Here is a 72,089-nt window from a genome sequence, read left to right as displayed (position 1 = left end):
GTCATCCTTTTTTTGGGGGGGAGGGGGGTGGGTGGCTGGGTGCTACACGTCCGTCCGACACACGCGACCACCCCGACAGGACTATGCTTCGGTGCCTTAAGGCACCTGCCTTTGTGTCCATGACATATGGGCCCAACAGGTGGCTGGCCCACATGTCAGTGACCCAAAGGCAGTTGCCTTTAAGGCACCGAAGCAGCGTCCACCCCGACACGACCCTGGTTTGCCTGGTGCGCCTACATTTGAGAATGCAAACGAATCTTCTTTCATTTGCAAATGAATCTATATGTATTACCATGCCCGTGTTTTCCTTGCAATAATTAGTCATTCGAAATGAGATACTCCATCTGTTCACTTTTGTAAGTCGGTTCAGACAACTTAAAATGAATTGTTTTCCACATTGTCTGAAATGTCTTCAAGGTCTTATAAAAGTGAACAGAGGGAGTACTATAAATTAATTAATGAGGAGTTATTTGAAAACAAAATCGAAACGGTACCCACGCTAACGTGGATTAGAGTGTGTGTCACATAATTAGTTATTTGAATTAGAGTGTGTGTCACGTAGTTAGTTATTTGAATTAGAGTGTGTGTCACGTAGCGATCTCCAATTCTAACGTGGATTTCGCATTTCACTGTATCCATGCTACTTTTTTTAATACAAATTCATATGTATATGATGAACACCATGGTAGTGAGAAAACTTTTGGATGGATTCAAACATATGACCTACAAAATAGTACAACAAACTGAGTCAATGTTAACTTTTCGAAACTTAGTATGGCACGAATTTGAAATAATTACCCGTATGCCTGGTCCTCAGTTCAAATCTTACAATGTACACCGAATTGAAACATCGATATTAAGTCTCGTACTATGTACATTCAAATGTTGTTTTTAGCCCCCCCCCCACAAACCCTACATACTTCCTGTATCGGTCAATCTTCCTCTCCTAACCACCTTAGGAAGCTATCGGTTTCCAACACACGTTCATTCTTTCTCTCCATGTTTCGATCTCTTAGTCTCTCAACTACACAACCCCTTTTTCCACTCTGTTACCAAATGTATTTACCTCACACACCCGCCATTGCACCCCATGCCGAGCTCTCTCTCTCCCCCCTCTCCCTCTCACCCTCTCGCGCTAAATACATGCATTGCCTATCTAGCCCCCCAACCTCTTGTGCATGCGCACGCACGCACGTTGTATATCTAGGTCACTCCCTCGAGACTGTCTCACTCTTTCTTCCACGCGGCGGGCCACACTCGCTCAATATCGCTCTCTTTATCTGAGTCTCATTTAACCTCGTTTTCTTTCACAGACACAAATGATATATCTCCCTGTTCGGGCCTTGATCGACATACTCTATACTCTCTCACACAGATTGTCTATCTAGGTCAGTCCATCCAAGCCGCCACCACTCTTTCGACCTCATGGTGGGCCACGCTCACTCAATCTCTCTCTCTCCGTATGTCTCGCTTGACCTCGCTCTTTCTTGGACAAAAATGATATATCAACATGCTGAGCCCAATTCGACTTATTCACATTGTATACTCTCTCACGCACATCGTCTATCTAGGTCACTCTCTCCAACCCGTCTCACTCTTTCGATCGCACGGCAACCCTATGTGATCGGTTGACCTTGCTTCCTCTCACGCACAAAATATATCTACACATCTATGACTGGATCATCTCTCAAGCTCTATCTTACAGCCCTCACCCTTGCCAAAAAGCTCAATTCGGACAATATCTCTCCAGAGCATATATATTTATTCAATGAATGTCGGACCACACTCACTTTGTCTCTCTATCTATATGTCTCTCAATTGACCTCGCTTTCTCACACCGTATCTTCCACACATTGAAGCTACTACCTCTCCATCCCTCGCAAAGCCGGAGCTAGTTACATTGCTAGGGGCACTCCAACCTTGGATTAATTTGTGTAGGCATTTATTCCGGTCGGTTTAGATTATATTTTCGTAGCATTCGGCCCACAACAACTCCAATCACCGTAGCGGATAATTAAGCTACGGGGAGCACCTAATATGAGCACCGAGGAGCTGTTGGATCGAAGATGCAGCGGCACACACGAGGCCTAAATGTTTTATTTGCAAAAAAACCTTTGGAGAGTTAGGAAATTGCGCATAATTACAAAGACTACTCCCAAGCCATTGGATCTCACTTCCAACGGTGTAAAAACTCGTATCACCATAGTATCTAAGCTATGGGGTGGATGTGGTATTCTATGTGTCATTTTTGTTCGTAAACTTGCAAAAAATGTGTAACGCGTGCCGTTACTTGTCTAACCGCGCAAAGTGTTTGTTCAAAAAAACCATCCTACACTAAAATATCGGAACAACACACGGGGCTCCCACTTGTCATTAATCAAATTTGGACCTAAAACTAACAAATCTGAAAGACGAGATTCGAACTGGCAACCTGGACTACAAAGCATAAGTCGATAGCCTGAAAAAACGAATGGTTGTTGGCTTTGTCCCATAACTTGATTTTATACAGTACTTGCGTTGAGTAGAGTAGAGGGAGTGCCTCGTCAACACGTGCATGACCGTTATCTCACTTACTGGTGGGTCCCAGGTCTGCGATCTCAATCTCTCTTCTCTCCATCGTCTAACCTTTGCACGGGCACACACGAAGAGCGGTTCTAGCTTGCTGTGGTGTTATTACAACTAAAAAAACTTGGAAAATAGAAGAATCACCTAGAACAAGAGACGTTGTGGCTGGTCGAGACGGAGCTAACCACATCTATCCTCCGTGCCACATTTGCATGATGAATCTGTGTGGCTAGTGGGGTGTTTTCAACCGATTGGCTGGGTCCCGAGGTCGAACCATAGGTACTCTACTACGTCTGATACAGTATATTTTTACACGCACATTTTTCCTCCGTGCCGAGATGTGGCACACCCTACCGCGCGGTTTCGGGGTCCTCCCGGGTGGTGCACGCATATATTCTTCCTGACGTGGGACGCCCTACCGCGCGTTTTCTGGGTCCTCCTCGGTTGTAGCGCCGAAGCAAGTAAATGAGTCGTCAAATCACGAAAGATCACCTTTCCTGCCGACTACATCAGTGAAGCACGGTGGCTAGCTAGTTGGGCTAGTTCGACCGATTAGCTAGGCCGCCGCCACATTTGTTTTTTCACCCCTTTTTATCTACTTGCTGGTAGGTAAATTTAAATATCCACCGCGGCGTTGCTCTGGTGTTTGGGTGCGGCAGGATTTTTAATTTTTTGATTGACGGGAGCAGGCGCGGCAGGATTTTTAATTTTTTTGATTGACGGGAGCAGGCGCGGCAGAAATTAGTCATGATGACTCCGCCTGTACGCACTACTCCCTGATGTGAGAAGTCGTCGACTGGTGTTTTGCCGTGGTGAAAACCAAAAGATTCCCTGCTCCCTCCGCCTTCCCGTAGATTGCATTGCCTTTCAGCCGTTTCGCCCCCTTTGCTTCCCCTCCCCATTGCTTCTACCTGGTGCCATGGCGGCGCAGCAGATCACGGAGTCCGAGGTGAGGCTCCTGACACAGGAGCTCCATGCCAAGGATGCGGAGCTCAGGGCCAAGGACGGGGAGCTCCGTGAGCTCAAGGAGGAGAGGAGTGCCATGCTCCTCCGTTATGTGCGGGAGTTCACGGAGCTTCAAAAGCGGTAGTCGTCCACCACAAAGATGCTCGAGGCATCGGCGGCATTGCTGCAGAAAGCGGGAGATACGATAGGCCGTCAGGGGAGCCGGCTGGAGCGTGAGCAGGCCGATCGTGATGAGGTCCAGGATCGCTTCAGCCACTTGGTGAACCAAGTTGCCACGCACGTGTTGCGGCTGCGCGATGCCTACCGTCGTGCCAGCGCGATGATGCCGGTCGGCGGGCCAAACCCTCTGCATGGGCATGTCCATGTCTCGGCGCAACATGACCATTGGATCAAACTCAGACGGTGCAGATCAGTCACTGTAGCACAAAGCGTGTGGGTGCGTTTGGTTGCATTCTCATCTCAATATAGTTGTTTCCTCTTCGTGTATTTTTGTCAACCTACTAGTGTGGACTCATGCACCCTTCATGCACTCTGCCAAACACCCAAAAGTGGGTCGAGAAGGGAACTTTTGCTCCCATCCCGTGCACCCTTCATACACCCTGCCTAACACTATTCATGCTTCATGTGGTTCATGTTTCGTGGAGTACTGTAGCACCGTACTCTCCGTGCACTGTGGACCTAGTTCTGTTAACATTGATCTCACCGTCCATTCTCGACCAGACAGTCAAAAAAGCGGTACTATGTTACATATGGGAGTAGTTGGCATGCACACAACATCATTTGTTATCGTCATATCTTACTACACTAGCAACAAGATTGTGTAGTACTGACGTATCAACCACTACACATGCCTAGTAGTAGGAGCACTGTGTATGTTCAAGTGGCTGCCGTGTTTCGCACTCCTCCGTCGTAAGAGTGGAAACGCATGTTGTAATCATTTTTTTCTTCTGAAAAACAGTGGACACGCTCTACCGTGTGGATCCTCCTCCAGCCATGCACTACATTACTCACTTTCGCCGGCGTGTGGGACAGCCAGCATCGGGGTCCACCAGCCATGCACTAAATTACTCCGTAGTAGAGTGACGGTAGACTACCCCGATCGAAGCGCCGCAGTAATGCCCAATAAGCCGTCAAATCACAAAACCCCCTCCTTTCCAGTAGTAAGTTGGACGGACGAAGCAACCATCATTTCACTCTTCTCTCTCAGCTTCATCTCTACCCAACCCTCGCTTCTGCCTCATCTTTTTCCTCATTTCTTCAAGAAAACCCCAACCTGCTTCTGCCATTGTTCTTCTCTCCCAAACAAGGAAAGGTGAGTGCATCAATGGTGTTGATTCTAGCCAAGGCCCGGCCTTGCAACCCCGAGAATGATCCTATAACTCCCTCTCTTTTCTTCTTTTGGGTTTGTGATTATGGTTTCTTTTCTTTTGTTTCTATTTGACAGTTTCTTGATGGATGTTGGAGCACCGGCCGAAGTGATGTCTATGGCTCCGGCCAAAACCGTCGAGGCTCATGGTATGAAGAAGCGCAAGCACCCCGCCGAGACTACCGCAGACAAGCTCAAAGCCATCGCCCTGTCCAAGCCCCCCTCTCCGGGATCCCTCATTAAGAAAGTCCAGGTAATATCTCTTCTTGACGATCTTTTTCTCGATCTTGATCGTGTTTTTTCATCTAACACGCAGTACTAGTACTAGTAGTAAAACTTTCTGGGTGATCTTGCATGTGATTTTTGTGTGCCAAATGACGGTTCTAAATTCCTCTTTTGACCAAAACATGCGAGAGGTTGACACTGATTTCTTATAGATTACTTTCAACTACTCCCTCTGTCCCAAATTTCTTGTCTTAGATTTTTCTAGATACGGATGTATCTAATACTAAAATGTGACTTGATACATCCGTATCTAGACAAATCTAAGACAAGAATTTTGGGATGGAGGGAGTACTTTATGAACATCAATGCTACCTTTTAAGAGGGTATATTTGCCTCAGAAACTTGTGTTATGGATATTGCATGTAATCCCTCTGCTCTCATGCCTTTGAAGACATGTTCTAGTGTCTTTGTTCACTCATTTCTATGTGTATATGTAGTCATATATGGAGTATAATATCGAAAATCATCTTATATTTCTGAACAGAGGTAGTAATAAAATTTGGTTTCTGTTTGAACTAGAACCAGGTCTGTGGTGGAGATGAAGTTCTCAAAGTCATGCCGTGTGAACTGGAAGACCTGATGATGAGTTCTACTGCTGAACTATCCAGCTGTTGTGTCCTTGTCACCATGTGTACTGAACTAGTGTTTTCCTGTAGCATTGTTGTCAGGTGTGTTCTCGAGGCTGTACTTGACCACAACAATTTTCTGGCTGTGCCTTCGATTACCAAGGGTGTGGTTCTTGTAAAGCTTCCTAACAAATCTGATGCGGCATGTCTTCATCATCATGTTTATGAGTGGAAAGACCACTCTGTTAGGTTCTCCAAGGTTGACAAGATGGTGATGGTGCATGTAGAAATCTCACACGAAGTCCATGGCCTAGTCAGTTATGCGGGGTTCATCCCGTAGGTCGGTGGCAAAAAATAGTCTGCAGAGTTTAGTTAGTGCAACTTTGCTTGTCTGTAGTAAGTACTATTGTTCAGTACTTGATTTGTGTTTGTGAACCCTGTATTGTTTATTAGTACTACCGCTTTTGGTGTGTGGTCAGTCCTGAGAACGGTCTATGTTAATGTTTCTCCACTCAATTCAGTCTGTTTATTTTGAAGTATCCATATCATATTTTTTGTGAGGACGGTCTATCAATTATGGTTACACTCCAATATCTGTATGCATTGCAGGGTTTATCGCACCCACCAGGATTTCCAGCCCCATGGATGTTCGGTCCATACGATTTGTCATGACCTTTGGACTGTCCTGCTTGTGGGAGTAGGCGGGGCCCCTGCATGCCACGCGTAGTTAAACGATCAATCTTCTGTTTAGTACTTCAACATAGTGATTTCCTGGTAAGGATTCACTCGTGTCGCATCAAGTAAATCTTATTGATTTACTGTCTAAATCTTATTGATTTAATGTCATGTTTTCTTTCTTTTCCTGCAATTTTACGATGCAGGTTTTGCCATGTGACATTCATCACAGAATAAACCGTTTGGTTTGCTTTACGATGGCTATTTTTGCAGGTTTCACTTCTTATGTCGTGTCAGTAACGAAGGCACTGTCCATCACTTATATTACTGGAAAAAATTGGATCAGTCTGTTGTCTAAGTACAATCTGAATCCCTATGATGAACTGCAGTTTGGTTTAACAAAAACGCCACAATTAGTCCATCTCGCGTTTAAAAGAAATGAAGAAAAAGACTGGATCACGGTCACAGATCCTAGTCAAGTTAGAAAGCTGATAATAGCAGACCAGACACGATCGCCGCTGTCTCGCACAGATCGAGCACCGACAGTTAATCTAGCACTGACAGCGGCAGCAGCTCAGTCTGATCCAGCTGAGGATTGGGCACCGACCGCGTTAGTGGATCAGTCTGATCTATCAGAGGATCGGGCATCGACACCTGCACCTGCTCCGACACCGGCACCAGCTCTACAAGGAGCACCATCTCCGGCAGCAGTGGCGGCTTCGGCACCTGCACCAACACTTGCACTTGCATCTGCTCCGGCCCGTGCAGTTGCACCGGCAACAGACTGGGCTGCAGTTCGCACTTCATATACCAAAGTCCTTACAAAAACCGACATGTCCACCTTCTTGGTAAGCATTGGCCTCCCAAGTGCTTCGTTCTTTTTTCTTTCCATGTTGTTTCACATGATTCACTGTGTTGATCTAACTGTTTGGGTATGTCTTCTTGTTTGCCAACATAGAATTCCTAGAGCAACGAGGGAGTTGTTCAACAATCCGGGCGACCGCGGCCAAGTTTCTCTTACCATGCACAGCCTTGGTGTGAATGAACCTGCTCAATATATCGTAAGTACAAAGGATGGTCTCATGATGATTGATGCTAAAGGATGTTCAAGGTTCAAATCTAAATCATATCTTGCGGTAGGGGATGATGTCAAAATTGAACTTTCTCGGGAAGGAGAGCTGGTCCAAATCAACTTTGAAATTCTTCAGTAGCAGCACGCAACTGCCTAACTGATCTATCCTCCGAGAGATTTTGATGTAATAATCTGGCATGGTGAAACAAGTGTCCTATGTGTATAAGTAGTACGATAGTATTATTTATCACATGGTATATCATTGATAGAATTGCAACTCTGATTGCTGGTTAGGAACTATCGTTCGATTTCATTCCAACAGCTACCGTGCTTTATTCACTTTTGTGTATTCGCCTTGCGACAGCATCTAAAACCAGCGCCGTACCAATCGCTTGCAATATGAAAAGCGCTGAGGTAGAACACATGGCCCCCCAAACATGCAGGGTCAGCCTGCGGCCCAAAGTCCAGAACCTGGTTTCGAGAAGCACTAGCTCAGTGTAGAAGTGGCGTCCTCCTCCTACTGTGGGTTGGGCGAAGATGAATGTTGATGCTGCGTTATCTCGCAATGGTGAAAGGGGAGCCCTGGCAGTTGTGAGTCGGGATCATACAGGCTTCTTCCTTGGAGCATCGACACTCGTGTGCGAAAGTGTTAGTGATCCAGAGATCCTAGAGGCAATGGCATGTTGCGAGGGGCTATCTCTGGCTCTTGACTTAAACCTGCAACAAGTTCAGATTAGCACCGATTGTTCAGCAACAGTCAAGCATATCGGGGAGGCATACTTGGGGCCCAGCAAAGTTATTATGGACGAGATCAAGATGAAGAAGAATATGTTCCAAACCATGGAGATCATACATGAAAAACGCGAGTGTAATGTTGAAGCGCATGTGCTCGCAAAAGCTACTACTTCTTTGCCCTGTGGACGCCATCTTTGGCTCACAGGAACCCCCGAAATTATTTGTATACCTATGACTGTTAATCTTCAATAAAGAAGCTTTTATCCCTCAAAAAAACATCTGAGTATTATATTCTCAGCTGAACCCCCATAATGCCCGTGCGTTGCAGAGGGAGTATTTTTCTTGGCAAGGTGAGCCTGTGATATAAAAGATTTGTATATTTCTTTACATAGGGAGTATCTCTCTGTCAAAAAATATATTTATGTGTAACTAGTTACTCATGTCTTTCTACTTCCTTTCGCTGATATGTGGGGCAACCGGCAATGGGGTCCATGTGCCATATGCACAAATTAGAGTGCGCAACTTCACGGTAGACACACCCCGGTCGTAGCGCCACAGTAATGCCCAATGAGCCGTCAAATCACAACCCCCCCCTTCCAGCTTTAGCAGTAAACTGGACGGACGAAGCGGCAATATTTCACTGGGCCTGAATCCCTTTCTCCCTCGTCTACTTGTTCAGAGAAAACCCCCTCTCGGCGATTGCATAGGGTTTTCTCATGGAGAACCAGGTACGAATTCTTCATCCATCCCTGATAAACCCAAGTCCCTTGGTCGCAGGTAATCCTAGGATGGCAGCCGCCGCCGTTGATGCATTTTTCTTCCTACTGAATCTAGTGTGTTTCATTTGCAGTGCCCAAAGTGCGAGTACCCTACAGGTTTCTGTGCCCTCGGCGAGATGCCACACTTGTTCCTTCTCATCCTAACACAACATTTTGAAATGCGCACAGTATGTTCCTAGAATCCTCTTTTCTATCCGGGAGGGTCGGTTTTTTTTGAACATGCTGTGTTCTCATATTATTTTTCCTGCAGTGTATTATTTGCTCTGCCAGAACACATGACTCAAGATGCTCGGCCTTGCCATAACTGAATACACTAGTTTAATGGTCATAGTGAAGACAAGCCATGGATATAAGTTCCGAGTTGGGTTCATGAACCAAGAAGATCGCTACTTTTTTTATGGCCGAACTTGGATAAACTTTCTCAAGTGTTACGGACTAAAAGTTGGCGCACGAATGTTGATGGAAATAGCAGAACATGGTCTCATCTTCACTGCGATCTTCCACCCCGACGTCGTTCCAATTGTTCATCCATGTTAGTTTTGTATCTGGTTCTTGCTTGTTGCCTCGATTACTTCTTAATCCACCTATTCTGTCTAACTAATCACAATTTAACTTTAGAAGTAGCAACGAATCTCTCACGAAGATGCTACTTCTAACTAATATTTTCTTATAATTGGTGGCATGTGTAGGTTTTTTCAGAGTAAAGCAGTCTGCTCGTTTGTTACTCTGTAATAACTCGGCTATTACTAATGGCACTGAAGTTGACTGGATCGACATCCACAAGTTCCTACACTTTATTGATCGTCTTGAGGTCCTTGTGGGGCGTTTCAATGGTGGAAGGCCACGTGGGATATGTGTGCCACTGTTGCACTCGTTGAACAGGTCCAACTGTGTCGAGAAACTTATGGTACGAGCTGTTTTCTTTTATATATGTTGTTCATAAACTATTGCTTATACACAGTTTTACAGCTGTGATCTTCTTGAAACAGGAACTGCCGAGTTCTGTTGTTCCTATACAGATGCCTGACCATGGTCGGGTCAGACTTGCGCTTGGTCACAACATGATGTTTATGTCGACCTACTCAATTCCCCTTGGAGGTGAAAAGATACTTATTCATGGGTGGTCTCAAATAATGAAGGCCCGTCCATCTTGGAGAATAGGACAGAAGATTATGTTCATGCTTTTCCATGGCTCTAAAGCGAATATCCTGTTTATTGACCACGTTGCGAGATGAACCCGCTTTCAGAAGGTTGTGGATGCGCGGGGTGGCGCCTGGGCCTTCTCCTGGGGCTTGGCGGCCTCACCCTTGGTTAAATGTAGGCGAAGTAGCACTGTTCGAGGCGTGCTTTGTACGGTTGAACCTGTATAAGTACTCATACTGCTTTCAGCTTTGGTTGTTAAGTGCCCCTGCTGGTTTTAGTTAAGGTTCTTAAGTACTAAAGTCTATCGTGTTTCTTCAGTCCTGTCTTCCTCCAGCCGCCAAAACCAAACCAGCGCCGACGGGGCCGCCTGCTTCCACCTCCCACGGCTGGTTGCGCCTCAGCGCACGCATCGCCGCCCCACCGTCTCCTAAATCGTTAACGCCGACGTCCTCCACGCGCTTTGGTGCGCTCGCCGCGGCACCGCCCTCTCGCGTTGTCAACATGGTCAACAAACAACAGGAATCGGCAGAAGTACGTGGAGAGGATAATAGTAGGGGCCCACCACGTCAGCGTATGGAAAAATAAAATGCTTCCTCCTAGTGTTTTCCTGACATCTGGGACCCACGACATTGGGTGCGTATATAGTCAATAGACAAGAGAACAGCACAAGATCAGCTGACACCTGGGACGTAGCTACTCGAGCAGTATTTTTTTGTTTGGTATTGTTGAGACGGAGCAGGGTTTGAACTGGGCTGTGGCCCGTCTAGCACAGGCTTATATTTTATGTTCACCATGTGACCAGCCCAGCTATTTTTTCTATGTAAAAATGAGCCCAGTTTATTTTTTCTAAAGAATACCCAATCCATGCCTACTTATTTTTTCTACGCCCTGATGGGCTGCAACTCTTTCAAGACGCCTGCAAATCTTGAAAGTAATATGAAATGGGTTGTAAATATAAAAATAGATGACAAATTGGCAATTACTTTATAATTTCTGAATTTTATTACATTTTCATATTCCTATTTCACTGGGCATTAACCTAATTTAAATATATCTTCAAAGTACTTTAAATCTGGCTGGACATTTCGGTATTAAAAATAGTTTGGAACCCACAGAAATATGCAAAATTGGCCCTGGCCAACCAAAAAAACGACTGCAATAAATTGCATAAGAAGTTTCCATGAGCTATATATAAATTATTAAAAAAAGAGGGAGTGGTCTGACTTGTGGGCCTGTTTAGTTGATGCGTATGCAAGATTTTTTTTAGTTATTATATACGTCAACAAACCATTCTAGCAGACGTAACCGTTGGATGTCAATCCAACGGCCGTCGTGTTTCTTCAATCTCTGATCTTCTCGCTTCAGCCGCCAAAGCAGCGCCGGTGGGACCGCCTACTCCCGCCTCCCGTGGCCGGCTGTGCTGCCGCGCAGGCCTCAGCGCCCCCTACTACTCCCACCGCTGGCCAGGGCATCCCTCTACTCACCCACACCCCCTGTTATTCTGTGGCAACGGCAGCCTCACACCGCAGCCGAACCGGTGAACGCTCGTACTCCTCTCCGCGTGGGCATCCACTGCCGCATCTTCCCCGACTCCGCGCCGTCCCCTTCCTATGCCTCGCCGTCGTCCACCGCCATGGTGCTCTCGGCGCAGTGTGGTCAATGTGGTCAACGACCGACTTCCATCGGAAAAGTACTGTACGTGGAGAGGCTGACAGCTGGGTCCACGGCAGCCGCAAGGAAGTGCCTCCTTATTACGCGCAAAATAATTATTCCTCCACCTGACAGCGGGGACCCACCAGACGGGTCACCAGTATTTTGCGAAAAAATTGTTTCCCCCTGACTGCTGGGACCCACCGGACGGGCCACCATATTTCGCGAAAAAAAACGTTCCCCCTGCTGTCAGCTCGGACCCATCGGAAGTGCCTCCTTATTACGCACAAAAAACTGAATACTCCCCCGCCTAGCTGGGACCCACCTTGGTGGGAGGCTGACTTGTGGGCCTACTAAGTTGACGAGGACGAAGGGCTTTGTCAACTTAGTCAATATGAACGATTCTAGCTCCAATGATCGTACGATGTCCATCCAAGGGCCGTAGTGCTTCTTCAACCTCTGGTCTTCTTGCTCCAGCCGCCCAAAGCAGCGCCGGTCGTGCCACATGCTCCTGCCTCCCGTGGTCGGCTGTGATGCCGCGGAGGCCTCACCGCCCCCTACTATTCCCACCGCTGGCCAGGCCCTGCGGTGACGGCAGCCTCACACCGCAGCCGAACCAGTGAGCCCTCATACTCCTCTCCGCGCGGGCTTCCACTGCCGCGTCGTCCCCTTCCTAAGCCTCGCCGTCGTCCACCGCTGTGGTGCTCTCGGCGCGGCGTGGTCAATGTGGTCAACGACCGACTTCCATCGGAAGAGTACTGTGCGTGGAGACGCTAACAGCTGGGTCCATGGCTGCAGCAAGGAAGTGCCTCCTTATAACGCGCAAAATAACTATTCCTCCACCTGACAGCGGGGACCCATCGGACAGGACACCGTATTTCGCGAAAAAACATTTGCCCCTAACTGCTGAGACCCACCAGGTACATCTTCGCACGCAATGAAGTGCCTGACAGTCGGGACCCACCTGGTCGAAGCGTACGTAGCGTTGTAATTCTGGTCCCAAACGTGTACGTACATATATACTGGTCGATGTAGAGGCGCGCACATGTCATAGTAGAGACGCGCACGTAGCATGTACACGTATGTACAGCGGCCAGGGTGCAAGAAAGAAAATACGGCCACGTATGTGTACATACGGGCGGGGTCTCGAACGCCTACTCGCGCATACGTACGGCCAGGGCTCGTGTACATGGCTGGGTCGGAACGGAGAAACAGCGTCGTCGTCGTGTTCATGGGGAGGCAACGGGGGAGGCAACGGAATGTGTCGTGTTCATCGGGAGGGCTTGGACGGAACAGGCAATGGAAACGAGGCCTGGTGTACCGCAGAACGGAGGAAACGGCCTTGTGTTCGACCGGCCACGTTCGAAACGGGATCCTGTTCATCGGGAGGGGTCTGGTGTACCGCAAAACAGAGGAAACAGACCTCCTGCGGTCAAAACGGGGGTCATGTTGATCGGGAGGGGTGTGGCGTACCGCAAAACGGACGAAACGGACTTGTGTTGGAGCGCTACGGTCGAAACGGGGGTCCTGTTCATTGGGAGGGGTGTGGCGTACCGCAAAACGGGACTCCACGGGATACTGTTCATCTCCACCGTTGACCCCCTCCAGCCTCCACGAGCTACTGCTCATCCACCGTCGACCTCCTCCAGCCTCCACCTGCGACTGTTCATCCACGGGCTCCTGTTCATCCAGCCTCCACCGTGCGCTACTCCACCGGCTACTGTTCAACCACCCCTCCACCGTCTACTGTTCATCCAGCCCTCCACACCACGGGGTCCTGTTCAACCACCCCTCCACGGGCACCCCTCCACCTTCTACTGTTCATCCAGCCCTCCACACCACGGGGTCCTGTTCAACCACCCCTCCACCGTCTACTGTTCATCCAGCCCTCCACACCACGGGGTCCTGTTCATCCACCCCTCCACGGGCACCCCTCCACCGTCTACTGTTCATCCATCCCTCCACCACACCACGGGGTCCTGTTCATCCAGAAGCAACGCCACCACTCACTGTTCATCCAAACCCCCCCCCCTCCCCCCACCCGCAACGCTCACTGTTCATCCCATCGATCGGCTTCAGTTAGCAGCAGTAGCGAAGGAATCGCTCGATCGGGTTCAGTTAACAGCCATCGATCGATCGCTCGGGTTCAGTAACACATAGCCTGCAGTGCAATCGCTCGGGTTCAGTTAGAGCCCAATGCCTCGCTCAGGTTCAATTAGAGCCAACGCCTCGCACACACGCGCATACGTGTACGAGAGAAACGCGCATCGCTCGGCCCCCGACCTCCCACCGTAACCGGGAACTCCCCGAAATTTTACTCCCCCTCGCTTCTACCATGGTTTTTTCCGTCATGGACGGCCCAAAGAATGTCATGCAGCTGCGTCTCCGGCCCGCCCAGGACGAAAAGCCCATTTTCTGTCATGATTTTTTGTCATAGAAGTAGGAGCCCACCACATCTATGATGATACCGGGTTTTGTCACAATTATCATCATAGAAGTGTCATATGTATGACACAAAAAAAATTATTTGGCCCAAAATGTCACGGATGTGTCTTTTTTTTGTAGTGAGGAAAAGAATCATTGAGTGGAGCTGAAGAAAAAAACAATATCAAATGACATAATGTTTTCTCAGTGTTGAAATTGGTGACGCTGATTTGTTTCCATCAGTGACTCCGAGATTGTAGAATCACAGAGGGTGCCCATTAGTAAGACCGAGTCACTCCCTGTCGGTTGTACCGATGAACTAAATGCAAGGAAACCTTGTATTTCGGTCTAGCCGATGGGCTTGGATCGGTGAGACCGAGTTCAACATAGAGCAAAAAAATTGTCAACTCAGCTCACTTGGCAAATGAAATCTCACAAGGATTTGCAAGGAATTATCATAACGATTTGCAATGAATTTACAATAGAATCACAGATGAAAAACAGAAACTTAAAAGAGATCCACATGAAGTTTTTTTGTTTTAGAGGGAGATACAAAGGCAAGAAAAACATGCAAATAAAAATCAACTAAGCAAGAATAACACTAGAGAACTTCATCTAGAAAAGGTCAGCGACAAAGTCACCTATGTTAGAGTATTTTGACTGAGGGGTCAAGAGATAGCACTTGATCGTAGGCCATACTCATTGTTTAAGCTCAAAATGGTGCTACCATTTTTCTTTTAAGAATTTTGATGTATTCACATCTTGTTGAGTTGCTTTAGCTCATGTTTTGGAGTAAAGCTTCTCTAAGATGGAATGACATACCTTGGGTTGTGGTGTGGATCTTGATCATGTAGTCGAACTTGTGTTGGATGCTCAAGGTTGATGTTGTCCATCAAGAGTTGGGAGCACCACTAGTAGTTGAAGTTCATCTTCCTACATGGGTTAGTCTTGCATGGAAGATCACTTGTGTATCCAAATTGACAATCATGAAATTTGACATGTAGAAAAAGGTCAAAGGATATGTTGAGTGAGTTCATGCTTCCTTATAATCAACAACCAAACTATAGGAACTTGATGATGTAGAAATTGCTTGGGATTGGAGTGACTTGCAATTTCCTAGACTGAGGCTCATCCAAGTACCTACACGGGTTAGATAACATGCAAGGGTACACGTGGATCCAAGACATGTGATCATCATCATAAGAGATATATCAAGGATTAGTCACAAAAAGGCTCATGGCTTGCATGTATCCAAATGTAATTTCTATTCCAAGTTTGAGGCATCAATGATATTCGATTCACCTCTCAAATGGCAAAATACTTTCTCATCAAGCGGTTTGGTGAATATATCCACCAACTACTTATCGGTACGAACATGCTTAAGATTGATTTCTCCTTTAGCAACATGATCCTGAATGGAATGATGACGAACTTCAACATGCTTAGTTCGAGAATGTTGCACGCGATTGTGAGAAGTCTTAATAGCACTCTCATTGTCACAAAGCAATGGAACATGTCTCACATGTATGCCATAATCCTTAAGAGTTTGGGTCATCCAAAGTAATTGAGAACAACATGATCCGACGGCAATGTATTCTGTTTCGGCAGTGGATAAGGATACCGAGTTTTGTTTCTTGGAGGACCAAGACACAAGTGTGACGCCCCAAGACCAGAGCTTCAGATGCCTTCCAGGGTTTCCGGGTTCCGTCGTGTGATTTGTTTGGTTCATTGCATTCATCCTTGCATCGTGTGCATTGCATCATGTCATCATGCCATCATGTCATTTCTTTTTCTTAACTCAACCAAATAAAATTGGATGGATCTTTGGTCCATTTAAATCGAGGGATATTCACATGGTGAAATTCTCTTTATAACATATCTCCCAATATGTGTAGGGAGCTATATTAAACATTACATTTTAGGAATCACCCATGAACACACGTGCAATAATTCCCCATGTCTATTCCTCTTCGAGTTTGACCTTCAAACCTTGCCAATATCTCTCATCTCTTTTATCGAGGCTCCTCCTAAAACCTCAACATTTTTGGACACTTCTATAACCAAGCCCTAGTTCAAACCCATTTGAATTAAATTCAAATGTGTTTGAATGACATCTTTCAATCATGTCTCCCCTAATTTTCATGGACCGTGCACATTTTTACGAGTCCATGAAAATTATCCCCGTGCCCAAACTCTTTCTCTAACCTTTCTTTCCTCCCCTTTTTCTTTCTCTTTATTTTTCTGTTTTGAAAAGGGTGAGAAGAGGAGTGAGAAGAGGGAGCCAGGCCGGCCATTTACCTCTAAGCCCATCAGCAAGCCCACCTGGGCCTCTCGCGCTGGCCCACCAGTTCCGCTGCTAACCTAACCCGATCCCCTCCTCCCTCTCGCTCCCACCAGCGCCGCCAGGAGCCCGAGACCCATCTCCCTCGCAGCGCCCCATTCGCTCGATCCCCGTGCTCCAACCGATTCCCTCGACCCTCTTCCTCTGGTTCTCCTAGCGCCGCCAGCTCCTCCTCCACCTCGCCTCTCCACAAACCCTGTTGTTGCTTCTTCCAGGATCGCAGGATGCGTCCAGGGGACCAATCCCCATGGCGCCGTCGTCTCAGGCCACGCCGACGGCGGGATCCCGCATGCCTCCGCCCAGATCAGCCTGCGCGCTGTTCCCGCCGACCTCGACCTCTAAGGCCCCTTCCCTCGCGCCTCTTCCTCCTTCTCCTTCCCACCTCCACCTCTCGTCTCTCTTGTTCTCCGTAACAAGAGCCCAATGTTGGAAATATGCCCTAGAGGCAATAATAAATTGGTTATTATTATATTTCCTTGTTCATGATAATCGTTTATTATCCATGCTATAATTGTATTGATAGGAAACTCAGATACATGTGTGGATACATAGACAACACCATGTCCCTAGTAAGCCTCTAGTTGACTAGCTCGTTGATCAATAGATGGTTACGGTTTCCTAACCATGGACATTGGATGTCGTTGATAACGGGATCACATCATTAGGAGAATGATGTGATGGACAAGACCCAATCCTAAGCCTAGCACAAAGATCGTGTAGTTCGTATGCTAAAGCTTTTCTAATGTCAAGTATCATTTCCTTAGACCATGAGATTGTGCAACTCCCGGATACCGTAGGAATGCTTTGGGTGTATCAAATGTCACAACGTAACTGGGTGACTATAAAGGTGCATTACAGGTATCTCCGAAAGTGTCTGTTGGGTTGGCACGAATCGAGACTGGGATTTGTCACTCCGTGTAAGCGGAGAGGTATCTCTGGGCCCACTCGGTAGGACATCATCATATGCGCAATGTGACCAAGGAGTTGATCACGGGATGATGTGTTACGGAACGAGTAAAGAGACTTGCCGGTAACGAGATTGAACAAGGTATAGTGATGCCGACGATCGAATCTCGGGCAAGTAACATACCGCTAGACAAAGGGAATTGTATACGGGATTGATTAAGTCCTCGACATCGTGGTTCATCCAATGAGATCATCGTGGAACATGTGGGAGCCATCATGGGTATCCAGATCCCGCTGTTGGTTATTGACCAGAGAACGTCTCGGTCATGTCTGCATGTCTCCCGAACCCGTAGGGTCTACACACTTAAGGTTCGGTGACGCTAGGGTTATGAAGATATATGTGTATGCAGTAACCCGAATATTGTTCGGAGTCCCGGATGAGATCCCGGACGTCACGAGGAGTTCCGGAATGGTCCGGAGGTAAAGAATTATATATATGAAGTGCTGTTTCGGCCATCGGGACAAGTTTCGGGGTTATCGGTATTGTACCGGGACCACCGGAAGGGTCCCGGGGGCCCACCGGGTGGGGCCACCTGTCCCGGGGGGCCACATGGGCTGTAAGGGGTGCGCCTTGGCCTATATGGGCCAAGGGCACCAGCCCCTATAGGCCCATGCGCCTAGGGTTTCCGCCAAGGAGGAGTCCAAGTGGTGGAAGGCACCCCGAGGTGCCTTGGGGGGGAGGGAAACCCTCCCCTGGCCGCCGCACCTAGGAGATCAGATCTCCTAGGCTGCGCACCACCCCCTTGGCCCTCCTATATATAGTGGGGGAGAGGAGGGATTTCATACACCAGCCCCTGGCGCCTCCCTCTCTCCCCGTTACGTCTCTCTCTCTCTCTCGTAGTATAGGCGAAGCCCTGCTACTGTGACGCCCTGCATCCACCACCACGCCGTCGTGTTGCTGGATCTTCATCAACCTCTCCCTCTCCCCTTGCTGGATCAAGGCATGGGAGACGTCTCCGGGCTGTACGTGTGTTGAACGCGGAGGTGCCGTGCGTTCGGCACTTGATCATCGGTGATTTGAATCACGACGAGTACGACTCCATCAACCCCGTTCACTTGAACGCTTCCGCTTAGCGATCTACAAGGGTATGTAGATGCACTCTCCTTCCCCTCGTTGCTGGTTTCTCCATAGATAGATCTTGGTGATACGTAGGAAAATTTTGAATTTATGCTACGTTCCCCAACACCCAACTCATGGTCGCCGAACCCCTGCCTCGACTCAGTTCTCACCGGAGACGCCATCAAGCGCCCGGAGCAGCACGTCCCTCCATTCCCTGCGTCGTTGCATCGCCGGAGCAGAAGCTCCATCCGCCCGACCTCCGTCTCCAGCAGTTGACGGCGAGCGAGCCGCTGCCGCGACCGCCCGCCTCGTCGCGTTCCCCTCCGCCTATGTCCGCCTTGTTTTGTCTCTGTTAGGGCCTACCTACTGTCGCTGTTGAGCTGCGGGGCCTCGATGCCGGGTGCCACATAGTTGGATTCCTCATAGTCACCACCGAACCCGTTTGCATACTTTTGTTGTCGGATGCGCCAAGTCCAGCCGGTTCGGGGCCACCTCAAGTTCGACCACTGCACGGATACGCCAAGTTCGTCTACGAACCGTGAACAACTACCATTGACGTTAAACATGTACCACTACCGCCGCCCGGACGTCTACAGAACATGTACCGTCGACCCTCGAAGAACCGTGGACGTCAAGATCCTCGCCGTGACTTCGAACATCTACGGAATGTGCATGACTACAAAATGGTACCACTACCGTTGCCGAAGACCCATGTAACGGAACCGTCAAGTTCGACTACCGTCATGTGAACAACTACTTCCTCTCCCATCGCCGAGTACCACTACTTCCCACACCGATCGTGAACGACTACACCGCTTGACCCGAACCGCTCCGAGAACACACGCTTCGAAGGTATAACCATCGAGACGACATCCGTGATCGAATGCTTGCGATGTTTGAGATGCTCATGTTCGAACCGTGTTCGAATTGTCGATGCACATTGCCCCTCTTTTGCCTTATTACCGTCGTCTCGTGGAACACCCGGAATTCGGGAGCATCCCACCATCTTTTGCACGCATCCGCACACTTCTCCTTTGCATCGATATCTCAATCGAGTTACCGGAACCGGAATGTTGCCGTCGCACCGTTTCGTTATCGTCGCCGTGGCACCCCTTTTCTTTCCACCACGGTGACAAATGCTTCTTAATGCTCTTGTCAACTTTTAATAAAAATTGCATAAACTTGTTCATGTCATACGCATCATGATAACAACCATTAAAATGTTTAAATTGTTGTTGCAATAAATTACTAATGCATATGGGGATTTACCGGATTCGTTATTTGTTATATCCGGCCCCATTTAAATTGTTTAGATGGTGTAGTTTTGTTATGCCTCACCTCTTGCCATGTTAATCAACATTTAATATTGTTGGGTACCTAAACGAGAGAGAACTAAATAATTATTGTGGTGTCCGTCAATATGCAACTCGTTGCATATTCAGCTCCACTTAATTTGTAGTTTTGTTTGTGCACTTTGCCATGCCATGCATATTTAAACCGGACATGCATCATACTTGGTTGTGCATAATGCCATGCTTATGTGGTGGTTGTTTACCATGTTGTTTGCTTCTTTCCGGTGTTGCTTCTTCGGGTTAGTTCCGTCAACGTCGGGTTTGTGAGGACCCGTTCGACTACACCCGTTTGTCTCCTTCATGGACTCGTTCTTCTTCCTTGCGGGATTTCAGGCAAGATGACCATACCCTCGAAATCACTTCTATCTTTGCTTGCTAGTTGCTCGCTCTTTTGCTATGCCTATGTTGCGATACCTATCACTTGCTTATCATGCCTCCCATATTGTTAAACCAAGCCTCTAACCCACCTTGTCCTTGCAAACCGTTGTTTGGCTATGTTACCGCTTTGCTCAGCCCCTCTTATAGCGTTGTTAGTTGCAGGTGAAGATTGAAGTTTGTTCCTTGTTGGAACATGGAGATGTTGTTCCTTGTTGGAACATGTTTACTTATTGGGATATCACAATATCTCTTATCTAATTAATGCATCTATATACTTGGTAAAGGGTGGAAGGCTCGGCCTTATGCCTGGTGTTCTGTTCCACTCTTGCCGCCCTAGTTTCCGTCATATCGGTGTTATGTTCCCGTATTTTGCGTTCCTTACGCGGTTGGGTTATAATGGGAACCCCTTGACAGTTCTCCTTGAATAAAACTCCTCCAGCAAGGCCCAACATTGGTTTTACCATTTGCCACCTAGCCTTTTTCTTTCCCTTGGGTCGACCAGCCCAAGGGTCATCTTATTTTAACCCCCCCAGGCCAGTGCTTCTCTAAGTGTTGGTCCAACCCAGAGCACCGTGCGGGGCCGTCCCTTGGCAACTTGGGTTACGTTGGCTCCCGTATGCTTAGCTTATCCGGTGTGCCCTGAGAACGAGATATGTGCAGCTCCTATCGGGATTTGTCGGCACAGCGGGTGGTCTTGCTGGACTTGTTTTACCATTGTCGAGGATGTCTTGTAACCGGGATTCCGAGTCTGATCGGGTCTTCCCGCTAGAAGGAATATCCTTCGTTGACCGTGAGAGCTTGTGATGGGCTAAGTTGGGACACCCCTGCAGGGATTTGAACTTTCGAAAGCCGTGCCCGCGGTTATGGGCAGATGGGAATTTGTTAATGTCCGGTTGTAGAAAACCTGAAGTTGACCTTAATTAAAATACATCAACCGCGTGTGTAACCGTGATGGTCTCTTTCCGGCGGAGTCCGGGAAGTGAACACGGTGTTGGATTTATGCTTGACGTAGGTTGTCCTAGGATCACTTCTTGATCATAGTTTCTCGGTCGTGCTTTGCCTTCTCTTCTCGCTCTCATTTGCGTATGTTAGCCACCATATGTGCTAGTCGCTTGCTGCAGCTCCACCTCATACTTTTACCTTACCCATAAGCTTAAATAGTCTTGATCGCGAGGGTGCGAGATTGCTGAGTCCCCGTGGCTCACAGATACTTCCAAAACCAGCTTGCAGGTGCCGTTGAACCGTGCAGATGACGCAACCAAGCTCAAGGAGGAGCTCGACGAAGATCTTGCCCTTTGTGTTGTTTCGTTCTAGTTGATCAGTAGTGGAGCCCAGTTGGGGTTGATCGGGGATCTGTGTAGCATTTTGGATAGTCTTCTTATATTTTGGTTCCGTAGTCGAACCTTGATTGTATCTGGATGATGTAATGCTTTAATTCATGTAATTGTGTGAAGTGGCGATTGTAAGCCAACTATGTATCTCTTTCCCTTATGTATTACATGGGTTGTGTGAAGATTACCTCACTTGCGACATTGCTTTCAATGCGGTTATGCCTCTAAGTCGTGCTTCGACATGTGGGAGATATAGCCGCATCGAGGGCGTTATAAGTTGGTATCAGAGCCTTTCCCGACCTTAGGAGCCCCACTACTTGATCGAATTAGCTGTCGTTGTTGAGTCTAGAAAAATGTTTTGAGTCATTAGGAATTATATATCAGAGAGTTTAGGAATTCTTTTTACTCCCCAGTCCCTTCATCGCTCTGGTAAGGCATCCTGACGTAGAGTTTTGACTCTTCTCTTCTCAAATTTTTCACTAAAATTTTTTTTAGGATCACGCGGGTATTTTGGAACCGTCCCGATGGTTTTGTGACGAGAACATTGTTCTTGGTGCCTCCTGACATTTAGGGGTTGTGACAGTGTCCCTGGGAGTTGAGCTCCGAGGTGTTGTCGTCACAATTTTATCGTTGCAGTTCTGGAATACCTGAGTTTAGTTTCGCCGACATCGAAAATCTCTTTTATGCAGTGGTTGGTGAGATAACCTTGATGCCACCCAGTACTGGGGCGGGAGTTCGGGAGTATTGCCATAACTCGTATAACGGATGCTTTTCGAAGGTTGAGGTAGACGATTTCCGAAGGTTTCTTGGTTATGTGTTGAAGGATGGATACAGCTGGATGTAGGATTTGTTAGTTTTGGGTCAGATATTATGATTCCCCTGTATCCCCAACACCTGATTGCATAACCGGAAAATTTCGGGAGTTTATAAGTGGGAATTCAAGTAGCTCTTAGGATATCTTTCCGATGGATGTATGATATGAAATTGGGGTTTGACGTTTAGTGGTCCGCCTATCCATGGTTGGTTTTACAGTGGTCTCGTTGTGTCTTAAAGAGTCCTTGGCTATGCCGACTCGGGGACGCTTCGTATGTCATGTGCACTGCCTTGTACATGATGGTGCTATACGATCGAGCCCGTGTAGGCCCCACCACGAAAACTTCGGACGAAATCTCTATCATATGTTTGTTCCGGGTTATTTTGCAAGCCAATCCTTGTTTTGTTTTGAGTTGTGGTATTCGAGTTGCTTCAATGTCAAGTGTTGATTCCATACCTTTCCTAAACGGTGTTCTCATATTTCTATGTGAATACTAATCCTTCTTGATCATCGATTCTGTCATGTCAATCCTTTTTAACCGGTGTGCTTCTCTTCAAGTGGATCCGATCATTGCAACATCCGCAAGATCAAGTATCAGTTTTTCTCAACGGTGTTTGTTTCATCCATCCCCAAGTTTCCTTTGTTTTTCCCCCCCCCCCCCCCCTTTTTTTAAGGAATCCGATGTCTTAATCAAGTATCCTTTTATTCTTGTGAAGTCTCTCTATTTCTTTTCCGTCAATCCGGTGATTCTCATGAAGATTCTAACGGAGCTTCAAGTTCATCATTCTTCGTCCTCTTTTCTTCTCCGGTGTATTCAATTCAAGCTTTTGGTGTTGATCATATCCCTTAACTCGTTTCAAATGTTTTCCATGCCGGTGCACCTTATTATCATTCCACTTCTCGCTATTATTTTGGTCTAGAGTGCTAAAGATATCTCGAAGATTCGTGTTTCCACTCCACTTTCATTCAAGCTCTTTCGAGGATGTTATCTCATTCAAGCCATTTAATTCAACCGGTGCAATCTCTCTTTTCAAGTAATCGTTCAACGGTGTATCTTTTGAGTGGGCCCTAACCCACAGATCTTTTCCCAGGATCTTACCTGACTCTTCTTATTTTTCCGGAGCTTCTCAAATTCTTTTCTAAAGTTTGACGTAAGAATGATTTATCATCAGTCAAATGTCTTTCTCCAAGATCTTTCAAATTATTTTCATAGTTGGCTCAACCTTTCCATTCTTCATTCCGATGTGCCTCAATAATTCTTGGTGTTGTTTCTCGTCGTCATTCTCAACATTTGAAGACCGAAGAAGAGTTTTACCTCCATATCTTATCCGTTTTCTCAGAGATTAGTGGTACTAGTTCGAGGCCATCCTCTCATAATTGTTTTGATTGTGAGAATTCTTTTCACCTATCCGGAGCAATTCAAGAGTCTTCTCAGTCTGATTATCTGGAGCCCATCATCTAAGATTTGTTCGTTCTCAGCTTTCAGCTCTTTTTCTCTAAATCTTACCGGTGCATCGCTCATATATTCTCTATTCAGTTCATGATCACTTCGTTCACTTGTATCTAAATACTCTCAAGTATCTTCATTCGTTTTCCAATTCTACCCGGTGATTTGTGCCTTTGCTACTTTCATTTTCAATTCATACGGTGGTTCGTTCAAGATTTTTTCTTCTTTCTTATCATATCAATTTATTCGTTGTTTCAATCATACCGGTGGTTCGTTCAAGACCTTCTCAAGTTGGCTCTATATCTATCTTAATTCTTTCTACGAGAATAAGTAGTATGCCAAATCCATTGCTTGTCGTCAATTTAAATTGATGAAAGATAAGCATAATGTAATTCTTAATGTTATTTCATCGAGTAAACTCAATTCCCTATTCCGGAGGCTCATCAAATTCCTGATTCAATTGTTTCATCTTCTCTTTTTCCCGGAGTTCCAAGTTCTTTCAATTACCTCGTCACAGAGATCCATCTAAATCATTACAAATTTTCACCTTGTGTTTTCAACTTCTTTTCCTTCCGTTTGATCATTCATTTGTTTACCGGAGTTCTTCATGGAGGCTCTACATGATGTTTCATCAAGGATTTATATTACTTCTTGAAGTGTTCATCGAGATTCTTTTCTAAGGAGCTCAAGCATTCTTCATCTTGTATCTGGAGTGCAATTGTTTCTACCTTATCATTAGAGGTGGTATTATGTCATTCTTGATAATTTGAGTTGATGTTTCATGATTCACATGTTATTAAGAATGAGGTATTTTAAATCCATCAATCTCTTCATTGGAGTATCTTGGGTTATATTTCACCTAAAGCTTTCCCTAAGGATTGTTGCTATTTATGGTGCTCTTAAAGGCCCCAAATTCTTCTTTCATCCTTCCGGTGAAATAAGCTTTCTCGTCTCCTTGTTCATACCAAGAGTGGCAAGTTGTCACCTCATAATTTTGAGATGTCTTCTATAAGACCATATCAAGCTTATTCTTTTCGTTGTTGCTTTTTCAACAACTCCGTTCTAGCATTTGTGGTAAGCGTGCTTCCTCAAGATCTTGTTTTCCCTTCGTTCATTCCATTCCATTCTTACTTTTGTTACGGAGGCTTTGTGATGTTGCTCTCTTCAACCCATCTTTTTGTTTTGTCAGGATCGTGTTCTTTTCATGCCTATCCTTTTAACCGGAGTGTTGTACCCTTTTTGCTCAAGTTCTTTTCGCATTATCAAGCCTGACATCTCTTTTCAACCGGAGTGCTGTCTGAGATCTTTCTTACCCCTTGTTCCATTAATTCAATAGTTCCGGAGGAAGTGTGTTGTGATTTCATCAAGTGTCTTCTCATCTTACTTCTTATTCAATTCTTTTTTTTCAACCGGAGTGCTGTGTGAATTTGTTCTTCCTTGTTCCTCTTCCCTACCGGAGTGCTTTCAACTTTGTTCTCCTTCGTTGCTTTCTTTCTTTCAATTGTTCAACCTCTCAAGGCTCGTGGTTTCACTCGTTTGTCAAAGAAGCAACTTAGTTTTACCTCTTCTTTTTCTCTTTCCATTTTCCCTCCGGTGCCATTCTAGATCTCGGGACGAGATCCTCTCGTAGTGGTGGAGTGTTGTGACGCCCCAAGACCGGAGCTTCAGATGCCTTCCAGGGTTTCCGGGTTCCATCGTGTGATTTGTTTGGTTCATTGCATTCATCCTTGCATCGTGTGCATTGCATCATGTCATCATGCCATCATGTCATTTCTTTTTCTTAACTCAACCAAATAAAATCGAATGGATCTTCGGTCCATTTAAATCGAGGGATATTCACATGGTGAAATTCTCTTTATAACATATCTCCCAATATGTGTAGGGAGCTATATTAAATATTCCATTTTCGGAATCACCCATGAACACACGTGCAATAATTCCCCATGTCTATTCCTCTTCGAGTTTGACCTTCAAACCATGCCAATATCTCCCATCTCTTTTATCGAGGCTCCTCCTAAAACCTCAACATTTTTGGACACTTCTATAACCAAGCCCTAATTCAAATCCATTTGAATTAAATTCAAATGTGTTTGAATGACATCTTTCAATCATGTCTCCCCTAATTTTCATGGACCGTGCACATTTTTACGAGTCCGTGAAAATTATCCTCGTGCCCAAACTCTTTCTCTAACCTTTCTTTTCTCCCCTTTTTCTTTCTCTTTATTTTTCTGTTTTGAAAATGGTGAGAAGAGGAATGAGAAGAGGGAGCCAGGCCGGCCATTTACCTCTAAGCCCATCAGCGAGCCCACCTGGGCCTCTCGCGCCGGCCCACCAGTTCCGCTGCTAACCTAACCCAATCCTCTCCTCCCTCTCGCTCCCACCAGCGCCGCCAGGAGCCCGAGACCCATCTCCCTCGCAGCGCCCCATCCGCTCGATCCCCTGCTCCAACCGATTCCCTCGACCCTCTCCCTCTGGTTCTCCTAGCGCCGCCAGCTCCTCCTCCACCTCGCCTCTCCACAAACCCCGCTGTTGCTTCTTCCAACATCGCAGGATGCGTCCAGGGGACCAATCCCCATGGCGCCATCGTCTCAGGCCACGCCGTCGGCGGGATCCCGCATGCCTCCGCCCGGATCAGCCTGTGCGCCGTTCCCGCCGACCTCGACCTCCAAGGCCCCTTCCCTCGCGCCTCTTCCTCCTTCTCCTTCCCACCTCCACCTCTCATCTCTCTTGTTCTCTGTAACAGGAGCCCAACTCATGGTCGCCGAACCCCTGCCTCGACTCAGTTCTCACCGGAGACGCCGTCGAGCGCCCGGAGCAGCACGTCCCTCCATTCCCTGCGCCGCTGCATCGCCGGAGCAGAAGCTCCATCCGCCCAACCTCCGTCTCCAGCAGTTGCCGACGAGCGAGCCGCTGCCGCGACCGCCCGCCTCGTCGCGTTCCCCTCCGCCTATGTCCGCCTTGTTTCGTCTCTGTTAGGGCCTGCCTACTGTCGCTGTTGAGCTGCGGGACCTTGATGCCGAGTGCCACATAGTTGGATTCCTCATAGTCACCACCGAACCCGTTTGCACACTTTTGCTGTCGGATGCGCCAAGTCCAGCCGGTCCGGACCACCTCAAGTTCGACCACTGCACGGATACGCCAAGTTCGTCTATGAACCATGAACAACTATCGTCGATGTTAAACGTGTACCACTACCGCCGCCCGAACGTCTACAGAACATGTACCGTCGACCCTCGAAGAACCGTGGACATCAAGATCCTCGTCGTGACTTCGAACATCTACGGAATATGCACGACTACAAAATGGGTACCACTACCATTGCCGAAGACCCGTGTAACGGAACCGTCAAGTTCGACTACCGTCATGTGAATAACTACTTCCTCTACCATCGCCGAGTACCACTACTTCCCACGACGATCGTGAACGACTACACCGCTTGACCCAAACCGCTCCGAGAACACATGCTTCGAAGGTATAACCATCGAGACGACATCCGTGATCGAATGCTTGCGATGTTTGAGATGCTCATGTTCGAACCGTGTTCGAATTGTCGATGTACGTTACCCCTCTTTTGCCTTGTTACCGTCGTCTCGTGGGACACCCGAAATCCGGGAGCGTCCCACCATCTTTTGCACGCATCCGCACACTTCTCCTTTGCATCGATATCTCAATTGAGTTACCGGAACCGGAATGTTGCCGTGGCACCGTTTCGTTATCGTCGCCATGGCACCCCTTTTCTTTCCACCACAGTGACAAATGCTTCTTAATGCTCTTGTCAACTTTTAATAAAAATTGCACAAACTTGTTCATGTCATCCGCATCATGATAACAACAATTAAAATGTTTAAATTGTTGTTGCAATAAATAACTAATGCATATGGGGATTTACCGGATTCGTTATTTGTTATATCCGGCCCCATTTAAATTGTTTAGATGGTATAGTTTTGTTATGCCTCACCTCTTGCCATGTTAATCAACATTTAATATTGTTGGGTACCTAAACGAGAGAGAACTAAATAATTATTATGGTGTCCGTCAATATGCAACTCGTTGCATATTCAGCTCCACTTAATTTGTAGTTTTGTTTGTGCACTTTGCCATGCCATGCATATATAAACCGGACATGCATCATACTTGGTTGTGCATCATGCCATGCTTATGTGGTGGTTGTTTACCATGTTATTTGCTTCTTTCCGGTGTTGCTTCTTCGGGTTGGTTCCGTTAACGTCGGGTTTGTGAGGACCCGTTCGACTACGCCCGTTTGTCTCCTTCATGGACTCGTTCTTCTTCCTTGCGGGATTTCAGGCAAGATGACCATACCCTCGAAATCACTTCTATCTTTGCTTGCTAGTTGCTCGCTCTTTTGCTATGCCTATGCTGCGATACCTATCACTTGCTTATCATGCCTCCCATATTGTTAAACCAAGCCTCTAACCCACCTTGTCCTAGCAAACCATTGTTTGGCTATGTTACCGCTTTGCTCAGCCCCTCTTATAGCGTTGTTAGTTGCAGGTGAATATTGAAGTTTGTTCCTTGTTGGAACATGGAGATGTTGTTCCTTGTTGGAACATGTTTACTTGTTGGGATATCACAATATCTCTTATCTAATTAATGCATCTATATACTTGGTAAAGGGTGGAAGGCTCGGCCTTATTCCTGGTGTTTTGTTCCACTCTTGTCGCCCTAGTTTCCATCATATCAGTGTTATGTTCCCGGATTTTGCATTCCTTACGCGGTTGGGTTATAATGGGAACCCCTTGACAGTTCGCCTTGAATAAAACTCCTCCAGCAAGGCCCAACATTGGTTTTACCATTTGCCACCTAGCCTTTTTCTTTCCTTTGGGTCGGCCAGCCCAAGGGTCATCTTATTTTAACCCCCCCGGGCCAGTGCTTCTCTAAGTGTTGGTCCAACCCAGAGCACCGTGCGGGGCCGTCCCTTGGCAACTTGGGTTACGTTGGCTCCCGTACGCTTAGCTTATCCGGTGTGCCCTGAGAACGAGATATGTGCAGCTCCTATCGGGATTTGTCGGCACAGCGAGTGGTCTTGCTGGACTTATTTTACCATTGTCGAGGATGTCTTGTAACCGGGATTCCAAGTCTGATCGGGTCTTCCCGCTAGAAGGAATATCCTTCGTTGACCGTGAGAGCTTGTGATGGGCTAAGTTGGGACACCCCTGCAGGGATTTGAACTTTCGAAAGCCGTGCCTGCGGTTATGGGCAGATGGGAATTTGTTAATGTCCGGTTGTAGAAAACCTGAAGTTGACCTTAATTAAAATACATCAACCGCGTGTGTAACCGTGATGGTCGCTTTCCGGCGGAGTCCGGGAAGGGAACATAGTGTTGGAGTTATGCTTGACGTAGGTTGTCCTAGGATCACTTCTTGATCATAGTTTCTCGACCATGCTTTGCCTTCTCTTCTCGCTCTCATTTGCGTATGTTAGCCACCATATATGCTAGTCGCTTGCTGCAGCTCCACCTCATACTTTTACCTTACCCATAAGCTTAAATAGTCTTGATCGCGAGGGTGTGAGATTGCTGAGTCCCCGTAGCTCACAGATACTTCCAAAACCAGCTTGCAGGTGCCGTTGAACCTTGCAGATGACGCAACCAAGCTCAAGGAGGAGCTCGATGAAGATCTTGCCCTTTGTGTTGTTTCGTTCTAGTTGATCAGTAGTGGAGCCCAGTTGGGGTCGATCGGGGATCTGTGTAGCATTTGGGGTAGTGTTCTTATATTTTGGTTCCGTAGTCGGACCTTGATTGTATCTGGATGATGTAATGCTTTAATTCATGTAATTGTGTGAAGAGGCGATTGTAAGCCAACTATGTATCTCTTTCCCTTATGTATTACATGGGTTGTGTGAAGATTACCTCACTTGCGACATTGCTTTCAATGCGGTTATGCCTCTAAGTCGTGCTTCGACACGTGGGAGATATAGCCGCATCGAGGGCGTTATAACAAGGGATCTACCAAGAAATTGACAAGTACCTGAAGTGGACTTCCTATCAACCTTGTCACCGGCATAGTCCGAATTGGAGTATGAAACAAGATCAAAAGATGACCTCTTAGGATACCAAATCCCAAAGTTTGGTGTATGAATTAAGTATCTCACTATGCTTTTCACGACCTTAAGATGACATTCTTTAGGGGCCGCTTGATATCATGCACACCTGCACACACTTAGCATAATACCGGGGCGGGATGCACATAGATATAACAATGAACCAATCATAGAATGGTAAACCTTTTGGTCAACCGGATTGCCATCCTTAGTCAAGTCAAGATGTCCGCTAGTAGGCATGGGTGTTTTCATACCTTTGCTTTCTTGCATGTTCAACTTCTTGAAAAGTTCCTTGGTATCCTTTGTTTATGAGACAAATTAGTTTGCTTGATTTGCAACCCAAGGAAAAATTTGAGTTCACTCATCATAGACATCTCAAACTTCTCTGACATTAGCATTCCAAATTTTTCACTAAAATGGGGGTTAGTAGAACCAAATATGATATCATCCACATAAATTTGGCGCACAAATAATTCACCATTAACCCTTTTAGTAAAAAGCATAGAATCAATTTTCCGAATTTCAAAGCCTTTTTCAATAAGAAACTTAGTCAAGAATTTGTACCAAGCTCTAGGGGCCTATTTAAGACCATAAAGAGCTTTATGAAGTTTATAGACATGATTAGGTTTCTTGGGATTAACAAAGCCGGGAGGTTGTTTAACATAAACATCCTCCTCAATTTCTCCATTTATAAAAGCACTTTTAATGTCCATTTGGTATAAAGTGATATCATGGTGATTGGCATAAGCAAGTAAGATGCGAATGGACTCAAATCTAGCAACGGGGGTAGATGTCTCACCATAGTCCATACATTCGACTTAAGTGTAGCCTTCAGCGACAAGACGGGCCTTGTTGTGTACAACTTGTCCTTCTTCATCTTTCTTATTCCGAAACACCCATTTTGTTCCAATGACACTGTGATCGTCGTTGGGATTTTCAACCAATGTCCACACTTGAGTCCTCTTGAAATTGTGTAGCTCTTCATGCATAGCATTCACCCAATCCGGATCCTCAAGAGCTTCTTCCACCTTCATAGGTTCAACACTAGATATGAATGAGTAATGTTCACAAAAGTTAGCCAAATGAGTTTTAGAGTGAGTGATTATCCCGGTTCAAATATCATTGAAGATTTGTTCGACGGGATGATCTCTTGAGACTCTTGCTCAAACTGGTGGAAGCTTTTGCTTGGGGTGGGGTGGAACATCCTCATCATCTACTCTTTCTTCTTCATTGTTGGTGGCATTTTCGTTCTCTTATGGAGGTGGGGAAGGAGGTTGAGGTGGTTCATCTTGTTATATTTCCTCATTTCCTTCGTCTTGACATGTTCCACTTGTGGATGCCTCCAAGTGAACTTGTGGTTCACCTTGATGTGAAGTTGAGGCTTCCACTTGAATGGATGAAGTACTCTCCTTCACCTCCGTTGGGCGAATCTTGCCAATGGAGAAGTCTTGGATTGCTTCTGAAGGATCTTTGTCTCCTACATCAATTGGCAATTGCTCTACTTACGAGCCGTTAGATTCATCAAACTTCACATCTACCATCTCTTCAACCTTTCGGGTGAAATTGTTGTAGACACGGTAAGTGTGAGAGTTTGAGCCATAATCGAATAGGAAACCTTCATGATATTTAGGTGCAAATTTCGAGCGACGACGTTTATCAAGAATGTAAAACTTTGAGCCAAATACTCGAAAGTATCCAACTTGGGGTTTGTTACCGGTGAGAAGCTCGTATGCCGTCTTGCCGAGAAGCTTGTAAAGATCTAGTCGATTCGTAGCATGACAAGTTGTCTCAACCGCTTCCGCCCAAAAGTGTCTTGGCATTATGTATTTGTCAAGCATCTTATTTGCCATCTCAATAAGTGTCCAGTTCTTCCTCTCAACAACTCCATTTTGTTGAGGCATGTACGTAGCCGAGAACTCATGTGAAATCCCTTCTTCATCAAGAGAGGTATCCACATTGGCGTTCTTGAACTCTGTTCCATTGTCGCTTCGAACCTTCTTGGTCTTCACTTCAAATTGGTTTTGGGCCTTCTTAGTGAAGTTCTTGAAGATCTTTTGGACCTGCGATTTTTCATCAAGAAAGAACACCCACATAAATCTTGAGAAGTCGTCAACAATGACCAAACCGAATGAGTTACCACCGAGACTCTTGTAGGCGTTGGGACCAAAAAGATCCATATGAAGTAGCTCGAGCGGTCTTCTCGTGGTCATGATGTTCTTCACAGGATGACTTCCTCCAACTTGTTTTCCTGCTTGACAAGCACTACAGAGTCTATCCTTGTCAAATATGACATCTTTAACACCAAGGATATGATCACCTTTAATAAGCTTATCAAGATTTCGCATGCCCACATGACCTAACCTTATATGCCATAACCATACTTTAGAAGATTTAGCAATTAAGCAAGTATGAGGTTGGGCTCTCTTAGTGAAATCAAAAATGGATAGGTCACCTCTAAGAATACCGCTAAAGACCATATTATGATTATCTCTACGAAACACTTGGCAATCTACTTCAGTAAATAGAACATTATAACCAAAGTCGGCTAGTCTAGATACTAAAAGGAGATTGTAGCCAAGAGATTCAATGAGCATAAAATTTTGGATAGAGCTATCATTGGAAATGGTCACCTTACCAAGGCCAAGTACCTTACCCTTGGAGTTATCTCCAAAAGTTACATACTTGCATGGGTCGTCATTTTTAGCAAGCTCATGGAACATGCCCTTATCTCCGGTCATATGATCAATACATCCACTATCGAGAATCCATTATTTCCCTCCGGCCATGTAACCATGAAGGTTAGCCATAAGACCAAAATGTCTCATAGACTCTTCAAGTTCAAAGTCACTATCTTCATCTTCATCATAATGGCCATGCTCAATATCATCATCCATGTGATCATCACCTAGGGCAAGTGATTCATTAGATTTATGACTATGACAATGTGCACGTTTATGAATTCTAGTAGTTTGTGAAATGATGCTACTAATGACTCCAACATTTCCTTTGGCACGCATAAGGTCACAGAGCTCAAATAGACATTCATCAAACTTAGGATCACTAGGGTCCATATTTTAAAAAGCAATTGACTTTTGAAGTATCTCATCTAGATTTTTCAAGGAATAATTCGAAAAGCGTTCCTCAAGATATTTCCATATAGTATAAGCACATTCAAAGGTAGGCAAGCACATGAGAAAATTTCTAGGCAAATCTCTAATGATAAGATCAACGGTCCTAAGAGAGTGCGAACCATGTCAAAGATACTCATCGAGGGTAGGATGCAAATGATCAATAGGAGGCACATAAGGGCTGGTAATATACTTGTTCAAATTATATTCATTGAAAATCTAAAGCATCTCACTCTTCCCATAACTATAGAATTCTTCGTCAAGCATAGGCACTCTACATCCAATACGAACGATCATAGACTCATCCATCTTCCTCCGATGGCGATTAAACCAAAGCAATGGAGACCAAAACCCTGATACCAATTGAGAGGATCGAGAAGAAGGGTCTAAATGGGGTGATTAGACCCTTAACAGCAAAAGTAATAGTTTTTAGATTCTTCAAGTTAAGGTTGAGTTTTAGCACAAGTTTAAGCATTCACAATACATTTCAAGCAAGCATGATAAGAGTATATGCAGTGGAAAGAGTAAAGCATGCATTGCAAGCAAGTAAAGGGATGGGATTGGAGTTTGCAAACGCAATGAAGATGGAAATTTTTGGCGTGGTTCCGATAGGTGGTGCTATCGTACATCCACATTGATGGAGACTTCAACCCACGAAGGGTAACGGCTGTGCGAGTCCACGAAGGGCTCCACCCACGAAGGGTCCACGAAGAAGCAACCTTGTCTATCCCACCATGGCCATTGTCCATGAAGGACTTGCCTCACTAGGGTAGATCTTCACGAAGTAGGCGATCTCCTTGCCCTTACAAACTTCTTTGTTCAACTCCACATCTTGACGGAGGCTCCCAAGCGACACCTAACCAATCTAGGAGATGCCACTCTCCAAAAGGCAATTGATGGTGTGTTGATGATGAACTCCTTGCTCTTGTGCTTCAAATGATAGTCTCCCCAACATGCAACTCTCTCTCATGGATTTGGATATGGTGGAAAGATGATTTGAGTGAAAGCAACTTGGGGAAGGCTAGAAATCAAGATTCTTGTGGTAGGACTGGAATATCTTGATCTCAACACATGAGTAGGTGGTTCTCTCTCAAAAAATGTATGGTGGAAGTGTAGGCACGTTCTGATGGATCTCACATATGGAGAAGGGGGTGGAGGGGTATATATAGCCTCCACACAAAATTCAACCGTTACATACATTTGACCCATCTTGGTGAGACCAAATAGCTAAACTCGATGGGACCGATTAGTTCAAAATGTGAACATTATGAATCTCGGTGGGACCGACTGGAACAACTCGGTCAGACCGATGTGCTAGGGCTTTAGGGCAAACATCATCTCGATGGCACGATTGCATCAACTCGATGAGACCAAGTAGAGCAATAAGGCAACAGAGAGAATGTCAAGTCAACTCAGTGAGACCAATTGCATATCTCAGAGGGACCCAAATAAATGCAACAAGTCACAGAGCGTTGGCAAGGCCATCTCGGTGAGACCAAGACCCGTATCGATGAAACCAAATTGCTAGGGTTTCTGGCAGTGGCTATGTCATATGAACTCGGTGGCACCGGGTAGGAAATATCGGTGGAGCCGAGTTGGAGTTTAGGGTTTTGACATATTTGGATGGAGAAAGTGGTTGAGAGTTTTGGAGCAATATCACTAAGCATTTGAGCAAGCAAGCCATTAAGAAACACCTCGTCCCCTTTTAATAGTATTGGCTTTCTTGTGGACTCAATGTGATCTTGGATCACTAAAATAGAAATGAAGAGTCTTGAGCTTTTGCCAATGCATGTCCTTAGCACCTTGAAGGGCGGGTTCCACATCCTCTTGTCCTTCCCACGCCATTATTGAACTTGTCTGAAATACACTAGACAAATCCATTAGTCCAACACGAGATATGTTGACATTAATTACTAAAATCACCCAGGAAGCACTTGTGCTTTCATATATCCCTAAAATTAGCCCCCAGATTGACTTGGATTTATCCATGTTAATCTTCAGAATGATGATAACTCTGGGTAATCTTTCAAGAAATTCTTGGCTCTTAAATTGGCATTGTGGCCGGGTCATATGTTGTCGGCTTATGGCACCTTAGCACTTGACACTTCTTGCTTCCTTATGACATGACATCATCGTCCTGGATTTTTGTAGTATGGGTGTGACATCACAATGAATCTTTTGGAGTATATCTGTCAGGCCCGAAAATTGAGGCGTCCCTTCTTGAAAATTTACTACACTGTCTCTATTTTCGCATCTGCCTTTTCCCCTTCTCACGGCCTTATAAAAACGCACGAGGGATCCTAGATTCACTTTTACTGCTCTATCCTTGATACGTCTCCAATGTATCTATAATGTTTTATCGTTCCATGCTATTATATATCTGTTTTGGATGTTTTATATGCATAAATATGCTATCTTATATTATTTTTGGGACTAACCTATTAACCTAGTGCCTAGTGCCAGTTGCTGTTTTTTCCTTGTTTTTGTCTTCTACACAAAATCAATACCAAATGGAGTCCAAACGGAACGAAACTTTTTGATGATTTTTCTTGGACAACAAGACACCTAGGAAGCTTCGAGAGGAGGCCAGAAGACCCACGAGGAGGCCACAAGCCCTAAGTGCGTGCCCCGGGGGGAGGCCCCTAGGCTTGTGGGCCCCTCATGGCTCTCCTAACCCTAACTCCAGCACTATAAATTCCACCCCTTACGTCAGGGGGCACACCAAAAATACTTTTTCGCCGCCGCAAGCTTCTGTCCTCGTGAGATCCCATATTGGGGCCTTTTTCGGCACTCCGCCGGAGGGGGGTTGGATCACGAAGGACCTCTACACCAACCTTGCCGCCCTTCCAATGATGCGTGAGTAGTTTACCATGGACCTAATGGTCCATAGCTACTAGCTTGATCGATTCTTCTCTCTCTCTCTCTTTGATCTTCAATACAATGTTCTCCTCGATGTCCTTGGAGATCTATTCGATGGAATCTTCTTTTGCGGTACGTTCGTTGAGATCTGATGAATTGTGGATTTTAGATCAAATTTTCTATGAATATTATTTGAGTCTTCCCTAAACTCTTTTATGCATGATTAAGATAGCTTTGTATTTATCTCTGATCTATCAATTTGGTTTGGGCTACTAGATTGGTTTTGTCTTGCAATGGGAGAGGTGCTTTGTGATGGGTTCACTCTTGAGCTGTCCTCACCAGTGACAGTAGGGGTAGCGAGGCATGTATTGTATTTTTGCCATTAAGGATAAAAAGATGGGGTTTTTACCATATTGATTGGACCTATCCCTCTACATCATGTCATCTTGCTTAAGGCGTTACTCCGTTCTTATGAACTTAATACTCTAGATGCATGTTGGATAGCGGTTGACGTGTGGAGTAATAGTATTAGACGCAGGCAGGAGTCGGTCTACTTGTCACGGAAGTGATACCTATATTCATGATTGTTGCCTTAGATATCATCATAACTTTGCACTTTTTTATCAATTGCTCAACAGTAATTTGTTTACCCGTCGTATGCTTTCTTCAAGAGAGAAGCCTTTAGTGAAACCTATGGCCCCCAGGTCTATTTTCCATCATATATTTTCAGATATATAAAACAAAAAACCCAAAAATACCTTGCTGCAATTTATTTTTATTTATTTTAGTTTGCCTTTTACTTATCTTTTATATCTATCTCTATTAGATCTCAATCTTGCAAGTGACCGTGAAGGGATTGACAGCCCCTTTTTCGTGTTGAGTGCAAGTGTTTGTTAGTTTGTCTAGGTGCATATATTGGGGACTTGCTTGTGCCTCCTACTGGATTGATACCTTGGTTCTTAACTGAGGGAAATACTTATCTCTACTTTGCTGCATTAACCTTTCCTCTTCAAGGGAAAATCAACGCAAGCTCAAGAAGTAATCCGGCGTCCGCCCCGTGCCGGCTTCCGCCTCTATGTCCGGCCCTGGAGCCCGACTGGTGGAAGCAGCCTCACCGGACATATTCCGGTGAGTGTTTTTTCTGTTAAAGAAACATGGACGTCATTACCTTTCGAGAAAGATGACAACCACGGAGCGGGGTTTCTGTCATACCTCTGCGTCGGCGTCTCCGTCCTGACCGCCTTCCTTTTTGGCCTGGCCGGCCTTGGTGCCTCTTGTGGGCAAGTTGCTTCGGGTTCGGCACGGCGTCCCGAATGCCTTCCCTATAAAACACCATGTGTATATGGTAGGTGAAGTGTCTAAAAGGGGATCCTAGTTTTTGGAGTTGGGACTTTTGGTTTTTCTTACATGCGACGCAGGAAGCAGTCCGGGATAGTCGGCCGTAATGGCCACCATGGTGTCATCGCAGCTTAATTGGTAGAACTACCGGTCTATCAGCTCCACAAATATGTCCGGATCTTCTTCGAGTCCGGGACCAAGGGCCCGATCAGGGTTCTCTGGTTGTGGAGATGGGCTGCTGACCTCCCTTATGGCTCTTCACAATTCCTGCCGCAAAATGACAAGGTGAGTACCTACGACAAAGAATGCGGGAAGAATAGGAGTAAGGAGATGTAACTCACCCAGCTTGGAGGGTTGTAAATGGAAAATCCATCCCGTGGCTTAATGCGGATGAACTCCTCCTCTCCCTTGAACAATTCAGACAGAATTTTTGCTAACGCATCAGCATTGTCCGAACCCTTGCGCCCGCAACAGGTGGCGTCATCTTCCCCGTTAAAACACCACAAGGGGTGCCCTCGATATTGAAGTGGCTGCACTCCCCGCATAATGCATATTGACATAACCTCGATTTACTGTCAATCCTGATTGAGCCAGCGCTTTAATCCGGTTCATTAGGTAAAGGACTTCCCCGTTGTCTTCCGCCTGGGGGCTCCGTGGGCGCCAACTTCGGTGCTTCTTCAGAGGAGCATTGTTGAACTCAGGAAGACCCCGCCGAACAGGGTCCGGAAGGGGGACGTCCTCCATATAAAACCATTTCGAAGGCCAGTCTTCAGACGTCTTCTTTGGAGTACCGGACAGGTATCCGGTTTTGGCGATGCGCCATATTTCGGCTCCGCCCACTTGATAAAGTGACCCCTGCTGTGTGCGAGGGACGAGGCAAAATAACCTTTTCCACAGCTCGAAATGAGCCTCGCAGCCCAGGAACAACTCGCAGAGGGCAACATATCCGGCGATGTGTAAAATGGAAGCAGGGGTGAAATCATGCAGTTGGAGGCCACAAAACTCTAGGAGCCCGCGGAGGAACGGATGAATCGGAAATCCAAGTCCCCTCAATAAATAAGGGACAAGGCATACCCGCTCCCCTGTAGAGGGGTTGGGGAAGCTCTCCGCTTGCTCCCCGCCATTGTAGGTGGCGAGCCCGGCCCGGATGGGCACCATATACGCTGGAGGGAGAAATCCCTTGGTCTGCAGTTCGACTAATCGACTGTGTAGGACTGAACACCTCTCCCAATCGTCGGGCTTAGGGCTACGATGGTGGGAGGAGGAGCTGCGGAGGTCAGCCATGCTGGAATGGATCTTTCCGAAGCACGCTCTGATGGATTCTCACTGGGGGAGGATGGTGTGGATCGGATCTAAGAATACCCATCCCTTTAATAGACAATTTCTTTATCTGGCTAGGGGGGCGAATGTAAAAATGCCTTGGCACCTCGCATTCATTCGACGCGTGGGAGATACCACTAATTGGGAACAGAAGCCAAGAGGTTCAACATTTATGAAGCCGGACACTACTTTACAAACATTCGAAATCCGGAGAAGAACCCGCCTTGCAATGTCGAAGACAACACTGCGCGCCGGACTCATCGTCATTGAAGCCTGGTTCGGGGGCTACTGAGGGAGTCCTAGATTAGGGGGTCTCCGGACAGCCGGACTATATCCTTTGGTCGGACTGTTGGACTATGAAGATACAAGATTGAAGACTTTGTCTCGTGTCCGGATGGGACTCTACTTGGCGTGGAAGGCAAGCTAGGCAATACGGATATGGATATCTCCTCCTTTGTAACCGACCTTGTGTAACCCTAGCCCCCTCCGGTATCTATATAAACCGGAGGGTTTTAGTCCGTAGGACAACATACAATCATACCATAGGCTAGCTTTTAGGGTTTAGCCTCTTCGATCTCGTGGTAGATCAACTCTTGTACTACTCGTATTATCAAGAATAAATCAAGCAGGACGTAGGGTTTTACCTCCATTAAGAGGGCCCGAACCTGGGTAAAACATCGTGTCCCCTGCCTCCTGTTACCATCCACCTTAGACGCACAGTTCGGGACCCCCTACCCGAGATCCGCCGGTTTTGACACCGACAGGTAGGTTTCCATAAATTTCATGATTGTTCTTTGAATTTGCATCTAGCGGATTCCACAATTAAGAAAACTATGGGAAGGATTAATGATGTTCTTATTGTTGCAAATAGGAATTATGTGCCCGTAGATTTTATTGTGCTTCATATAGATTGCAATCCTACATGCCCTATTATACTTGGTAGACCTTTCCTAAGAATGATTGGTGCAATTATTTATATGAAAGAAGGAAACATTAGATTTCAATTTCCATTAAGGAAGGGGATGGAACACTTTCCATGAAAGAAAATTAAATTACCATATGAATCTATTATGAGGGCCACTTATGGATTTAATACCAAAGATGATAATACCTAGATCTATGCAATATGCCTAGCTAGGGGCGTTAAACAATAGCGCTTGTTGGGAGGCAACCCAATCTTATTTTCTATTTTTTGTTTTTGCTTCTGTTCTTGAATAAATACAAAATATTACATTTGTAATAATTTTGTTTTAGTGTTTTAATTACTGTTTGTGCCAAGTAAGACCTTTGGGATGGTCCATTGTGATAGTTGATTTGATTTTGCTGAAAAACAAAAACTTTTGCGCCCTATAATAGAATTGATCTGAGCTGCTGGAACATGATAAATTCTTGAGTGTTTTACACAAGATTGATATACAAATTGCCTCGATTGTCCAAATTTTTCAGAATTTTTGGAGTTACAGAAGTATACGAAATTTCTAGATTACTACAGATTGTTCTGTTTTTGACAGATTATGTTTTCTTTGTGTTGTCTGCTTATTTTTGATGAATCTATGGGTAGTATTAGGGGGGTATGAACCATTGAGAAGTTGGAATACAGTAGATATAACACCAATATAAATTTAGAATGAGTTCACAACAGTACCTAAAGTGGTGATTTGCTTTATTATACTAACGGATCTTACGAGTTTTCTGTTGAGTTTCGTGTTGTGAAGTTTTCAAGTTTTGGCTAAAAATTTGATGGACTGTGGAATAAGGAGTGGCAAGAGCCTAATCTTGGGGATTCCCAAGGCACCCCAAGGTAATATTCAAGGAAAACCAAGCATCTAAGCTTGGGGATGCCCCGGATGGCAGCCCCTCTTTCGTCTTCAATCCATCAATAAATTTACTTGAGGCTATATTTTTATTCACCACATGATGTGTTTTGCTTGGAGAGTCTTGCATTATATGAGTCTTTGCTTTTTAGTTTGCCACAATCATCCTTGCTATACACACCTTTTGAGATGGACGCGCATTAATCCTGAATTTATTAGAATACTCTATGTGCTTCACTTATATCTTTTGAGCTAGGTAGTTGTTGTAGGGCTTCACTTATATTTTTTAGAGCACGGCGGTGGTTTTATTTTGTAGAAATTGATGAACTTTAATGCTTCACTTATATTATTTTGAGAGTCTTAAAACAATATGGAAATTTGCTTAGGTTATTAATTTGGTCCTAATATGATAGGTATCCAAGAGGGATATAATAAAAACTTTCATAAAGAGTTGAATATATGAGAAGTTTGATTCCTTGCATTTGTTTTGAGATATAAAGATGGTGATATTAGAGTCATGCTAGAGTGTAATTGTGTATTAGTAGAAATACTTGTGTTAAATTTTGTGATTCTCGAGGCATGCACGTATGGTCTATCGTTATGCGATGAAGTTAGAGCATGATTTATTATTGATTGTCATCCTTTGTGTGGAGGTCGGGAGCGCACGGTGGTTAACTCCTACCAACCTCTCCCTAGGAGCATGCGTATTAGTACTTTGCTTCGATGGCTAATAAATATTTGCAATAAGTATGTGAGTTCTTTATGACTAATTTTGAGTCCATGGATTATACGCACTCTCACCCTTCCACCATTGCTAGCCTCTCTAGTACCGCGCAACTTTCGCCGGTGCATTAAACCCACCATATACCCTTCCTCAAAACAGCCACCATACCTACCTATTATGGCATTTCCATAGCCATTCCAAGATATATTGCCATGCAACTTCCACCATTCCGTTTATTATGACACGCACCATCATTGTCATATTGCTTTGCATTATCATGTAGTTGGCATAATATTTGTGGCTTGGCCACCGTTCATATTTTTTATACATGTCACACTAGATCATTGCATGTCCCGGTACGCCGCCGGAGGCATTCATATAGAGTCATATCTTTGTTCTAGTATCGAGTTGTAATTCTTGAGTTGTAAGTAAATAAAAGTGTGATGATCATCATTATTAGAGCATTGTCCCATGTGAGGAAAGGATGATGGAGGCTATGATTCTCCCACAAGTCGAGATGAGGCTTCGGACTTAAAATAAAAAAGAGGCCAAAGAGCCCAATAAAAATATAAAAAGGGCCAAAAGCCTAAAAACAAAAAATGATAGAAAAAGAGAGAAGGGACAATGCTACTATCTTTTTCCACACTTGAGCTTCAAAAATAGCACCATTTTCTTCATGATAGAGAGTCTCCTATTTTATCACTTTCATATACTAGTGGGAATTTTTCATTATAGAACTTAGCTTGCATATTCCAATGATGGGCTTCCTCAAATTTCCCTAGGTCTTCATGAGCAGGCAAGTTGGATGCACACCCACTTAGTTTTCTTTTGAGTTTTCATACACTTATAGCTCTAGTGCATCTGTTGCATGGCAATCCCTACTCACTTGCATCGATATCAATTGATGGTCATCTCCATAGCCCATTAATTTGCCTAGTTGATGTGAGGCTTTTTCCCTTTTTGTCTTCTCCTCACAACCTCCACCATATTCTATTCCACCTATAGTGTTATATCCATGGCTCATGCTCATGTATTGCGTGAAAGGTTAAAAAGCTTGAGAACATTAAATGTATGAACAATTGCTTGGCTTCTCATCAGGGTTGTGCATGATAAATACTTTGTGTGATGAAGATAGAGCATGACAAGACTTTATCATTTTGCAGGGATAACTTTCTTTAGCCATGATATTTTGAGAAGACATGATTGCTTTATTAGTATGCTTGAAGTATTATTATTTTTATGTCAATATTAAACTTTTGTTTTGAATCTTATGGATCTGAACATTCATGCCACCATAAGAAGAATTGCATTGATAAATATGTTAGGTAGCATTCCACATCAAAAATTCTGTTTTTATCATTTACCTACGCGAAGAGAGCATGAATTAAGCTTGGGGATGCTTGATACGTCTCCAACGTATCTATAATTTTTTATCATTCCATGCTATTTTATTATCTATTTTGGATGTTTTATATGCATTAATATTATATTTTATATTATTTTGGGGACTAACCTGGTAACCTAGTGTCTGATGCCAGTTCTTGTTTTTTCCTTGCTTTTGTCTTTTACAGAAAATCAATACCAAATGGAATGAAACTTTTTGATGATTTTTCTTAGACAACAAGACACCTAGGAAGCTTAGGGAGGCGGCCAGAAGACCCACGAGGAGGCCACAAGCCCTAGGGGCGCGGGCGCGCCCCTAGGCTTGTGGGCCCCTCGTGGCTCTCCTAACCCTAACTCCAGCACTATAAATTCCCAAATATTCCCCTTATGTCAGGGGGCACACCAAAAATAATTTTCCGCCGCCGCAAGCTTCTGTTCTCGTGAGATCCCATCTTGGGGCCTTTTACGGCACTCCGCCGGAGGGGGGGTTCGATCACGAAGGGCCTCTACACCAACCTTGGTGCCCTTCCGATGATGTGTGAGTAGTTTACCACGGGCATAAGGGTCCATAACTAGTAGCTAAATGGCTTATTCTCTCTCTTTGATCTTCAATACAATGTTCTCCTCGGTGTTTTTGGAGATCTATTCGATGGAATCTTGTTTTGCGGTGCGTTTGTTGAGATCCGATGAATTGTGACTTCTGATCAGATTATCTATGAATATTATTTGATTCTTTTATGAACTCTTTTATGCATGATTAAGATAGCTTTGTATTTCTCTACGATCTATCAATTTGGTTTGGCCTACTAGATTGGTTTTTCTTGCAATGGGAGAGGTGCTTTGTGATGGGTTCAATCTTGCGGTGTCCTCCCCAGTGACAGTAGGGGTAGTGAGGCACGTATTGTATTGTTGCCATTAAGGATAAAAAGATGGGTTTTTTACCATATTGATTGGATCTATCCCTCTACATCATGTCATCTTGCTTAAGGTGTTACTCCGTTCTTATGAACTTAATACTCTAGATGCATGCTGGACAGCAGTTGATATGTGGAGTAATACTATTAGATATAGGCAGGAGTCGGTCTACTTGTCACGGACATGATGCCTATATTCATGATCATTGCCTTAGACATCGTCATAACTTTGCACTTTTCTATCAATTGCTCATCAGTAATTTGTTTACCCGTCGTATGCTTTCTTTAAGAGAGAAGCCACTGGTGAAACCTATGGCCCCAGGGTCTATTTTCCACCATATATTTTCAGATCTATAAAAAAACCAAAAATACCTTGCTGCAATTTATTTATATTTATTTTATTTTGCCTTTTACTTATTTTTTATATCTATCTCTATTAGATCTCACTCTTGCAAGTGACCTTGAAGGGATTGACAACCCCTTTTTCACGTTGAGTGCAAGTGTTTGTTAGTTTGTGCAGTTGCATATATTGGGGACTTGCTTGTGCCTCCTACTCGATTGATACCTTGGTTCTTAACTGAGGGAAATACTTATCTCTACTTTGGTGCATCATCCTTTCTTCAAGGGAAAAATCAATGAAAGCTCAAGAAGTAGCAATCCTTCGGTCGTCTTCTTCCTCGCGCCCGAGCTCCGTCGCACCCAAAGCCACGCCGTGTCACTTCAGGTTCGACGACCATCTCGTCTACGACCTCGGCGTCACCAGAGCTCGCCGAAAAACTCCGGCCACTCTCCGCTGCAACTAGGTATGCTCAGATCTTCATCATTAGATCTGTAGCATTCATCCTCTTGTGTAGTTCGTCGTAGTTCATCGGTGCTTACCACCATTCTTAGCCGATCTAGATTCCTTTTAGCAAACTGTGAAAGTGCTCTAGTTGCGGCCTCACCGCCATTTTCGCATCTGAAATCTCCATGTTGCTCTCGAACCCCACTGATGGACAAGTTCATACTTCCATTTCTTGTTTTAGGTCTAGTAAATATTTCCTTTTCGAACTATTTTGTAAATCTGTAATTGTAACTGCTTTATCAGAATCTTGTTTATAGCCAACACTTAGTAGAAAAACCCACGAGGCATTCGAATAGCTAGAGTTGGCTTTATGATTTGTTGGCTCATCATTACTTGTTGTAACTCGCTAAAACTTGATGGCCAGTTTGAATGGATATAACTGCCCTTTGCCTTGCCGACTTATCACTTTGAGAAGCTTGGCGACTTACCACTTATGGCCATATGTGTCGGCTCATTCCTGATTGTAGCAGTCTCATTATTTTACCGACTTATAACTTGAATAAACCTAGCGATTTATTGCTTATGAGTATAAGATGCCTGTTTATCATCATTGTTTCATTTCACAGTTTCAACTTTAGGCGACTCATCATGGCAAAAACTGATAAGGCTTGCAACTAGGTCAGATCCCAAGTTTCTACCCTTGTGCTTGCCGACCTCGTGGGACAAGGCCTATTGCCAGCTCAAGAAATAATCAGCTGGCAGGCACCTGATGAAGAGAGTTCTCCCCATCCCGACCAAGGAGAAATCATTGTTTTCACATATCATCTCCAAAGGGGCTTCTCACCACCCGGGTCAAAATTCTTCCGGGACTTCCTCAATTTCTTTGATCTCTGCCCTTGGGATATTGGTCCAAACTCAATGACCAATCTTTGCCAATTTCAACTTTTCTGTGAAGTCTATCTTCATATGGAGCCAATTGTCCCTCTCTTACGGGAATTTTTCTACATCAACCACCAGACCGAGTTCACAGATAGTCCTAGTATAGAACTTGGTGGGATTTCCATTCAGAGGCGAAAAACAATCCTTTTTCCAGAGGCCGGGCTAGCGAGTCATCCGAATGGATGGAACAGAACTTGGTTCTACTGCAAGAACACCGCCTCTTGAAGGCGAAAACCCCTTGCCGGTTTACAGATTGGACTGGGTCAACGCAATGGTGGCCTTTCTGGATTGACTGTCTGATGAAGAGTGACAACAAGTCGCACCTGTATATTCAAAACTGAGGGCCTTGATAGCCAATGGGCTCACCGGGATTGACTTGACCTGGTGCTGGATAAGCTGGCACATCCAGCCCCTTAGCCTGAGAGGTGATTTGAAGTGTAACTATACCGGTGAGCCGGCGGATGCGCGGCGATTCAGTCAAGTTAACTTGTATGTTGGTGAAATCAACAAGGCTACGAAGAAGTTGCTAGGAGAGCCCCAGGAAAAATGTAACAAGACTGGGCTGGCTCCCTTCTGCATAACAAATCCTCTGCCTCCGGTATGTATCCTTGCACTTTCTTATTCATTCTACTTTTGACTTGTTCATCTCAATCTTAATTTCCGGCTTATCATGTATGCAGGTAGACGACAAGTTTTGGAAAAAGAAGAAACCTCGCAAGTCTACCCCTGCCCTAGTTCCTCAAGAGAATGAGCCGGTCAATGCAGATGAGCTAGTCGGCGAAAATGAGCCGGAGGCAGAACTTGACTCGCTTAGCCTTCTTTTTATTCAATTGGCTGACGCCCCTTCTTCTCAGGATAATGCTGAGGCTAGTCGAGCCGGCCATGATGAGGTAATTTCAAATGTAAAGCCTTGAGCTTTTGCCAATCTTTGTCCTTATCATTTTTAGGGGTCTACATCTCTATTCCATGCCATGCCAAACATTGAACATCCTGAAATATTTATCTTGAATGGATATTAGTTCAACGAGATATATATTGTTGTGAATTACCAAAACCACCCGGGGATTGGTTGCGCTTTCAGCCTCTTGCGGATGCAAATCTGTATCTTCACACGAAGCAACTCTGTGCCTCCCGTGAAAGCAAAAAAGACATGTGTCTTTTCTTTTCAAAGAAACACAACTATGCCGCTCAGTGGAAGCAAAAGAAAACCCGTTTATTTCAAGCAAAAAAGAATCAATTTTTTTCTTCAAAATCTAGGAAAAACCAAAATACGAAAGAACACGGAAAAAATCATCTAAACCCCAAAAATGCATACGAAAACAAAGAAAAAACGATTCCGATGGAGAGCCCAACACGCGACACGTGACGGTGGCTGAGAGCACGCCAAATGACATGCTCTTACCACCAAAAGTGACCATTGCGAGGCTCCTGCAAGGGGTACACTTATTAGTTGCTCTCGCTTCTAGCTTTTTTTTTAAAGAGAGGCATAGGCACGCCCCGGGAAGGCAGCCGAGCGAGGGCACAGGCTGGGCCGTGGCCCACGAGCTATCTAGCAAGCGCTACAGGGGCATCTTGGCGCAGTGGGCGAAGAGCTCCCGAATTGGAAAGGAAGGGACAGGGCAGGCTGGGCGCTGGCCCATGAAGTAATTGAGCAAGCGAGGAGCCGGGCCCATCCCACGGAGAGCGACGTATTAGTGTGTATACCAAACTCTCAAAAAAAATTGTGTACACCATTTTCTCAACCACAAAAAAAGCGTGTATACCATTTGCTTTATAAAGAATTTGTCTAACAAAAATGCTATAGAAGGAATCAGTCTGTGTAGTGTGCACCACCCCTTAAAAAGAGTTCAATCATCACAAGCCCAAGAATTTAGGTGTAGTGGGGGTTTAATGATAAGAGTAAGACAACAGAAGTAATTGGAAAGGACAGCGCAATCTCTACTCCTAATATCTCAGTTGATAGGTCGCGTTCCGGGTTTAATTTTCGTCCCACCTCACCCGGTCTTTTTTGGTACCTGCTCCCACCTCCCGCTCAGCTGCGATAAACCAAGAAAAACCCTCAGGGCCGAGTCCCACATCCGCCCCCACGCGCCTAACCTCCCTTCGCACCCATCTGACACGAACAAACCGGCGAAAATTAACCAGCGAAAAAAACCCGGCGAAAATTAACCAGCGAAAAAAATCGCAAACCAGTCCCCCGCACGTACGAGCGAGGTCTCGTGCCCTTGAGCGAGAAACAGACGCCCGAGTCTGCCCTCATTCGCCCGCCGCCGCTCTTCATCCCTTCACCGCCGCCGCTCCATCCCTTCGCCGCCGCCCTGGCACTGATCCGCCGCTGGTCTCCACTGATCCGGTGCATGTCCAGTTGAGGACCCTCCGCCGAACGCTTCCAGGATCCGGCGCCGATCCCTTTCAGGACCCGTCGCCGAAGACGTCCAGGATCCGTCTATCCCTTTCACCAGCCGCCGCCGGAGGCGTCCAGGATCCCGCGCCAGAGACACTCACATCCAGGTATCACATTTCAAACAGCCATATCATGAACTGATAAGAAATTAGGTATAATGTTACAGCCATCACATTTCATACACCCACCGCCAGTTCCATACTGCAAAGTAATACCCGTTCCATATGCATCACATCACACTGCACCTTCTATGTAGAATATGAAGATCTTGCAAGCTATCAGCCAACCAAAACTGCAAAGTAAAACAACAGCACGTAAGGTTCAGAATAAGTAAAACAGCTAATCTTTTTGCATTTTTCAACCATAACCGAAATAACAAATTGACCAAACATAATAAGTGAAGCAAATGTACAGAGAGCATAGCATGATTTCGTGAACCAATGGTTTAGCTATAGTGTCAACCAGGAAAGCAAATAGATGCACTATGCATTTTGGATCAATGAGACATTTGGAACCATGCGATGGCTGCACCTTCTATGTAGAAGCAATTAGGATAATCTGAAGATCTCGCAAGCCTCCAGCCTAGCAAAACATATCTCTGACAAAACTGCAAACCATAAGGTTCGGCACGTGCTGTTCAGAACAAGTTCACACGGAAACACAATAAACAGGACACTAATCTTTTTACATTTTTCAACCATAACTGAATTATCAAACTGAGACAACAAAATAAGTGAAGCAAATGTACAGAGAGAATAGCAGGATTTTGTGAAAAGATGGTTTAGCTATAGTGTCAACCAGGAAAGTTTTTCGCCGAACAATAAGATGCACCATGCATTTTGGATCAATTGTTTATAATAAAGCAATTGCGCTTAGTTCAAGGTAGAAGCAAAAAAGATACACTAAACCAGAAAAGTAACTTGTTCCATGATAGTTAAAATGAAACCAGAAAAGTAACCTGTTCCATTATAGTTAAAATTAAAATTGGAGCATGCAAATTATATGGCTTTCACAGATCTGAAGAAAAGGTTTAGTTAAAATGAAGGGAGCAAAGGATTACCAGAATTATAATGGAAGATGGATGCATGATAAACATTTAAACAACAGTTTGTAGGCCAAAATAAGTAATAATCCAGTGAGTGCGTGCATTGATGACACATACAAAACATCTAATCTAAGGTTGATTGCGTTAATTACCTATATTTTTATTGGCTGCAAAAGTTACAACTTACTAATCTAAGGTTGTAATGCATGCAGTTTACTGCCTGTGCATTGTCGAAGACACAAACCAAGAACATCGTATGAAAAAGAGAGGACCAAACAAGTGAAACATTGCATTACAGATTTCAGAACTGCAGAAAACAAGATGAATTTGTTTATAATAGTCTCATCATCTTATGTCTGTGTGAGCATAGATGGAGCTATATGCCTTGACCAATTTCCTAATAACACAATTTTCCCGAGTATTATAGCATCACGGTTAACAAAAGTGATGTCTGCACTCAGCTCTAGAACAAACAGATTTCATAATAGGTGTTCTACTCAGCAAGGAAACTGATTTCAGAAACCAGAATTTCCATGTTGACAATATATGTGGTCAGGCATCAAAATAGTTTGAAAGTTAGTGCATTCTTTATCCTTAATCATACATGCCGACCGGTCTATTTTCTTGTTCCTAGATTTCCTAGCTAAATGTGTATAGTTCCTTTCTGTCAGCTAAACGTCAATATGTTGGATGATGTTGTGGAGAGGGCCACCGAGAGGGGGTTTGCATTTCCAAAGTCAAAGGTCGCCATCGCCTTGACCTGCCTGGACCTCCTGACCTTTCACAACGCTCAAACAGGAAACACATGTTGGAGGAGGAGACCACAGGCTAATTGTAAGCATCAACTATTTGTTAGCTATCAATCTTGTCCTTTGAGCATCTATACCTTATTTCCTAAACCATTATGCATGAGCTTTGCAGGATGATTTGGATCAGTGAATAAGAGGATGACATGAACAGGTATTTCCATTCGATCATACCCAAAATGATAACGTATACCCTCACTTAACATGCATGTGCTTGTGTAGAGTGCCTGCAAAATTAATAGCTCAAGTCTCTCAACATGCAGATGTGGAGAGGCTTCTCCTAGCGTCATTGCAACTGTGATGTGCATTTCCTTGCTTTCGGCTCTGATCAAGTTCGTAGCGTCTGGGAATGTGCATATGAAAATCCACACGTAATAGTATTGTAATGCGATTTGGCTGCTATATTTTTTTTCACACTGGTTTCTAAAGATGTTCAAGTTATCTCATATAATATATCGAATTATAATGGATAAGTTAAGTGTACATACTGATTTGAAGATCCTTTTGCTGTCATACACATATTACTGCAGGACCATAGCGGACCATTGCAATGCGGCAAATCAAATCTCAATACTCGGCACTCTTCTATGTGGATCAGTAAGTTGTTTATCTACTTTCACTTTTAAATTGTGTGTTGAACACACTTGATTCACTTTGTGCCTGTTATTTTAATCTTGCTAAGTGCATACAGAAAAAATTCTACTTGCCCCTTGTCATGCACAAAATCGAATAAACATTGCAAATTACTTTACGCAAATCTGATCCTGTAGTTAAATATTATTTGGTCTAAGAAATGAGATGAAGTTTGTCCCTAGAATATATAATGGACTGAAAACAAAACCCAAAATGTGGCAATTCAAACACCCAAAATAAATTACTTGCATACCTTATTGAGATGATTTTTTTGAAGTTTATGCGTTTACCAGCTTGGTGAATGATTCACTTGAGCTCATGGTACTTGTCTCACTTCTCACTCCAACTGACTTCTTACTCCTGAAAGCAAACATAATTGAAGGTCAAATAGTATACACAGGAATAAACACATCATTCATCTACTTTATATTTCCTAGATTCAGTGTAGTACAAAGGTATAACCGAAAAAAGTAAATGTGCCGAGTCAAGAAAAAATGCAGATAAAGAGAATAGTAAAAGACAGAGCTCGCCTAAGAAGTAAGACTGCTTATGAATGTGAGTTGTGACAGAAGAAAAGCAGGTAGGTATGCAGGGGTGATTTATTACAGGTGAATAACCACATGATGAAGAATATATTTTAGTAGAGATGAAGAATGCCTACATCTGTAGTATCAGTCCTTTATTTTATCCATTTTAGTAGGGATCTCTACTCCTAATGTCTCAGTTGGTAGTCTCCGCGGTTAATTTTTGTCCCACCTATCATGGTTTTTTTTCGTCCCTCATCCCACCTCACTGTTAGCCGCGTCAAACCAAAAAAAACACGTCCCGATGCCCCCATGCAGTACAGGGCCGCACCTCCTGTCGCACCCATCTACAAGCGAAGGAAAAAGAACCTACGAAAAAAAACATACAAAAATTAACCAGCGAAAAAAACCCTAAACCAATCACACGCACGACTCTCCTGCCCTCCACTCGCATGCCTAACTACGCCCGACTCACTGCCCTCGTTCGCGGCCGCCCTCCATCCCTTTGTTGCCGCCCTCGCACATCAAGATCCGCTTGAGGAGACGTCGCCGATCCGTTTAGAACCCACCGCCGATCACATTCAGGATGGAGGCAGCGATCCCCTTCTGGAGCCACACGTCGATCCCCTGATCCGCCGCTGAACCCTTTGAGGTCACGTCCATGATCCGGCGACGATCCCCTTCAGGAACCCTGAGCCTGCGCTGATCCCCAGACAGCGAGGTATTATTTGAACACAGCTTACACATATATCATACATCCATCGCATGTTCAAATATCCACATTATGACAAAGAGACATCTGTTAAGAACCTATATTTAATGCACCAGAATGGAAAGGGTGCACTCTATATATGCACTTTTGTTCGTTGCAAAGATTGTTCCTTGACTACATGTTTCACGTTCCAACAATGTATGTATGTCAATCAGTACCAAGTAGAACCATCGACAGCAAAATCACACCTTCTAGTGATGCATGTAGGTAGTACAATACCTTGCCAGGTTGGGAGAAGAAAACATCGTCAAATATTTGACCTGAAAGAATGTTTTGAATCAGTGTGATGCTTATCTAGAATCCACGGCCACACACAAAAAAAGATACTTCCAAAGAAAGTTTGCACATGCAACACACATCTTCATTTTCATATGCCTGAGTAAACCATGACAAACATGCACTAAAAGGTGGGCATATGGTTTGTATATTTTATCAGCACTATTTTTTCACTCGCTCTAAAAAGGTCAATATATATAGTAATTTCCTTTTCCCTTTTATTTCTTAAACTGCTAATAAGATCATGACTCATCAAGGTTGATGCTTATTCATCTCATTTTCACTTGATCAATAAACGCAAAGCCCTGTTCATATCAGTACACTATCATGTATTTCATTATATGTAACCTCATCACGTGGTATCTCATCTAACTTGATCACATGGTTCCCAAAAAGAAAAGTTTTATTTCAGTTCAAAGTTTGAATTTTGCAGGAAAGCCAAGCTTCTGGATATAAGAGCATAATGAAAGTAGAAAACATTTACAATTTCTGAACCTTTCACCTCTGATATGTATGAAAGGAAATAAAGCTAGGCAATACCTTTCTAGCTGCGAGTTTACATTGCTGTTCACTTTTTGCTCCAGTGCAAACCTGATAACACAGCAACGGTATACTTTGCATCAGTATGTAATTAGGAGGATAAGACCACTAAGACAATAACTCCCTGGTATAACTATCAAATTCACTTTCCTGTAAAATGTTAACAAAGGCCACTGAATCAAAACATTTTTGCAGGTTTCCATTAAGGTGAATGGAATAAACTAATACCCAAGGAATTTTAATTGAAGTATAGTATCAATCCAATCTCGACAAATCTTTGCTTAACTTTTCAATGGCTGAATAGAGGGACTTTCTACTGATTAAAAAGATTTAATTCTGACATGTAGATAATAAGAAAAATATGTAGTGAACCCCAAACACTTAGTGTCCATGGGGGATCTGCATTGAATTTCAACACTCAGCTGACTACAACATGAATATCTACTCATATGCGCGTACAGTATCAGCTCCAACATCATTAGATAATCAAACTACAAAAGAACATATTCTGCATCAGATGTACATGAACTTGGCCTTACCATTTTTCCTGAAGCAGATATCAATGTGGTAGTTTTTTGTTCTCTTATCCGCATGATAACTGTAGCAAACCGTTATTCAAAATAGAATGTCAGCAAAGCAAAGCATAATATATATGCTTCTGAACAGATTTGCATGCATCAGAACAACAAAAGACAGAGCAAATGTCCAGATTTCACATATGTGCATTTCACATTGACAAGCCCATCTATTTTATGCCTAAAAAGAAGGCCAGGTGATCAATTTAAAAACGGCATTATCAGTTATGCCTACATTGTTCCATTTTCCTCACCTCAGACTGACAGTGAATAGGCACATGATGATCTTGCTTTAGTTACTGCATGCATGTGGTTGTCGTTTACACCTGAACTTGATTGCCTAAAACCCAATAGGAAGTTCTGATTTATTGTCTTCTACTCCCTCCGTCACAAAATAAGTGTCTCAACTTTGTACTAACTTTAGTACAAAGTTGTACTAAGCTTGAGACACTTATTTTGGGACAGCGGGAGTATTATTTTAGTCGTTGTTTAGGTGAACTCGGCTTGCGTTCTTGTTTACATTAATCTTGAGTTAAAGCCTTCTATTACTGGAGCATTGTATTTTGCTAGAGATTAATGCCCATATAGTCAAATGCCATGCCAGCTTTCAGGGTGTGATTTAAATTGAATCTAAAACAACCTTATCAGGGTTCCTATAGTACTCTGTTTGTTTTCAGAGGAAGTGATCTCAGAGGAGTGAAAAATGCATGTAGCAATGTTTCAGAACAAGGATATGCATTATCCAATGCTTAACTGGTTTCATTCACTAATATAGAAAAACTGCTGCATCTGTTCTCTCCCGACATATCTGGACAGAATCAATACTTACCCAAACATCTGATACCCAACCCCTCCATTGAACTAAAAACAATCCCCCACCCCCAAATGCCTTCGTTAAAAAGGAAATAGACAACATGCTATCCGCACCCCGCAATCACAGAAACAAAAAATCGCTACACCAGAGAGGCCTACGCACTCGCGTGTCTCCCTCCTCTCTCGCTCGCTCAACTCGATCCCCACACCACCGCCTCCACCGCCCACGTCTCTTGTCTCTCTCAAGACCCAGCACCGCTCCCCTCTCTCCGGCAATCGCCAACGCGCCCTCTTCGCCCACGAGCATTCCTACCGATGCGACCACGACAGCAGCCATGCTGCCCCACCACGCAACACTTGCATTGGACAGGGCCGGCCTTGGGATCAATCAAAGTAAATTATGTAGCCTCGTACTTGGAGGAAACGGGTGAATATTCTTCAGGTGCTGTCGCAAGGGACAGCAGAGGGCATGTTGTTATTTCTATCTGTCAGAATATGTCACCTAGCCGTAGTGTTGAGGAGGCTGAAGAAAAAGCAACCCTTATTTGGTTGCACGCACTCTCAAGGATTTACAGGAGCCCCGTGATTTTGGAACTTGACTGCCAAATTCGGATTAAGGAACTGATGACAGGGAAGCAGTCCCTCTCCCCCTGCTATGGACTGCTAAGAGACATCAAGCAAGCACCGACAAACTTCTTGGATCATAGTATCAGCAGTGTGGGGAGATTGTGCAATGCCCTTGCTGATGGGATTGGAACGTTGGCCAGGAATTCGGAAGACCAGGAGAGGATTGCTGACGTACCGGACTGCCTCACCCGCTTATGATCTCTGAATTTGTGGTTTCAGCAGAGTAGCTTTACTACTCTGAATCTCAAAAAGAAAAAGGTTGTGCCTCTCCGTGGGATAATCATGGCAATTTCAAGGGGTAAAAATCAGGGGGAATTACTTGTAGGGGATGGAGCCAACGGCGGCCGCGTTGGACCCTGACCATCGAACGCGGAGACGGCGCCCCCGCCGGCCTCAAAGTTGTCGTCGCTGTCTGCTTCCTCGTCCTCGAAGAGCCTCCATGGCGCCGGACCCCGGCCACCCCTGCGTCAAGCCACCGGCAACCGAAGCCAACAAGACCTCGCGCCCCTGTCCCATGAGATGAGCCCCTCCTGTGGTCTTGCGCCGCCGTCGTCCCGCGAGTCACAGGCCACCTCGCCGGAGATGAGCACCGCCGCGGATCCGGCCAGAACGGGACCGAATTGAGCACCCACACCCGGATCAACGCGTCCCTATGTCTGTTGCCGTCGGATGCGCCGCACCCAGCTCATGGGAGCTCCAAACCCCACGCTGCACCTCTCCTGCATCCCCAGCCTGCACTTATCCCCGTGCTCGAGGCCGCCGCCATTGGGCCGCTCCTCTTACTTGAGCGTCCGTCGCTATGGACCTATCGTCCTCCTCCAACCGAGGCCGTCGTGGGACCACGACCTTCGTTGTGCGGCAACCGCCGATGCATGCGACGGATGCGGTGGTCAGCGGGCAGAGTCGCGCGGTTGCGGCAGGAGCTTGTGGTCACGCGCAGCGGATGCGGCGGGGGAGGGGAGACCGGGAGAGGGGCGAGAGAGGTTGAGTGAGTGGAGAGGAGAGGAGAGAGTACTGGGGGAGATAAGGTTGCGTTTCGTTCGGTGCCGAACGAAATAAACTTCTTTTTGGAATTCCTAATTTTTTAGGCTTAGATTGGGTGCTGGTTGGGCCGTGCTGGATAGCTAATTTGGGCTTTGGATCGGCAACGTTTGCTCTACGAAAATAGATAGATAAATAAAGTATATATACCTCAAAAAAATAAATAATGTATATATATATTAAACATGGTTCATACAAATAAATATTTTATATACTTTTTAGATATATTGAGAGTATCACAAAAAATATTGAGAGAAGAAACCGAATATACTTGCTTTATGTTGGTTTGCTTGCATGTTTTTATCTTTTGTTGGACAATTTTCCATAGCCTATATAAATAATTTAAAATGATTTAGGAAATTTTAGATGAGTACTTATTTATATATGAACATTATTGTTGGTTGCTTTCCACGAGAGAAATGCAACGTCTTTTTTAATAATATGAAAAAGCTGTTCTTTTTTACAAAATAAAACAGTTGTGTTAGTTTCACTTTTATTATTATTATACATTATATATGTTTATATGATGCAGTATAAAATAGCGTTTATATTTCATGAGAGATAGAAAGTGACGGATTCCGACATACGCACTGATGTAACGATGACAAACCGGACTGAAACACCACGAGAGGATGTGCATGTAGCTAATCATTCTTTGTATGTATGTTAAACATGATAATACAAAGTGTGTATTTTTTATATATTTTTTTCTCAAATATAGGAGACATATATATGGATTTTGGAGATGCACAAAAAGAATCCATCGACAAGGGTTTCGAAGCGACGTTGTTGAAAGGGGCCGAAAATTCACGAGTTTTTTTACAACATAATGATGCGAAAACGGTGATATCTCATAACAAACCCAAAAAATGCCAATTTAAATGTTATCGCACAAGGTATTTTTCAATATTATTATCGATCTTTCCTTTGTCATATTACCTTTTGTATTCCACTAATTTGGCTCATTTTTGTATCATGTCGACAATCTATGTTTATACCCCTAGAGATATTACAGTCATCGTATCAATCATGTCTGCCCCAAGAAAACCAAGTTCGTGGGCATCGCAAGTGAAGTGGACTTCAATTATTAATTAATTACTAGATCGGAAGCGTGCCTTGGCGCGCGTTGCCTGGCTCAGCACAGTGACCCCAGCGTCTAAACCCTCAACATAACAAAGCATTTAACCAAAAGAAATTAGAATAACCGCTTAGAATAAATGTGTTCAATATATATCACAAACACTACAAAGATCTATCAAGAGCAAGGTATAGTTTCTGCCCAAGATAACTGATTTTAGTATAGGGCATACAGATTAAATATGTACCAAAAGCGAACAATAGCTGTTGCCCAGGATAACCGCAATTTCACTACAGATCATAAGGGCAAAATTTGTACCAAAAGCTAGGCATAATGTTTGCCGAGTGTAGGATCGAAAGTATGTCTAGAGGGGGGTGATTAGACTACTTGACCAAATAAAAACTTAACCTTTTCCCAATTTTAGTTCTTGGCAGATTTTAGCTATTTTGGGACAAATCAAGCAATCATCACACAATTCAAGCAAGCATGCAAAGAGTATATTGGCAGCGGAAAGTAAAGCATGCAACTTGCAAGAATATAAAGGTAGGGTTTGAAGAATTCAAACTCTATTGGAGACACGGATGTTTTTTCCGTGGTTCGGATAGGTGGTGCTATCCTACATCCATGTTGATGGAGACTTCAACCCACGAAGGGTAACGGTTGCGCGAGTCCACACAGGGCTCCACCCAAGGGCAATGGTTGCGCGAGTCCACGAAGGGCTCCACCCACGAAGGGTCCACGAAGAAGCAACCACCCACAAAGGGTCCATGAAGAAGCAACCTTGTCTATCCCACCATGGCCATCGCCCACGAAGGACTTGCCTCACTAGCGGTAGATCTTCACGAAGTAGGCGATCTCCTTGCCCTTACAAACTCCTTGGTTCAACTCCACAATCTTGTCGGAGGCTCCCAAGTGACACCTAGCCAATCTAGGAGACACCACTCTCCAAGAAGTAACAAATGGTGTGTAGGTAATGAACTCCTTGCTCTTGTGCTTCAAATGATAGTCTCCCCAACACTCAACTCTCTCTCATAGGATTTGGATTTGGTGGAAAGAAGATTTGAGTGGAAAGCAACTTGGGAAGGCTAGAGATCAAGATTCATATGGTAGGAATGGAATGTCTTGGTCTCAACACATGAGTAGGTGGTTCTCTCTCAGAACATATGAGTTGGAATGATGTGTGTGTTCTGATGGCTCTCTCACTAAATGAGAAAGAGGTGGAGGGGTATATATAGCCTCCACATAAAATCCAACCGTTACACACAATTTACCAATCTCGGTGGGACCGAATCAGAAAACTCGGTCTGACCGAAATAGTAAACCTAGTGACCGTTAGTGATTTCGGTGGGACTGACATGCAACTCGGTAGGACCGATTCGGTTAGGGTTTGGGCATAACGTAATCTCGGTGAGACCGATTACACAAACTCGGTGAGACCGAATTTGGTAATTAGCTAATCAGAGAGTTGGTCAGGCAAACTCGGTGGGACCGATTTGCTCTTTCGGTGAGACCGAGTGGAACTCGGTGAGACCGAAAAGTTACAAAGGGGAAACACTGAGTTTACATTGCAATCTCGGTGGGACCGATTCGCTCTTTCGATGGGACCGAAAAGTTATGAAAGGGAAACAGAGAGTTTGCAACCCCATCTCGGTGGGACCGAGATCCTTATCGGTAGAACCGAATTGCTAGGGTTTGGCAGTGGCTAATGACAAGTGAAACTCGGTGGCGCCGGATAGGAAGAATCGGTAGGACCGAGTTTGGCTTAGGGTTTAGGTCATATGTGGATATGGGAAAGTAGTTGAGGGTTTTGGAGCATATCACTAAGCACATGAAGCAAGAGGCTCATTAAGCAACACCTCATCCCTCCTTAATAGTATTGGCTTTTCCTATGGACTCAATGTGATCTTGGATCACTAAAATATAAAATGAAGAGTCTTGAGCTTTTGAGCTTGAACCAATCCATTGTCCTTAGCATTTTGAGGGTTCCACTTTCACATCCATGCCATGCCAATCATTGAGCTTTTCTGAAATAATTATCTTGGAATAGTATTAGCTCAATGAGCTATATGTTGTTATGAATTACCAAAACCACCTAGGGATAGTTGCACTTTCAATCTCCCCCTTTTTGGTAATTGATGACAACATATAGATCAAAGCTTCGACAAAAGATAATAAGCATGAAATATATCGTCGCTTTAAGAAGTATGTGATAAGTAAGAGCTCCCCCTAAATTTGTGCATATTTAAAATTTGCTTTGGACTGCAAATGCACAAAGAGTTAGAGTCATGGGTTACTCTTCCATGTCACATACATCTTGGTGGAGCGCTCAAAATGATAAGATTGAAATGCATGCACTCATCACCAAGAATAGTGAATGATCACAAACGATAGATAGAATGATAATATTTAAGCAAGCATTAAGCAAACATTAAGTGTAGCTTATGATCAAACACATGATCATCGATGTCTCACAAGCATAAGGACGTAGTATCTCACACACAAGCAAACAAGGTTCGAAAAACCACCAAATAAAGCAAGAGAGAAAAGCAACACTCTCTCTCTCTCGAAGCCTATGATCTACACATCTTCTCCCCTTTGGCAACAAGTTACCAAAAAGTTCCTAGAAAATGCATAGCACTAGATCGACGCTCAGGCTTGATCTTCAGGTGGTGGTGGAGTCCAGAGCACTCCAAGGACAAAGCCTTCGGTAGACGTGGTCGGAGTCGAGGCTGAAGTGGATGCTGGAGCTGGTGGAACGGAGGTTGTGGCTGGTGCAGACGTTGTAGCTCTGGTGTCAGCAACTGGCAGTGCAGACGACCTCGGACCTCGTGGCACCCTCGCAAAAGCATGAGTCGTGGTCCTGCCTCTCCTCTCATTCATGTCGTCCTGGAGCTGCTCCACGGCAATCTGTATCTCTGTCACCTTGATGTCCAAGTCATAGAATCTTTGTTCCATGATCCTCTCTAAGCTCGCCTGGTTCTGAGTCAGGGTGGCTATACTCTGCTCAATCCACAGGGTGGACGCAATCAAGTAACTGAGCTGCTCTTGTTTGGTTTTCAGGAAGTAATCAGATGCCTCCGCTTGAGTAGGCATCCTGGCAGCTTTCTCCTTCTTCGCCTTCTCCTTCTGAGCTTGTGCATGGGCAGATGATGGTTCATTCTCTGTCATCACAACTTCATTGTTCTCGAAATCTGGACGGATGGGCAAGTGTTCCTTATCCAACAAATATACGTCCGTGCCCATCTTGGAATTGATGAGCTCCTGAATCTGAGGGGCATATCCACAGCTCCTCTTCTGATCTGCCGCAGTCCTTTTGATCGTTTCCACTATGAGGCTCATGACTTTGAATTTTTGAGGCACGTCAAAAACATGAAGCAAATTGATCGTGTGACCTCTGATCATCTTGTGATCTCCAGACTTGGGCAGAAGGTGCCTAAGGATCCAGTTGATCGTAGGCAATCCTGAGAGCAGATAATGCACTGAGCCAAACTTGAACGTGTCAAGTGCTTCATTCGGAATCTCCTTGTACATGTTGGACATGGAGTTGTGGTCCATCTTTTTCTTGGCATAAATGTCCAAGTCATCTGCTTGCTCCTCTGGGGCATTGATCAGCTTCGCCCATTCCTAACAGTAGAGTGGTACCTCGTACCCTCAGACATCCATGTAATCCTCCCATCTGGATAAAAGTGAGCTGTGGAGTAGAACTGCATGATGAGTTCCTCGTTCCACTTTGTGAGCTTCTGCCCAACAAAGTCCTCTACTCCACACGCCTTGAAGCTGTCCTGAACTCCTGGGTAGTACTCTTCATTGTCCTTGATATAGGTCCAGTCGACCCATCTCATGTCACATATGATTGGCTTCTTGTCAAGTAGCACTGTCTCATAGAAATCTTGCTGCTCCTTGGTATGAAATCTGTAGTCCACTGCAGTCCTTCTCCTAGAAGCATATGGATCTGCTTCTCTCCACTTCCTGAGCCCTGAGTCTCTCCTGAGCTTCATATCCTCAGCCACAGGATGAGCATCGTTGTGGTCTGGGATCTTGGGCTTGAGCTTCCGAAGGACACTCTCTTCCTCTTCCTCTGCAACAGTCTTAGGTACTGGGGCCTTGTTCTTCTCAGTGGCTGGGATGCTTCTTGTGTTTCTCTTTGGTGCACTCTTAGGCTTAGATGCAGCCTTAGGTGCTTCCTTGGGCTTGGATGCAGCTCCCCCTGACCTTATGGCATCTCCCATAAGTTTGGCTGCCTTGGGCGCTGGTGCAGCTGCCTCTGCTTCCTCCTCCTCTTCTACCATGATGGAGGCTTTCCCAAGCACTCTGGCTACAGTCTTCTTCACTCTTTCTTTCCTCTTCTTGCCCTCAGCTACAACGGGCTCAATGGGAGCAGGCTTCTCAGTTGAGGCTCTAGCCTTTGACATGGGTTGCCTGCCTGCTGGCCTCTTGATTTTCAGGCCTGGCTTTGAGCCTTGAGCTGGCTCAACTCTCTTGGAGGTGGCCTCTTCCTCTGCCACATAGTCCTCATCTTCAGAATCTGAGGTTTTCTTCTTCCTTTGTCTCGTGCCAGCTTTAGGCAGGTTGCTGGGTGTGCTCCTGCTACCATCATCTGAGGAACTTGAGGGGCTAGTGCCCTCACTCAACTGCACTTGCTGCTCTGACAAGTTTCGGCTGTCACTCTGGTCTGACATGTTGCAAACTGACTGCTGACCCTGTGAATAGATTATAGAGGAGATAGAGTGGATGAGCATCACAAAATGCAGAGATTTTTGCAAAAAGAATGATCCAAAAACTTAGTTTTAGTTTCCCATTGAAATCATCTCGGATCTACCGATTTTCAAACTCAGTGATACCGAAGCAGTTTTGGAACCTAAACTAGTGAACTCGGTCAGACCGAGTCACAGTTCGGTGGCACCAAGACTGCTAGGGTTTCACTGAGTTCAAAAATCGGTTACACCGATAGTAATTCTCGGTCAGACCGAGTTTTACTTGTGCAATGGCATAAGCCAAATTGGTGGGACTGAGTTTTTCAACTCGGTGGGTCCGAGATGGTTTCGGCGGAAACCTAAACCTAGAATTTTCGAATCAAACCTAATCTATGAGCGTTTTGACTGGATAGAAGTTTATCAAATGTGGCGAGAAACAATGTGATCACAATGTGCTAGGAATCAGATTGAGGAATAGCACAAAGATCAAGTCCATACCCTAGTTCGGCGGGGACTTGCTACAGCGGCAACGGCGGGGCAGAAATCCCGTTGACGGCGACGGAGACCAGCAACTGGAGGCTGCTGGCGGCGAGAAGACGATCCGGAGACCTCGGGGGCAGAGCAGGCTATCGCGCGGGCGAAGGGGTTCGGAGAAATTTCCAGATTTTGCCCGTGACTATATATAGCCCGACCCTGTCGGTGAGACCGAAGGGTTCAAATCGGTTGCACCGAGATTGAAAACTTAGATCAACTTAATGATCTCGGTAGGACCGAAAGTGGAGTATCGGTCAGACCGAGAATCACAAAGAGGTTTTGGAAGTTTAAGTCTATGACGAATCGGGGACTCCGAGCGCTCCTCACACAGAGTGGTTCGAATCTGACTTGATCAAATTTTGTAATGCAGCATGAATAGAGTTTGAGACGAGAAAAGCATAGATAGCTAGAGGAGGTTCTTAGGCATTCTTGTCCATCCACTTGGCAAAAGAAGATAAAGCCGAACAATCAAAGCAACAAGTGGATGTCCTCGAATGAGTAAAATATGCAATCAGCATGCTCACACAATAAGATAGCAAATGAAATATGTGGCAAAGCATGCACAACCAATTCTAGCATCTATCAAGCAATTTGCGATGACTAGGTCATCTATATATGAGTATATTGACTTAGGAGTCAAGTGAGAACACTTGATCGTAGGTCATACTCATCGTTTAAGCTCAAGTGGGGTTACCACTTTTACATAAAGCATTGTTTTGTTCACATCTTTAGAGTTGCTTTAGCTCAAGTCTTAGAGTAAAGCTTCCCCTAGATGTGATATCCCCCCTAAGAGGGATGAACTAACCTTGGGTTTTGTCGATGATGACTTCATGTAGATATTGAAGATGTGGATGCTCAATGTTGATGTAGATCTCTTGGAGCTATCCATTTGAGTGAATTGCACTTTCAATACCTACATGGGTTAGTCCCACAAGGAACAAACAAGGATATCCATAGACATAGAGTGATGCACACAAAAGATGATGTCCATGAAAACTTTTAGGTTACCTTGTCCCTTGTCTTACCAACAAGAGGGTTTGTGACTCCTTGAACTAGTGCAAGATGTGGAAGTTGATTGCACTTGTTCTTGCCAAAATGATAAGAGTGAAGTATGTTGGCGGAGTCACCCTCAAGAACTCTCTAGTTCTTCTTCTTTTGGATCCACATCATCTTGATGGGAATCCTTGGAGTTGTAGTCGTACCTGATGAAGTGAAACTTTAAGTAGTCTTGGAATCCACTTGACTAAGGTCTTAGGAGCTTCTTCAAATGCATTAATTTCCTCTTGAAGCTTGTCCTTGCCTTTTTGCTCGTAGTCTTGTGGTGGAAGATCATCTTGAGCTTGTGTCCCCTTGAAAAACTTCTCTTGTTGAGGGACAAACTTTGTCTTGGGGTATTGATCTTCTTCCCATTCAACTCCATTGGCATTGAACTTTCGTTCAAAACCAACACCTTGATTCTTTCGGTGCATTCCTTGCTTGCGCACAATTTCCTCGAATTGCTTACTCCCGGCAAGGCTTTTGTACACTTCTTTCTCTATAATTCCCTTCAATAAGCTATTTTCTTGCTCAAGTGTAACTTGGCTAAGAGAATCATTAGTGGAATCAAGAGAACTACTAGAAGCAACAATATTGGATTTAGCATGATCATTGTTACTACTAGCGGAAGAATCTTTCTTGTTAGATTTGACTTGAGGCATGTAAGTGGATAAGAGTAAACGCTTGGCAATGTAAGAACTTTTCTTGCGGAGATCATCATTGATTGCCTTTAAGAACTCATGCTCTTGCTCAAGATTGAGCTTTTCAAAGCATAGTTTCTCATGAGCTCTTAAAAGTTCTCGATGATCTTCGAAGATAGTGTCATGAGCTAACTTAAGAGTTTTTAGTTCTTTAGTTAGAGCCTCAATCTTCTCCTTATCATTGTCATTCGTTTTATCTTGATTAGCATGATTAATTGGTCTTTCATCACAGTATTCATCACTAGAGTTGTCACCAAGCAAATCATCACCTAACAAGTCATCTTCATCACTATTGAAATCAACATACTCGGGGTGTGTTACCTTAGGACCTTTGGCCATGAAGCATCTCCCAACTCCTTCATTTGGTGAGTCAAATATGTCGTAGGAGTTGGTTGACACAAGTGCTAGACCGGCAACACCTTCATCTTGAGTATCTTCGGAGTCGGAGTGATAACTTCTCTCGGAGTGGCTGTCGGAGTCGGAGCCGGATACCCATTCACCAACATGAGCTTGATGTCTTCGTCTTGTGTAGCTCCTTGATGATTTTTCCTTCCTTTCCGAATCCTTGCTTCTCCGTGAGTATCTTCGTTCATAACGATCATCTCTACTCCTTCTCTCTCTTGATGGTGATCCTTTGCTTCTTCTTTTTGGAGAATCTTCTCTTCTCTTATAGGGAGCCGTACACTCGTTGGAATAGTGTCCGGGTCTTCCACAATTGTAACAGTTTCGCTCTCGACTAGAAGATCTTTTATCATTGTAGGACCTTGACTTGGAGCTTCTATCTTTGCTTCTACTCTTGTAGAACTTGTTGAAGTTCTTCACCATTAAGCTCAATTCTTCATTGAAGTCTTGTTTCTCACTTGATGATGTAGGGGCTTCACATGAGGCTTTATAGGCACCACTTGACTTGTTGTGAAGTTCCTCTTTATCCTTAAGTGACATCTCATGAGCAACAATTCTTCCAATCACTTCTGTTGGCTTGAGATCTTTGTAATTGGGCATCATTTGGATCAATGTGCACACGGTATCATATTTTCCATCCAAGGCTCTTAGGATCTTCTTGATGATGAATCTATCGGTCATCTCTTCACTTCCTAAGCCGGCAATCTCATTTGTGATGAGAGCAAGCCTAGAGTACATTTCAGCGACACCTTCACCATCCTTCATCTTGAACTTGTCAAGTTGGCTTTGAAGCACATCCAACTTGAATTCCTTGACGGAGTAGGTACCTTCGTGCATATCAATCAAAGTGTCCCAAATTTCCTTTGCATTCTCAAGGCGGCTGATTTTGTTGAATTCTTCGGGGCATAATCCGTTGAAGAGAATATCACAAGCTTGAGCATTGTATTGCAACATCTTCAACTCATCCGCGGTAGCTTCACGGTTTGGTTCTCTCCCATCAAAGAAGTCACCTTGCAAACCAACACACACAATAGCCCAAACAGCGGGGTTATGTCCAAGAATATGCATTTTCATTTTATGCTTCCAACTAGCAAAATTAGTACCATCAAAGTAAGGACCTCTACGGTGATAATTTCCCTCGTTAGACGCCATACTCTCCTAGGTTGTGAAACCAAGGCTATGACCACCAAAAGCTATGGAGATCAAGCAAATGGAGACCAAAGCTCTGATACCACTTGTAGGATCGAAAGTATGTCTAGAGGGGGGTGATTAGACTACTTGACCAAATAAAAACTTAACCTTTTCCCAATTTTAGTTCTTGGCAGATTTTAGCTATTTTGGGACAAATCAAGCAATCATCACACAATTCAAGCAAGCATGCAAAGAGTATATTGGCAGCGGAAAGTAAAGCATGCAACTTGCAAGAATATAAAGGGAGGGTTTGGGGAATTCAAACGCTATTGGAGACACGGATGTTTTTCCCGTGGTTCAGATAGGTGGTGCTATCCTACATCCACGTTGATGGAGACTTCAACCCACGAAGGGTAACGGTTGCGCGAGTCCACACAGGGCTCCTCCCAAGGGCAATGGTTGCGCGAGTCCACGAAGGGCTCCACCCACGAAGGGTCCACGAAGAAGCAACCACCCACAAAGGGTCCACGAAGAAGCAACCTTGTCTATCCCACCATGGCCATCGCCCACGAAGGACTTGCCTCACTAGCGGTAGATCTTCATGAAGTAGGCGATCTCCTTGCCCTTACAAACTCCTTGGTTCAACTCCACAATCTTGTCGGAGGCTCCCAAGTGACACCTAGCCAATCTAGGAGACACCACTCTCCAAGAAGTAACAAATGGTGTGTAGGTAATGAACTCCTTGCTTCTTGTGCTTCAAATGATAGTCTCCCCAACACTCAACTCTCTCTCATAGGATTTGGATTTGGTGGAAAGAAGATTTGAGTGGAAAGCAACTTGGGAAGGCTAGAGATCAAGATTCATATGATAGGAATGGAATATCTTGGTCTCAACACATGAGTAGGTGGTTCTCTCTCAGAACATATGAGTTGGAATGATGTGTGTGTTCTGATGGCTCTCTCTCTCTCAATGAGAAAGAGATGGAGGGGTATATATAGCCTCCAAACAAAATCCAACCGTTACACAGTTTTCCAATCTCGGTGGGACCGAATCAGAAAACTCGGTCTGACCGAAATAGTAAACCTAGTGACCGTTAGGAATTTCGGTGGGACTGACATGCAACTCGGTAGGACCGATTCGGTTAGGGTTTGGGCATAACGTAATCTCGGTGAGACCGATTACACAAACTCGGTGAGACCGAATTTGGTAATTAGCTAACCAGAGAGTTGGTCAGGCAAACTCGGTGGGACCGATTTGCTCTTTCGGTGAGACCGAGTGGAACTCGGTGAGACCGAAAAGTTACAAAGGGGAAACACTGAGTTTACATTGCAATCTCGGTGGGACCGATTCGCTCTTTCGGTGGGACCGAAAAGTTACGAAAGGGAAACAGAGAGTTTGCAATCCCATCTCGGTGAGACCGAGATCCCTATCGGTAGAACCGAATTGCTAGGGTTTGGCAGTGGCTAATGACAAGTGAAACTCGGTGGCGCCGGATAGGAAGAATCGGTAGGACCGAGTTTGGCTTAGGGTTTAGGTCATATGTGGATATGGGAAAGTAGTTGAGGGTTTTGGAGCATATCACTAAGCACATGAAGCAAGAGGCTCATTAAGCAACACCTCATCCCTCCTTAATAGTATTGGCTTTTCCTATGGACTCAATGTGATCTTGGATCACTAAAATATAAAATGAAGAGTCTTGAGATTTTGAGCTTGAGCCAATCCATTGTCCTTAGCATTTTGAGGGTTCCACTTTCACATCCATGCCATGCCAATCATTGAGCTTTCCTGAAATAATTATCTTGGAATAGTATTAGCTCAATGAGCTATATGTTGTTATGAATTACCAAAACCACCTAGGGATAGTTGCACTTTCACCGAGGAAAACTGATTTGCATCAAATAGTACAAAACATAAAGACATAGATTCTATAAATATAGCTAGGCAATTCATACCAGCAAGTGTAAGAATAAGTGTTACAGGAGATGTTGTATCTGCTCATAAACACAATGAGATAACAGACAATTGGAAACGATGCTCTAGAAACATCAATATCTACGATACTTTATAACTGATCATTATTGATAACTCTACTTCCTCTTTCCAAGTTCTGAGGCGAAGCTAATGCAATTAGTAGTGGACAATACTTGACAGGCTTCATCATCCTAATGATAATATGGAAGCTCTATAGATAATATTAGAATTAGCTCATGAACTTAGCCACTATGCAAGCTATACAAAATTCAGATAGATGGCATGTTGAGATTGAAAACAAACCAGTAACACTGTGCCTATAGAGAATAAGTAGAAAAGATTGCACTTAACAACTGAGAGATCCAAATAAGTATGCAGCTAAACGAACAAACTACCTGCAAGAAAAGATGCTGTAGATTAGGGCGACATATGATCCACTTGATACTTGAGCAGGAAAAGGATGGATACCTATGTACAACTGGAGTAACTTATCTCATACGATGCAACGGTAGTATTAAGAGAGGACTGTGTAATTTGCCTTCAGATTAACCACGTATGGGGGTTATTTGGTTAACTAATTACAACCGCATGTCAGTGAAATTACACTTTCTAAATCACAATGAAGTATAATAAATTAATAATCCACGCCCATATAGATAAATATGCAATTTTACATTCCCATGATTTAGCTACCTTTGGATCCTCAGATAGGAAGTACAATGAAGTATAGCTGAGGTCTTCACAGCCAAACTAAGAAGTACAATGACATAATAGAAATACAAAGCACAATAGGAACCATTGATTTCTGCTATGTGATGATTAACGGATCATCACATGAACTGTTAGCATGATTAGTTGTCTTGTTTGTGGGGTGAGAGTAAAAAATCAGAACCATGATTATCTAAGAAATTCATATGTTTCTTCAAACCATAAAGAAATTCATATGTTTCTTCAAACCATAATTAAATTCATATGATTTTTCAAGAATCAAACACTATTCTTCAAGATTGTTCACCTAAGATCTAGGAGAAGTGTACTCTAAATTGAGGCAAATTCAGGTGTGAGGGAGTCCTGGATTAGGGGGTGTTCGGATAGCCGAACTATACCTTCAAGCCGGGCTCCTGGACTATGAAGATACAAGATTGAAGACTCTGTCCCGTGTCCGGAAGGAATTTTCCTTGGCGTGGAAGGCAAGCTTGGCGATACGGATGTTCAGATCTCCTACCATTGTAACCGACTCTATGTAACCCTAACCCTATCCGGTGTCTATATAAACCGGAGGGTTTTAGTCCCTAGGACAACATACACATCAACAATCATACCATAGGCTAGCTTCTAGGGTTTAGCCTCTCTGATCTCGTGGTAGATCAACTCTTGTACTACTCATATCATCAATATTAATCAAGCAGGACGTAGGGTTTTACCTCCATCAAGAGGGCCCGAACCTGGGTAAAACTTCGTGTCCCCTGCCTCCTGTTACCATCCGGCCTAGACGCACAGTTCGGGACCCCCTACCCGAGATCCGCCGGTTTTGACACTGACATTTGTGCTTTCATTGAGAGTTCCTCTGTGCCGTCGCCGTCAGGCCCGATGGCTCCTACGATCATCAATGGCGATGCAGTCCAGGGTGAGACCTTCCTCCCCGGACAGATCTTCGTCTTTGGCGGCTTCGAACTGCGAGCCGATTCACTTGGCCATCTAGAGCAGATCGAAAGCTACGCCCCTGGCCGTCAGGTCAGATTCGGAAGTTTAAACTATACGACCGATATCCGCGGGGACTTGATCTTCGACGGATTCGAACCACTGTCGAGCGCGCCGCTCTGTCACGACGAGCATGATCTAGCTCTACCGCCGAATAGTGCCCTGGAGGCCGCACCCGCATCGGCTCCGACCCTTAGTTCGGAGCCGACCGCGCCGATCGAGGATGGGCAGTTGGACGCCACCTCGGGGGCTGTGATCCCAACGGCGGTTGAGCCGAACACCAGCCCCGTACTCATCAAGACTCGTGACTCCATGGAGCCGGATTCTTCTCCGGACTCCGAACTCTCTGCGCCCCTGCCGAGCGAATCCGATTGGGCGCCGATCATGGAGTTCACGGCCGCGGACGTCTTTCAGCACTCGCCTTTCGGCGATATCCTGAAGTCACTGAAGTCTCTCTCTTTATCAGGAGAACCCTGGCCAGACTACGGTCAGCAAGGTTGGGATTCGGACAATGAAGAAATTCAAAACCCGCCCACCACCCACTTGGTAGCCACTGTCGACGATTTAACCGACATGCTCGACTTCAACTCCGACGACATTAACGGTATGGACGCCGATGAAGGAGACGATGAAGAATCAGCGCCTATCGAGCCCTGGAATGCCACCTCGTCACATGACATATACATGGTGGACGCACCCAAAGATGACGGCGCGGAGCGGAAGAATGCACCGAAGGATTGTTCCCTCGGAAAGCAGTCAAAGCGGCGATGCAAGCGCCGCCCCAAATCCCGCCTCGACAGAAATAGCGATCATACTGATCCAGCACTGGAGCAGGGCGAACCGCTGCCAGATAATGGCAATCCGGATAATCAAACCGAACAAACAAACCCTATCAATGATAATGGTCCGGACGACATAACGCCGGACAGGCACTCGGAGCAGCAGAATGCCCGTAAAAGGCTCGTTGCCACCGCAAGGAGCCTCAAAAAGCAGAAGCGGAGGCTCAAGGCCGCGCAAAACACGCTCCAATTCAGATGGAGCAAAATACTCAACACTGTAGCAAGGTACGGCGACAATCGCCCCACCAAGAGCTACCCAAAGCGGAAGCTGCTACCCGAATTCGATGAGGAGGCCTCAGACCCCCCACAACCAAATATCAAAGCAGCCACCTGGTCGGATAGACGACCCCTCTACCACCACAGAACGGCATTCAACGCCGCTCACAATACAACACGCGACCCATGCGAGGGCTCGCACCCAAAGGACGGTGCAAAAAGATCCATCTATGGACCACGCAAGCGCGCCCCAGCATACAATGCAACACAACAAACATCCGAACAACGCGGCACACCCAGCTACAGGGGTGCCGCACACCCCCTATGTTTCACCGATGAGGTGCTGGACCATGAATTTCCAGAGGGATTCAAGCCCGTAAACATAGAGGCATACGACGGAACAACAGACCCTGGGGTCTGGATTGAGGACTATATCCTTCATATACATATGGCTCGAGGGGATGATCTCCATGCCATCAAGTACTTACCTCTCAAACTCAAAGGGCCAGCTCGTCACTGGCTCAAAGGCCTCCCCGAAAGCTCCATTGGAAGTTGGGAAGAGCTCGAAGACGCCTTTCAGGCAAACTTTCAAGGGACTTATGTCCGACCTCCGGATGCGGATGACCTGAGTCACATAACTCAACAGCCCAGAGAGTCAGCCCGGAAGCTTTGGAATAGGTTTCTTACTAAAAAGAACCAGATTGTCGACTGCCCGGACGCCGAAGCCTTAGCGGCTTTCAAGCACAGCGTCCGCGATGAATGGCTCGCCAGACACCTTGGCCAAAACAAACCAAGAACGATGGCCGCATTAACAAACATCATGACCCGCTTTTGCGCGAGTGAGGACAGCTGGCTAGCCAGATGCAGCACCAGCGACCCCAGTACATCTGAAGTTAGAGATGGAAACGGGAAATCACGGCGCAACAGCAATAACAAACACCGGAATAAAGAAGACAGCACGAAGGGCACGGCAGTAAATGCCGGATTCAAAGTCCCTCGGCCAAACCAAAAGCCGCCTTCCAAAGGCACCAGGGATGAACTGTCCAGCCTCAACAAAATTCTGGACCAAGTATGTCAGATCCATAGTACCCTTAGCAAACCTGCTAATCATACCCACAGAGAATGTTGGGTCTTCAAGCAGTTCGGCAAGCTTAACGCCATACACAAGGGGGAAGATACACCAAGTGAAGACGAGGACGAGCCTCCCAAGCAAGACAAGGGGGAACAAAAGAAATTTCCACCCGAAGTCAAAACAGTAAACGTGTTACACGTGATCAAGAGAAAAAACAATGCGGCACTCCCTGAAAAATATACCCAAGTGCCCGTCACCGCGAAGTCCCGCCACTGGTCGTCTCAACCGATCACCTTCGACCATCGTGATTACGCATCAAGTATCCGGCACGCAGGATGGGCTGCACTGGTATTAGACCCAGTAATTAGCGGATACCACTTCACACGAGTCTTGATGGATGGCGGCAGTAGCCTAAACCTAATATATCAGGATACAATCCGCGGGATGGGGTTAGACCCAACACAAATTCGCCATAGCAATACTACCTTTAAAGGAGTAACGCCAAGCCCAGGGGCTCGTTGTACGGGCTCCCTCCTACTACAAGTTATATTCGGCTCCCCCGATAACTTCCGTCGCGAGCATTTAACTTTCCACATCGCTCCGTTTAAAAGTGGCTATCAAGCACTACTCGGACGCGAAGCTTTCGCTCGCTTTAATGCAATACCACACTACGCCTCCCTAACACTCAAGATGCCCGGTCCACGTGGCATCATTTCAGTGCACGGAAGTATCAAGCGATCTCTGCCCGCCGAAGAGAGTGAGGCTGCCTTGGCAGCCGCACACTAAAGGCGCCCGGACCAGCAAAAGCATCCAATAGGTCGTCAAGACCTCAGACACAACTAACCAAGTCCGGCGCCGCTACTCATATCAAATAAACGGTCACACCCCTATCTTTCAAAGGTACAAGGGGCTCAACGCACGCAGACGAGTGGCGATTTCTTCTTATCTTGAATTATACATGGTTTCTTTAGAAAACTATCCTTTTGCACGACAACCTTTTTACCTAAATTCCTCTCTTTTACAGATGATCATCGTGCTACACCCGTCCAGGATACGGCACAACGGAGACACAGGCGCAGACGTGCAGCAGGGACCCGACCCAAGGATTCTTTTTAGATTAAGACCCTACGTAAACCTTTTTTACTGTCTCTTGTTGATACATATCCACCGTTGAGAAGGATGCTGACGTCTTGGCATGTGGCCACGCCAGAACAATGCATGTACCTGGACACAAGGGGCTTCTTACAAAGGCCATTCTTCAGGCCCGGTTTATACCACAAAGACCGAATACCTTAGGGAGTGTTCGGCGTCGCGAGTTTGGCCCTATATGCATCAGCTCCGAATCATTGTCTTTGGTCAAATGTTGGGTTTGCCCGGCTCCTGTGTTTTGGTGCCTTACGTTCCGCTTTACCGGCTAAGGTAGCACCAGGAGAACTACTGCGATTGTGCCCTGGTTCATCCGAACGAGCGCCTCAGTAGAG

The sequence above is a fragment of the Triticum urartu genome, chromosome 3, assembly GCF_003073215.2.
Source record: "Triticum urartu cultivar G1812 chromosome 3, Tu2.1, whole genome shotgun sequence".
NCBI classification, from domain to species: Eukaryota; Viridiplantae; Streptophyta; class Magnoliopsida; order Poales; family Poaceae; genus Triticum; species Triticum urartu.
The sequence above is the reverse complement of the archived record's forward strand: the minus strand, read 5'-3'. Positions refer to the sequence as shown.